Source organism: Lucilia sericata, unplaced genomic scaffold (assembly GCF_015586225.1).
Source record: "Lucilia sericata isolate MDLA Ls3-8-SP2 unplaced genomic scaffold, ASM1558622v1 Contig001723F_arrow, whole genome shotgun sequence".
NCBI classification, from domain to species: Eukaryota; Metazoa; Arthropoda; class Insecta; order Diptera; family Calliphoridae; genus Lucilia; species Lucilia sericata.
In genome coordinates, this window is record NW_023995629.1 from 1 (window position 1) to 72,089 (window position 72,089).

General features: G+C 35.6%; 7 protein-coding genes and 1 long non-coding RNA gene across 10 annotated transcripts; 5 read left to right on the plus strand and 3 right to left on the minus strand.

The window, feature by feature from the left end:
- Positions 1–3,968: 3,968 nt before the first annotated feature.
- LOC119612508 (xenotropic and polytropic retrovirus receptor 1 homolog) lies at positions 3,969–7,616 on the minus strand (the record flags this gene model as incomplete). The annotated part of the gene is given in 8 exon segments (XM_037968316.1): positions 3,969–4,018; positions 4,020–4,171; positions 4,318–4,347; positions 4,350–4,377; positions 4,379–5,112; positions 5,115–5,165; positions 5,168–5,504; positions 7,397–7,616. Coding segments are annotated over 8 exon segments (1,451 nt in total), but the record flags the coding sequence as incomplete, so codon positions are not given.
- Positions 7,617–11,040: 3,424 nt separating this feature from the next.
- Positions 11,041–30,857, plus strand: LOC119612509 (motile sperm domain-containing protein 2-like). Its single transcript, XM_037968317.1, is given in 9 exon segments — positions 11,041–11,550; positions 11,553–11,567; positions 17,338–17,826; positions 17,896–18,095; positions 18,097–18,147; positions 27,461–27,554; positions 29,250–29,359; positions 29,426–29,761; positions 30,269–30,857. Coding segments are annotated over 9 exon segments (1,581 nt in total). The 5' UTR covers positions 11,041–11,477; the 3' UTR covers positions 30,482–30,857.
- Positions 30,521–31,171, plus strand: LOC119612510. The gene has a single exon (XM_037968318.1). The coding sequence runs from the start codon at positions 30,575–30,577 to the stop codon at positions 30,932–30,934; it is 360 nt and encodes a 119-aa protein (XP_037824246.1). The 5' UTR covers positions 30,521–30,574; the 3' UTR covers positions 30,935–31,171.
- Positions 31,172–36,413: 5,242 nt separating this feature from the next.
- LOC119612515 lies at positions 36,414–37,510 on the minus strand. Of its 2 annotated transcripts, none has more exons than XM_037968323.1 (2): positions 37,430–37,510; positions 36,414–37,356 (listed from the first exon to the last, which is right to left on the minus strand). In XM_037968323.1, the coding sequence occupies exon 2, from the start codon at positions 37,320–37,322 to the stop codon at positions 36,840–36,842; it is 483 nt and encodes a 160-aa protein (XP_037824251.1). In that variant the 5' UTR covers positions 37,323–37,356; positions 37,430–37,510; the 3' UTR covers positions 36,414–36,839. The 2 variants fall into 2 exon arrangements, with proteins under 2 accessions (XP_037824251.1, XP_037824252.1); XM_037968324.1 differs by having other exon boundaries at positions 37,443–37,503.
- A 1,322-nt stretch (positions 37,511–38,832) lies between these two features.
- Positions 38,833–40,426, plus strand: LOC119612514. 2 transcript variants are annotated; one of them, XM_037968321.1, is made up of 2 exons: positions 38,833–38,851; positions 39,305–40,426. In XM_037968321.1, exons 1-2 carry the CDS (start codon positions 38,842–38,844, stop codon positions 40,231–40,233), a joined length of 939 nt encoding a protein of 312 aa, XP_037824249.1. In that variant the 5' UTR covers positions 38,833–38,841; the 3' UTR covers positions 40,234–40,426. The 2 variants fall into 2 exon arrangements, with proteins under 2 accessions (XP_037824249.1, XP_037824250.1); XM_037968322.1 differs by lacking the exon at positions 38,833–38,851 and adding an exon at positions 38,858–39,171.
- A 1,277-nt stretch (positions 40,427–41,703) lies between these two features.
- On the minus strand, positions 41,704–44,220 carry LOC119612513 (regulator of chromosome condensation). Its single transcript, XM_037968320.1, has 3 exons — positions 44,075–44,220; positions 43,784–44,001; positions 41,704–43,720 (listed from the first exon to the last, which is right to left on the minus strand). Exon 3 carries the CDS (start codon positions 43,681–43,683, stop codon positions 42,118–42,120), a length of 1,566 nt encoding a protein of 521 aa, XP_037824248.1. The 5' UTR covers positions 43,684–43,720; positions 43,784–44,001; positions 44,075–44,220; the 3' UTR covers positions 41,704–42,117.
- Positions 44,221–46,672: 2,452 nt separating this feature from the next.
- Positions 46,673–49,062, plus strand: LOC119612519. The gene is made up of 2 exons (XR_005232150.1): positions 46,673–46,830; positions 48,351–49,062. It is a non-coding gene; the product is annotated as an uncharacterized LOC119612519 (long non-coding RNA).
- Positions 49,063–58,373: 9,311 nt separating this feature from the next.
- Positions 58,374–62,310, plus strand: LOC119612516 (transcriptional repressor CTCF). The gene is made up of 6 exons (XM_037968325.1): positions 58,374–58,673; positions 58,834–59,140; positions 59,206–60,142; positions 60,910–61,784; positions 61,858–61,907; positions 61,972–62,310. Exons 2-6 carry the CDS (start codon positions 58,834–58,836, stop codon positions 62,041–62,043), a joined length of 2,241 nt encoding a protein of 746 aa, XP_037824253.1. The 5' UTR covers positions 58,374–58,673; the 3' UTR covers positions 62,044–62,310.
- The last annotated feature ends 9,779 nt before the right edge of the window (positions 62,311–72,089 follow it).

Consider the following 72,089-nt stretch of genomic DNA (forward strand, 5'->3'; position numbering starts at 1 on the left):
CGACTTAATAGGATGAAGATGGTCATTAATCCGTTGTTGCAGTTATTTCGGAAATAATTGAGTGGAATTGTACATTATAACCCTTCTGAACCTAAACCTATTTGTAGAACACCAAACTTTTTAATTTGTTTGACTCGAAACTATAATTTCTGAATTATGACTCTTTAGTTACAAATGAGCTATAGTTTTGGTTAGAGAAAATTTAATTATTAGATTTATGTAGCTAGCCTGAAAGACAAATATATCGAGCTAGGCCATCTCGCTTAGAAGCACAATATAATAGATATCATAAAAACTTTCGTAACACGTTAATTCTGTGAAAAGGTCCAATTAGCTTGATTGTTAGTGCTTTAATTATTCTTAATAAGTAATTAAAATGAAATGTTTTGAGAAAATTAAAAAAAATGTTTTTAGTAGTTTTATATCCATGGATACATATGTCACTCTAAGGGATGTTAAATTAAACAGAATATACATGTAGAAAATATGCAAATGTTTATTAGGGCTTAACCGGAGTTTTGTACACATGATAAATAACATTTTTTATTGGTATGTTAAAAATTGTCCATTACTATTCAATAACTCAAAATCACATATTCACTCCATAAATATTTCAAATATGAAAATCAAGTAATCCCCAAGTAACCTATAGTCATTTCCTAATGTGTTTTCATTAATTTGTCTTTCAGTGTTATTGAATACTGATTATTCATCTTTAAATATTTGCATGTAAATGTGACCTTAAACCCTAAATTAATTATATAGCCAATGACGCACAGGCAGAAGGGGGACGGAAGGAAGGGCGGAAGGGAAACAGAGGGGGGGGAGAAGAGAGCAGCAACACAAAGGGGCGGCCGCAACGAAGAGGGAAGACAAGAAGAAGGAGCGGAGAAAGAGGGGAGGACAAAAGAGGAGACCGGGGAACAGAAGAAGGCAAGAAGAAGGGAAGAACAAGGAAGCAAAGGAGAAAGAGACAGAGGCAGAGAGGGGGGGGAAACCCGGAAGAGAGGGAGGGAGAAAAGAAGGGGAAGGCCAGGGAGGAGGAAACGGAGGGGCGGAGGAGGGAAGGAAAGGGGCGGAGAGGAAGGGGAACAACACGAGCCAGCGAGGGAGCGAGGGACCGAGCGAGCGAGCGAGCGAGCGAGCGAGCGAGCGAGCGAGCGAGCGAGCGAGCGAGCGAGCGAGAGAGCGAGCGAGCGAGCGAGCGAGCGAGAGAGCGCGCGAGCGAGCGAGCGAGCGAGCGAGCGAGCGAGCGAGCGAGCGAGCGCGCGAGCGAGCGAGAGAGCGAGCGAGCGAGCGAGCGAGCGAGCGAGCGAGCGAGCGAGCGAGCGAGCGAGAGAGCGAGCGAGCGAGCGAGCGAGCGAGCGAGCGAGCGAGAGAGCGAGCGAGCGAGCGAGCGAGCGAGCGAGCGAGCGAGCGAGCGAGGAGCGAGCGAGCGAGCGAGCGAGCGAGCGAGCGAGCGAGCGAGCGAGCGAGCGAGCGAGCGAGCGAGCGAGCGAGCGAGCGAGGAGCGAGCGAGCGAGCGAGCGAGCGAGCGAGCAGCGAGAGCGAGCGAGCGAGCGAGCGAGGAGCGAGCGAGCGAGCGAGCGAGCGAGCGAGCGAGCGAGCGAGCGAGCGAGCGAGCGAGCGAGCGAGCGAGCGAGCGAGCGAGCGAGCGAGCGAGCGAGCGAGCGAGCGAGCGAGCGAGCGAGCGAGAGAGCGAGCGAGCGAGCGAGAGAGCGAGCGAGCGAGCGAGCGAGCGAGCGAGCGAGCGAGCGAGCGAGCGAGCGAGAGCGAGCGAGGAGCGAGCGAGCGAGCGAGCGAGCGAGCGAGCGAGCGAGCGAGCGAGCGAGCGAGCGAGCGAGCGAGCGAGCGAGCGAGCGAGCGAGCGAGGAGCGAGCTAGCGAGCGAGCGAGCGAGCGAGCGAGCGAGCGAGCGAGCGAGCGAGAGAGCGAGCGAGCGAGCGAGCGAGCGAGCGAGCGAGCGAGCGAGCGAGCGAGGAGCGAGCGAGCGAGCGAGCGAGCGAGGAGCGAGCGAGCGAGCGAGCGAGCGAGCGAGCGAGCGAGCGAGCGAGCGAGCGAGCGAGCGAGCGAGGAGCGAGCGAGCGAGCGAGCGAGCGCAGCGAGCGAGCGAGCGAGCGAGCGAGCGAGCGAGCGAGCGAGCGAGCGGAGAGCGAGCGAGCGAGCGAGCGAGCGAGCGAGCGAGAGAGCGAGCGAGCGAGCGAGCGAGCGAGCGAGCGAGCGAGCGAGCAGCGAGCGAGCGAGCGAGCGAGCGAGCGAGCGAGCGAGCGAGGAGCGAGCGAGCGAGCGAGCGAGCGAGAGGCGAGCGAGCGAGCGCGAGCGAGCAGCGAGCGAGCGAGCGAGCGAGCGAGGAGAGCGAGCGAGCGAGCGAGGAGCGAGCGAGGAGGAGCGAGCGAGCGAGCAGCGAGCAGCAGCGAGCGAGCGAGCGAGCGAGCGAGCGAGCGAGCGAGGAGCGAGCGAGAGAGCGAGCGAGCGAGCGAGCGAGCGAGAGAGCGAGCGAGCGAGCGAGCGAGCAGCAGCGAGAGAGCGAGGAGCGAGCGAGCGAGCGAGCGAGCGAGCGAGCGAGCGAGCGAGCGAGCGAGCGAGCGAGCGAGCGAGCGAGCGAGCGAGCGAGCGAGCGAGCAGCGAGCGAGCGAGCGAGCGAGCGAGAGAGCGAGCGAGCGAGCGACGAGCGAGCGAGGAGCGAGGAGCGAGCGAGCGAGCGAGCGAGCGAGGCGAGCGAGCGAGCGAGCGAGCGAGCGAGCGAGCGAGCGAGCGAGCGAGCAGCGAGGAGCGAGCGAGCGAGCGAGCGAGCGAGCGAGAGAGCGAGCGAGAGCGAGCGAGCGAGCGAGCGAGCGAGCGAGCGAGCGAGCGAGAGAGAGCGAGCGAGCGAGCGAGCGAGCGAGCGAGCGAGCGAGGGAGCGAGCGAGAGAGCGAGCGAGAGAGCGAGCGAGCGAGGAGAGCGAGCGAGCGAGCGAGCGAGCGAGCGAGCGAGCGAGCGAGCGAGAGCGAGCGAGAGCGAGCGAGCGAGAGAGCGAGCGAGCGAGCGAGCGAGAGCGAGCGAGCGAGGCGAGCGAGCGAGCGAGCGAGCGAGCGAGCGAGGAGGCGAGCGAGCGAGCGAGCGAGCGAGAGCGAGCGAGAGAGCGAGCGAGCGAGCGAGCGAGCGAGAGCAGGCGAGCGAGCGAGCGAGCGAGCGAGCGAGCGAAGAGAGCGAGCGATCGAGCTATCGAGAGCGATAGCGAGCGAGCGAGCGAGCGAGCGAGCGAGCGAGCGATCTATCTACTATCTCATCTATCTAATCGATATCTATCTATCTATCTATCTATCTATCTATCTATCTATCAAATAAAATATCAATATTTTCCACTATTTTTTCACGGTCAAGTTGACAGCGTGTCAGATGAGAACTCGGTGTGTTTACATTTATAATATTGTCATAGGAACAGTACACAATGTATACAATTTTTATAGTCAGTCATCCTTTCCATTACCCATCCTAACTTATTGCACGTCAACACATAGCAGTACTTAACATCCCAGTAGTTTTAACCTCTAATTACTCAACTAACTTTTATTTATCAATTTCAGATTTAGTTGACATATAACGATGCCAATTGATTATTTAACGTATTTCCTGGTAATCTAGAGAAGAGAGTATTGTCACTTTTAGAGAGTTATATCAATCGATTACATAACTTATTACAGGTAATCTAGTGAGGACTGTATTGTCACTATGCTTCTTAGTAATATAAGTAAGTGTAATATTTTTTTCCAAAATAGGTTAATGTGTTGTAATTTTGAAATCATTAACCAATGATTTCCCTAGCAGACAAGGAAGATGTTCAGACGTACGCCTAGAACAGCTGGGTATACAGTACGTAGATACAAACATGTAGTATGTATTTTAAATGCTAATGTATCAAGGTATGAAAGGTTGGATGGAGTAATGAAACAAATTGTATGTATGTATGTCTTTACGTCAATACTTACATGTTTGTTGTTTGATATTTGTAAGAGAAAATCACGACGAAAAATGATGTTTGTAGCATATTTAGCAGCATTAACCAAATGGGGAAATGACTCTTTCGTATCACGGAAACGACGAATACATTGGGCAAAACGAAAATAGGCGGGTAGAATGGCGACTATGGGACGCACAATCGAAATATCCTCAATACAAAAGCGGCCACCATCTAAACAACAAACAAACGAAGCAAAAAAGAGAACAACAAAAACAAATTATAATAAAATTGAAAGAAAATTTTATTTCCACAAATAAAATCTTTAATGAATATTAACTATGTATGTTAGCGATGTATATTCCGCATTTCTTCCTTACCTAGTCCCAATTTATGCCACGAGGGATTTGTCCAAAGAAACAGATAACAAATGGTATGTCCCAAAAAGGCCGGTACTATACTATTCAACTGATCAGCCAGCCAGAAATCAGCAAAATTGACAAAGAAAAATGGTGCCATAAATACACGACTCAATACCTTGATGGACCAATAGCGAGCCTCATGATGAAAAGTTTTGGTAGGATTTAAAAGAAATGCCACCATAAGGGTGTAAAGAAAAATGGGTGCTGAATACTGTGGTATACCCAAGGGATCACAATAGATGTAAAATAGTACCGCTATAGCCCAGAGTACACCAAATACCGAGGCAATTTCCATGATATTTTGTTCGGATAAATGATTTCTGGGATCCAGTTCAAAGATCAAAACATGGTTAACACCAGAAGAACGCCAACCATAAACATTAACACCCCATAGAAATAGACATTCTATGACCAGAAAAGGTCCGCGAAACATGCGTAAACCCACACGCCAATCCTCTCCAAAACCATAACATATAGCTGACAATATGACAGTTATTAATAGAACCACGAAAGCTCCTGAAAACAATCCAACTTTAAAGGTAGTCCAGGGGCTTTGTTGTTCACCCAAAGGTGGCACTCTTAATCTCTTCATAGCCTTCTGACGGTCACCTCCCTCAATTTCGTGAGTAAATGCAGTTTCAGTTTCCTGTATAAGTCTATCGATATCTTTATTCGTATAAAAATGTGCCATCTCAACATGCTCCTTGCGCCAATTGGCACCAAAATCCACATTCAATAGTTTATCGTGTTTTTCAGTATCTTACGGAAACCGGTAAAATTTAAATTTTGATAATTTTGCAGTAAATTAAACCCAAATAAAATTCACTAAATGCTAATTTGAGATCTTGTAACTTGCGCGCCGGTACATTTTTCCGACCCAAGGGCGTCTTTGACTTCCAGGCTGGTTGTTTCTTTACATGACCCATTTCAAGTGTTTCTGTAAGTTCACTGCGTAAATTGCCATGTTTTCTAGTGGCCTCCGCCATTTTCTCTGAATAGAAAGTATTAATTTTGGCTAATTCTTTATCGCAGTAGTGAAAAAATTGCTCATCGAATTTGGCAAAGTAACGGCTTAGAACCTCGGGATCCACCAGTTCGGCTGAAGGAGCCTGTTCGACAGCTGCATACAGCATAGCCTTCATTTCCTGAAAGTAATTAAATATTTTGTTACGGATTATAAAATTTACATTCCAAACAATAAACTAGACTATAGACTAGACTATAGACTAGACTATAGACTGGACTATAGACTAGACTATAACTAGACTATAACTAGACTATAGACTAGACTATGACTAGACTATAGACTAGACTATAGACTAGATTATAGACTAGACTATAGACTAGACTATAGACTAGACTATAGACTAGACTATAGACTAGACTATAGACTAGACTAGACTATAGACTAGACTATAGACTAGACTATAGACTAGACTATAGACTAGACTATAGACTAGACTATAGACTAGACTATAGACTAGACTATAGACTAGACTATAGACTAGACTATAGACTAGACTATAGACTAGACTATAGACGAGACTATAGACTAGACTATAGACTAGACTATAGACTAGACTATAGACTAGACATAGACTAGACATAGACTAGACTATAGAACTAGACTATAGACTAGACTATAGACTAGACTATAGACTAGACTATAGACTAGACTATAGACTAGACTATAGACTAGACTATAGACTAGACTAGACTATAGACTAGACTAGACTATAGACTAGACTATAGACTAGACTATAGACTAGACTATAGACTAGACTATAGACTAGACTATAGACTAGACTATAGACTAGACTATAGACTAGACTATAGACTAGACTATAGACTAGACTATAGACTAGACTATAGACTAGACTATAGACTAGACTATAGACTAGACTATAGACTAGACTATAGACTAGACTATAGACTAGACTATAGACTAGACTATAGACTAGACTATAGACTAGACTATAGACTAGACTATAGACTAGACTATAGACTAGACTATAGACTAGACTATAGACTAGACTATAGACTAGACTATAGACTAGACTATAGACTAGACTATAGACTAGACTATAGACTAGACTATAGACTAGACTATAGACTAGACTATAGACTAGACTATAGACTAGACTATAGACCTAGACTATAGACTAGACTATAGACTAGACTATAGACTAGACTATAGACTAGACTATAGACTAGACTAAGACTAGACTATAGACTAGACTATAGACTAGACTATAGACTAGACTATAGACTAGACTATAGACTGACTAGACTAGACTATAGACTAGACTATAGACTAGACTATAGACTAGACTATAGACTAGACTATAGACTAGACTATAGACTAGACTATAGACTAGATTATAGACCACCCTTAGACTACACTGTAGACTACACTATACACTAAACTGTATCTTTTTGCAGGTATATTTGCAAAGACATAGAGAAATTATTATGAATAACCTTTTGATTCACTAAACATTTTTACTCCATATCATCAAACGATATTGTACTAAATCAATCATTATTAGGTACTTACAGTATTGGCTTAATTCATGTTTAAATAAAAAGTACACAGTTTCATTTAATTTAGTAAAATTTCTTTAATCATCTCTGCCTACCAACAATAAACTCTCTGTTATTTGTAGACAAAAAGAGGAAGTTTATCTTCCCTTGTTAAACTTTCTCTCACTTTCTCTCTTACACCTGTTAAACTTTGTTTGTAAACAAAATAAAAACACGTGCCGGCATTTGTTTGTTTATATTTACAAATAAATAATAAAAGAAGAAGAAGGAAAATCGAAATTCACCACACAACAAACACAAACCTGCGCATTACACTCACGAAAAAATTTCCCTTTTGAAAGCTTTCTTAACATGTGTTTCTATTTTTTTTTTTTTTGGAAAATCATCACTGACGTCACAGATTTTCTTTTACATATTTTTAGTATCTATATTATTTTCACTTTTTCTGCTAAAAATTTCATTTTCATACACATTTTATTTTCTTTTAATTTACCTCATAATTTATATATTGTTTTCTCCATTCCGGAGTTATGTGAGCTGATAAATGCTCGGCAAATTTCATGTTTTTTTATGAAAATTTATTTTTATCTCAAACACTATTTAACACATTTGTTTATAAAATATTTATTTCAAGTACAAATTTTCTATTGTTTGTACCAACGCGTTGTTTTCACCAGCAATGAAAATATATTTCCCAAAACAATGAGATTTTTCAACAGACTAAATTAAATGCCTTTAGGAAAAAGTGAAAATGCTGTAAAATATTTGTTAGCTGAAATGCTTTAAGCTTTATAGTGTTAATAAGCTTTTGTGGTAAAACTGTTTCTTGGAAGCTTTTCTGTTTGGGGAAAATAACATTTAAATTGAATTTTTAAAAGGATCAATTTGGACCGTTTATTAGGATATTTTGAGATTTTCGATCATAAAAACTTTTATGTTAAATTGCATTTTTTTCATTATAATACAGTTACACAGGACAACAATATTTGAAAAAAGTCGAAACTAGACTAGACTATAGACTAGACAATAGACTATACTATAGACTAGACTACAGACTAGACTATAGACTAGACTATAGACTAGACTATAGACTAGACTATAGACTAGACTATAGACTAGACTATAGACTAGACTATAGACTAGAATATAGACTAGACTATAGACTAGACTATAGACTAGACTATAGACTAGACTAGACTAGACTATAGACTAGACTATAGACTAGACTATAGACTAGACTATAAACTAGACTATAGACTAGACTATAGACTAGACTATAGACTAGACTATATACTAGACTATAGACTATACTATAGACTAGACTATAGACTAGACTATAGACTAGACTATAGACTAGACTATAGACTAGACTATAGACTAGACTATAGACTAGACTATAGACTAGACTAGACTATAGACTAGACTATAGACTAGACTATAGACTAGACTATAGACTAGACTATAGACTAGACTATAGACTAGACTATAGACTAGACTATAGACTAGACTATAGACTAGACTATAGACTAGACTATAGACTAGACTATAGACTAGACTATAGACTAGACTATAGACTAGACTATAGACTAGACTATAGACTAGACTATAGACTAAACTATAGACTAGACTAGACTATAGACTAGACTATAGACTAGACTATAGACTAGACTATAGACTAGACTATAGACTAGACTATAGACTAGACTATAGACTAGACTATAGACTAGACTATAGACTAGACTATAGACTAGACTATAGACTAGACTATAGACTAGACTATAGACTAGACTATAGACTAGACTATAGACTAGACTATAGACTAGACTATAGACTAGACTATAGACTAGACTATAGACTAGACTATAGACTAGACTATAGACTAGACTATAGACTAGAGTATAGACTAGACTATAGACTAGACTATAGACTAGACTATAGACTAGACTATAGACTAGACTATAGACTAGACTATAGACTAGACTATAGACTAGACTATAGACTAGACTATAGACTAGACTATAGACTAGACTATAGACTAGACTATAAACTAGACTATAGACTAGACTATAGACTAGACTATAGACTAGACTATATACTAGACTATAGACTATACTATAGACTAGACTATAGACTATACTATAGACTAGACTATAGACTAGACTATAGACTAGACTATAGACTAGACTATAGACTAGACTATAGACTAGACTATAGACTAGACTATAGACTAGACTATAGACTAGACTAGACTATAGACTAGACTATAGACTAGACTATAGACTAGACTATAGACTAGACTATAGACTAGACTATAGACTAGACTATAGACTAGACTATAGACTAGACTATAGACTAGACTATAGACTAGACTATAGACTAGACTATAGACTAGACTATAGAGTATAGACTAGACTAGACTATAGACTAGACTATAGACTAGACTATAGAGTATAGACTAGACTAGACTATAGACTAGACTATAGACTAGACTATAGACTAGACTATAGACTAGACTATAGACTAGACTATAGACTAGACAATAGACTAGACTATAGACTAGACTATAGACTAGACTATAGACTAGACTATAGACTAGACTATAGACTAGACTATAGACTAGACTATAGACTAGACTATAGACTAGACTATAGACTAGACTATAGACTAGACTATAGACTAGACTATAGACTAGACTATAGACTAGACTATAGACTAGACTATAGACTAGACTATAGACTAGACTATAGACTAGACTATAGACTAGACTATAGACTAGACTATAGACTAGACTAGACTACTAGACTAGACTATAGACTAGACTATAGACTAGACTATAGACTAGACTATAGACTAGACTATAGACTAGACTATAGACTAGACTATAGACTAGACTATAGACTAGACTATAGACTAGACTATAGACTAGACTATAGACTAGACTATAGACTAGACTATAGACTAGACTATAGACTAGACTATAGACTAGACTACAGACTAGACTATAGACTAGACTATAGACTAGACTATAGACTAGACTATAGGCTAGACTATAGACTAGACTATAGACTAGACTATAGACTGGACTATAGACTAGACTATAGACTGGACTATAGACTAGACCTATAGACTAGACTAGACTAGACTATAGACCCCAGAAAATAGTTTTTAAAAAGCATACAGACATTCTCACGGAGTAGGGGGTATTAAATTTAGGGAATAAATACTTTCGGAGCATTGGGTTAAAGATAATTTTCATACATATAACACGGAAAACACTCCCAAATAAAAGTTGCTAATTAAATTTAAAAAAAATTCCCAATACAAAGTAAACAATTATTATCAACAAAAGAAACGTACTCATAAAACCCAATTGTATTTACCTTATCACTGTTAACAATGAAGCAGTGAATCCCAAACGTTTGTCTAACCTGGAAAGCAGAAATCTAGAAACTTTATTCACATATAGAATTGGTCGAGTGATAATAATATCAGGCCCCAACTGTTTGGGAACCTCTGCCAACAAAGTAAACATATGACACTGAGAACTTAATAATGAATGAATTAATCAACAGAAATATGTATAATTTTTAAATAGTAATAAACAAAAATTGAGTTGTTAAATCAATTGCATTGTGGAATCAAAAAGAAAAACTCTCATTTAATGTTATTGTCAGCGCACAATTACTCTGTTCGTCTCCCATTGTTTGTATTTGTTTATTTACTCCAAGTACAAACGTACATTATCGTAAATTCTATTGTATGGCGATACATATAGTAGAATTTTAATTCGCTCACAATATGGGCCGCTCATTAGAATTCCAGACACGAACTAGGCATGACAACAACCCCACATACAACAATACGCATAGACAACGACGACGAACTACTACGTATGATCCACTTTTTTTGGTGAACGATTATGGTCAAACATACGTTTTGCATTTAAACAACAAATAAAAAACATTCTACAGCTAATTTTCCCTTTTAGAATTGAGTAGAGAACCTAAAAATAGTAGAGGATCTTATCATTGGGCCCTCTCTCTCCCGCTCAATTGTACTCACATTGATTACGCCACTAGTATGATTGCTGTGTATTACTGTTACTTTTTTAGCATTTATGGCAACATTTTTAATTTATTTTTACTTTTTAATTCAGTCGGATCGTTCGGTTGGCGGTCAATAATTGGACTTAATTTAACGGATACTCAAAAAACCCAAAAAAAACTAACGATATTGATAAGACTTTTGTATACATAAAACTAAAATCGGTATTTATTCCAAAATCAATTAAACGCTAGTTGATTAATAGACAAAGTTTTATAAGTGTAACGTATTAAGAATTGATTTTGATTGGAACAATTAGTTCATGGTCGTTTACTGTATTGACTAAACGTCTGACTTACGTAGTATCTCGGGTGCTAATAGTGAAAGTGTCATTTAATTATAACGGTTATTTCTTTTTGTTGGCGTCAGATATTAATAAAATACTAACCATTTGGGTGTAATCGTTAAAAAAAGTAACACAACAATTGTTTATAAACAGAAAACTTATTGAAAATATATAATAACAAAAAATGGCTATTAAAACTGTGGCACCCACTAAGCAGCAAGTGGATGAGCTGCGTAATATGTTTATAGAAAAATAGGAAAGAATCCACCAGCTGGTAAGTTGAAGAATTTCTTGAAATTTAACACAAAGCAGTAAGTATAGACTAGACTATAGACTAGGACTAGACTAGACTACAGACTAGCTATAGACTAGACTATAGACTAGACTATAGACTAGACTAGAGACTAGACTATAGACTAGACTATAGACTAGACTATAGACTAGACTATAGACTAGACTATAGACTAGACTAGACTAGACTATAGACTAGCTATAGACTAGACTATAGACTAGACTATAGACTAGACTATAGCACTAGACTATAGACTAGACTATAGGACTAGATATAGACTAGACTATAGACAGACTATAGGACTAGACTATAGACTAGACTATAGACTAGACTATAGACTAGACTATAGACTAGACTATAGACTAGACTATAGACTAGACTATAGACTAGACTATAGACTAGACTATAGACTAGACTATAGACTAGACTATAGACTAGACTATAGACTAGACTATAGGACTAGACTACTAGACTAGACTATAGACTAGACTATAACTAGACTATAGACTAGACTATAGACTAGACTATAGACTAGACTATAGACTAGACTATAGACTAGACTATAGACTAGACTATAGACTAGACTATAGACTAGACTATAGACTAGACTATAGACTAGACTATAGACTAGACTATAGACTAGACTATAGACTAGACTATAGACTAGACTATAGACTAGACTATAGACTAGACTATAGACTAGACTATAGACTAGACTATAGACTAGACTATAGACTAGACTATAGACTAGACTATAGACTAGACTATAGACTAGACTATAGACTAGACTATAGACTAGACTATAGACTAGACTATATAGACTAGACTAGACTATAGACTAGACTATAGACTAGACTATAGACTAGACTATAGACTAGACTATAGACTAGACTATAGACTAGACTATAGACTAGACTATAGACTAGACTATAGACTAGACTATAGACTAGACTATAAACTAGACTATAGACTAGACTATAGACTAGACTATAGACTAGACTATAGACTAGACTATAGACTAGACTATAGACTAGACTATAGACTAGACTATAGACTAGACTATAGACTAGACTATAGACTAGACTATAGACTAGACTATAGACTAGACTATAGACTAGACTATAGACTAGACTAAGACTAGACTATAGACTAGACTATAGACTAGACTATAGACTAGACTATAGACTAAACCCTATACTAGGTATTCCGAAAGTCATCGGTGTAGGATATCTTATGATCGTACATGTCCATCTATACATTTCTACTTGTTTATTTATATTTATATACATACATGTATGTATGTATGTTTTTATTTTGTTTATTTTAAACAAAAATATATTTTTTTTCTATTAGCCGGTTTTCCTTAATATTTGGCAAAATATATGTATACAAACCTATTTATATCACAAAAAATATTGAACTTTGAAATCATCATCTTCCTGAGTCAATTCAATGCATTGAAAAATTGAACAGAGGGGTACAGAGGAGAGGATACGGTTTATTGCAAATCCGGTTTAAGTTGTTTTGCAATACAAAACATTAATTATAAGTAAAGTAAATGTTTCTAATCTTTTAAAAAATGGAACATATTTCAATACTCCTTTCCTAACATTTAATCATCGTAAAATGTTAAATTTGTTAATGGGTATAAAATTTGGTTTGAAACTCAAGCCACTTGTAATATTACTAAAATTGTTTAAAAATAGCTTATTTTTTTATAACTGTGTTGTTTTATAACTTTATTTATCAAACACCTTCCTTCATCCGCTTACATCTCAGTTAATTAACATCTGATGTAAAAAAAAACAAACCTGTTTATTTGGTTGCAATTCTAGTAAAAAGTTCAAGTTCAATGGAAAATTGTTTTATTTACTACTTAGTAGGTAGTAATATTGTGTAACCAATTCATTTTATTTGTTTTATTAATTTGAGTATACCCGCTAAGTGATTCATTTTAATGCATTTCGCTGAAAATATAAAAAAAAACTTAAATGAATATTCAAAGCCAAATCAGTTTTTTAAACTATGGATTTTAACCTTTTTTGCGATAAGAATTTAAAAGCTATATAAAATAATAATTTTAATCTAAAATGCCCTACTGGAAAAAGAAAAGGTATTTTCGGGCAAATGCATAAATATGTTCCTACTATGTAAATATTTATTACCGAGCTCGATCGTATCAAACATATTGATTTCGTAGACGATCACTATAAAAGTTTTACAAGTTTGACCTTAAATCTACCATTTCTCAACTTATGACCTATGGACAATCGCTAAAGTTAATGTAGAGTATTTTTTAGTTCGCCTTTAGTATACATTTTTATTAAGAAAGCCCAATATCAACAATCACCTTGATAGTTTTATAAAAATTGGAATAAACAATTCTTTTGATAAGTTAATTTTATTATCTATAGATAATATTTCAGTTCAGTTAATATGTATTTAGAAAATTTTGATATTCTTAAAAGAAGTTGTTAGGAACATTGTTTCAGCTTGATTAGACTATTTAAATTAAAATGATCCCACCAAATTTTATGATGACATTTACATTACCTATTGATATTTGGTTAAAGAACTTAGGAGCCACAATGTATTTACTTATCGTTGTAAAATTATCAATGATATTGTAAAATATCCAGGCTATAGAACAAACTATAGACTATATTCAAGACTATCGAATAAACAATAGTTAAAACTATAGGATAAACTATATTCCAGACTATAATATAGCCCTGAGTATACTATAGTCCTATACTATAGTCCAGATTATAAACTACACTTGTTTATAGTGCAGATATAAACTAGACTAGAGTGTAATCCTCACTATAAACTGAACTATATTTCAGACTGTAAACTATGTTACAGTCCAGGCTATAAACTAGGCTATAGTTCAGAGTATAGACTAGACTACAGTTCAGACTATAGACGTCTATACTAAACAGTATAATATAGTCCAGACTATAAAATGGACTATACCAGACTTTAAACTAGATTAGAGTTTAGTGCAGACTATAAACTAGATTATATTTCAGACTGCAAACTAAATTATAGTCCAGTCTATTAACAAGACTAGTTTATAGTCTTAACTACAAACTAGACTATAGACTAGACTAAACTTCAGACTATAGATTAGATTGCAGTCTGGACTATAGTCTAGGCTATAGATTAGACTATGGACTAGAATATAGTCCTCATTATAGACTAGTCTACACTCCAGACTATGAACTAAGCTATAGTGCAGACAATAGACTACTATACAATGCTGTAGTCCATCTATAGTACTGATAATATAATCTACTCTGTAGATCATACTATAGACTGTATTATAGTCCCAGCTATAGTCCAGTCTACAGTCCCGATTATAGACTAGTCTACAGTCCAGACTATAGACTAGACCAGGGGTCGGCAAACTTTTGAGTCGGAAGAGCCAAAAATTACAGTTTACAAAACATATGTTTTAAAAGAGCCACAAAATTGTTGTTTATTAAAACTTTACAAATACTTTATGAATTCACTTCAAAAACATAAACTTGGTTTAATTATCTACAGGACATTCTGCAAGGAATCTTACATATAGATTTTTGACTACAAATACTTTTTGAATTTATATGGGTCATTCGAATGCATTTTTTAAGCACTCGTTATATAAAAATATAGAAGTTTATTAGAGTAGGGCGACAGTGTTATCATTTAAAAGGCATTTGGAAACATATCAGGAAATGTAAAAATCACGAAAATTGATAACGCAGCTAATACAGTATAAAGTAATATATTATTTTGGCGGCAATCGAGATATATATTTTACCCCAATATTAGGTCATTTTCAGAAAATGACTAACGATCATAATTGACTTAACAGTAGCAATATAGCAGCGAAATTCAAAATATACAAGTTTTATAAGAACAAATATCTATCTTCCAAATATGATTTTAACGTTCATAACTGTCTTAATAATAGCAATATCATGACAAAATTCAACACAAACAAAACATAATTGACAAATCCCCTTTAAAAAGGTCTACTTCGGAAAATAACTTTAACATTCATAACTGATTTAATAATACATATTAGTATAGCGACGCAATTCGACACAAACAATTATTATAGGAACGAAAATCTCTCTCCAAAATTTTGTAAGGATCAGTTCATTGTTGACCATACCCCCATATAAATTCCTCTTCAGGAAATGACTTCAACGCTCATAACATGCTTAATAATACCAGCATAGTGGTGAAATTCGTCATAAACAAGTTTATAGGAACAAATATATCTATACCAAATTTAATAAGGATGGATTCAGAATTGACCCTACCCACCCATATAGTGTTCACGAAAACGACGAAAAATACAAGTATAGTGATGAAAATCAACACAAACAAGTAGGGTCCAAAATCTCATTACCAAATTTTGTAAGGATGTGTCGGTCCATAATACACTGTAAAACGTTTCTAAAACGCGCAATATTTAAATATTGAAGTTTTTAAATAGAACAAGTTTTTAGTATTTACCCAGCCAAAAATTCGGTAATGGGTTGTACTTCCATAACCACTTACTTTTCAATGACTACTACTTACCGTCTGCATTACTTAGAAGTATTCTAGTAATAACTTTCTTATAATCTGATATAGAAGTACTTTATTTTAGGCATTGTCATTTTTTTTGTCGTTTTAAGTATTGTGTTTTACAAAAAATAAAACAAAATTAATTTTGATGTGAAAACCATTATTTGATGCGCAATAAAATAGCTATGCAGTGTGTAGAACATTTGACTAAAAAATCGAAGTCCCTGGTTCGTATCCTAGTTGGCTCTTTTTATTATTAAAAAACAAAACAACTTACTCAACAACTGTTTTGTAAGAGAAATTGCAAGTACTTTTTTAACTTCCTATTAGTAAGCGTGCGTAGAAGTACTTGCCTCCAATGACATCACCGTGTTAAAATAATGACTTAAAATGCTAATGAAGAAGTAGTGAAAAGAGGTTTTATTAGCTTTTTAACTCACGACTTTTCAATGTAAGTTTTTCCTGGGTAACTGTGTCCAAACTCTCTACATTATTAAGTAATTATTTAATTACTATATTTTCAATTTTCAAAAAATATTTTTTAATTCGAAAAACACGAAAATTTCGGAATGTATGATCATGTTTTACATTTTATCTAATGGCACTTCGTAGGAGCGCTCATGATACTCCATCGTTTATAGGGAACTTTTCAACTAAAAATTTAAAGAATTAAACATTTTCTTACAATACTAACTTGTACATGGAACAAATTCAATAGGAGAGATAGGTTTGTATAGCTTTAGAAAGTTTGGATCATAACTTGTTGTTTAAAGTTTCACAAACGACTCTAAACTTTATTGTTAGTTGTCTCACATGCAGAAGGATTAAACAAAGTTGAAATGTTGTGTATATTGTAGAAACGTATGCGAATTGTTTTGTTAGTTTTAACAAACACTGCTCGTTAATCTATTCAGAAAGATTTTAATATATGTATATATTTTTTTTATAAAATAAAAAAAATACGTATGAAACTAAAGAGCCATAGCTCCACATCCAAAGAGCCGCATTTGGCTCTTGAGCCGTAGTTTGCCGACCCCTGGACTAGACTATGGTCTTATTTATAGACTAGACTATAGTCCTGATAATAAATAACTGCATACGGATCTAAAGTTCGGATTCGCCCAGAGTTTATTCATTTACAATTAACTATTTTACTATACTTATTAACATTCTCACATTTTTCTTTCAGTTCCATTCCATCCCGTCGATATTGATCGTGTACGCAATGACGATGTTTGGTGTACACGTTTTCTGGAAATGTACGATCTAGATATGAACGTTTCATTCGAAAAACTCTGGAGCACCTGTATATGGCGTCAACAGTATGGTGCCAATGATTTGAATGAGAACAATGTACGAATGGATTATTTAACCGATGGCGTTATATTTCAACATAACAAAGATATCGATGGAAAACCTCTGCTGATATTCAAAACAAAATTACACGTTAAAGGTGCCAAAAATATGGATGATGTCCTTAAAGTATTAGTATACTGGATCGAACGTATGCATCGTGAAACACACATGGACAAGTGTACGATCTTTTTCGATATGGAGGGTACGGGTTTGTCAAATATGGATTTGGATTTCATAAAAATGATTATAGAAACATTTAAGATGTACTATCCGAATGCTTTGAATTATATTATTGTCTATGAGATGGCTTGGGTATTGAATGGTATGTTTAGAAATGTTATATAATATAATTAAATGGATTTATTTAATATGTTGTATGTATTTTTTATAGCTGCTTTTAAAATTGTAAAAGCTTTGTTACCCGAAAAGGCTGTGGAAATTTTGAAGGTTATTAAGAAAAAGGATATCAATCAATATATTGATAAGGATAACTGTTTGACATGTTGGGGTGGTAATGATGATTTTCAGTTTACTTTTGTGCCCGAAAAGAAAACATCAGCTCCTGCACCCAATGGTAAATTGCCCACTGAAACGGCACCAGCTGAGTCATGATGATTTAAATAATAATATCAATGATAAAAAGGTAAGATGTAGGAGTAATCAAATGTGATGAATTCCGAACCAACTAGACCAGAATAGCTTAATCTATCCACCCATCCACCATCCATCATCGATCACGAATTATCGAGCACGATCGACGAGCTACCTATACGAGCATCATCTTCGCTAGCATCGATCGAGCGATCGATCTAGCGATCGAGCAGCGAGCATCCTATCCAGCTACTACTATCTACGATAGATAGCGAGCGAGCTAGCGAGCATCTATCGATCTATCTATCTATCTAATCGATCAGACTATCTATCTATCTAGCTCTATCTATCGATCGAGCGATTATCTATCGATCTATCTATCTATCTACTATCTTCTATCTATCTATCTATCTATCTATCTATCTATCTATCTATCTATCTATCTATCTATTATTATCTATCTTATCTATATATATATATATCTATTTATCTATTATCTATCTCTATCTATCTATCTATCTATCTATCTATCTATCTATCTATCTATCTATCTATCTATCTATCTATCTATCTATCTATCTATCTATCTATCTATCTATCTATCTATCTATCTATCTATCTATTTTGCCAGTTATTGATAGTTTCTAACCTTTTCTTTTTTAATAACACCATATTTCCTAAAAATAAAATTGATTTTTGGTCAGTGTTTGCCCAAAGCGAAATCAATTAACCTTTTTCGAAATACTATTTATATGCGTTTCTGTCCATAAGTAACCATCCTCTATTGACCTAATTAAAATAAGAAATACAAACGGATATTTATAGTTTGCGTGTTTTATAAATACAATACAACCAACAAATAAAAAACTAGTTGGCTATAATAAAAACAGATGTTCTTTACAAAGGTTTTACACGTACAATTCTTATCATTCCTGTCTATTTGTTAATAATGTGACGTAGACAGTTTAGGTTTATTCCCTTTTTACATCAGAGACTACTACAACGAGCTAATTCAAATTTGCGCAAATGTACTGAAATTTAGAATCTGGTGACCATATTAAAAGTATTTTGGAATGCATGATATGGATTGATATGATTAAAATCATCTTTTAACTTTAAATACATTTACAGTTTACCTCTTTAAAACAAAAAATAAAAAATATTAACAAATCCTTTCGATTTTAACCTCGTACATTTAGTTTGAGGTTTATTCTTTAACTATTTCAATACAAAATTATTCAATAGAATCCAAAGGTGTAACTTTAATAGTTCCAACAAACATTAACGTATTTAATTAGAAATACATACTAAAATAATTCATTATTTTTACAAATTTGTTCTTATTGTAGTATATTTACTTGATATTGATTTTCTTTTAAAATTTCATACATTTTAAATTTTCACACAACTTCGTATAACAACAATTTAGTTCTCTTTGAATGCTTTTAGGGGTCAAAGGTCATCTACACTTTGTAATATTTTTATGTATAAACTATGTTACATATACATACATGCATAGTATATTTACATAAGTACACACATAAATTTTGTTTTAGTTATTACTGCTATATGAGTGTAAATTGCAAGGTCTTGTAAACATGACTAAAGTTGTAAAGTTTAAATTTTAATGTCGACTCAGTGCTACGGCAGTCGAATCAAAAAGTCGACTTTTTGCAATTTATGAAGAATAAATATTTCAAAATTTTACATTTGTGTCGTTTTCGGTATTTTGACTTTATCCACGTTTAGTCGACATAGTTCCATTATTCGCCTTTTTTCTTACAAGATTGTCAATTTAACGAAAATAGTTGCCTTCGACTTTTTTCGACAAAAAATAAAAAGAGAATATATCAGATTACCAATAGGGTTCTAAAGCTGGAACAAAAAGTTTTATATAGAACTTTCCTATAGAAATATATAGAAAAACAGGAACACTTTTCTATAATGTAAATATATCGGACTATGACTCTTTTTTATTGCAAGCATTGGAATGTCATTTGTTAATAGAAATGTGTCTTGGGATGTTACTTTATACATAGTTTATAAATAGTCGACTTTTTCCGACTTTTTTAAAATTTTCGACTATTTTTGACTTTTTTCTACTATTTTCGAGTTTTAGAATTTTTCCGACTTTTTTCGACTTTTTGACTTTTTCCGACTTTTCGACTTTTTCCAACTTTTTTCGACTTTTATTTACAAAGTCGACTTTTTTCAAAGACGATAGTCGAGTTATCGACCTTTTTGGAACAAAATAGTCGACTTCGACTTTTCGACAAAAAGTCGATTGTTCGATTATTCGAAAGTCGATTTATAGAACTCTAGTCTTCTGTCTACAAAAAAAGTGTACCACCCTAATATGACAGCGTGACTATCAACAAATTTGTTTTTACTTTCCGGTTTAATTGAGAGTTTTGCAATCGCTGTTGTTGTTATTAATATGGATACAATTAAAAAAAAAAACAAACAAAAAATCGTTGAGTTTGTTTACAAATTATTAAACATTCATTCATTTACTCTCTTCAATTAGAACAAGATCTGTTTTTGATTCTCTGTTCTTTTTTTGTTAATCTATTAAACGTACTGTTGTTACTCTTTAATGTCTGATAAACATTTCTTTTGTTATTAGTCTGTACTACATTTGATTTTGTTATACATTATTAATTTGTTTTTTTCCAACTGACACCTCTATAAAACTATGAATATAAACAGTCAAGCAGACAAACAGTCAATCGGACATAAGATTTTAGTTCATTTAGCTGTTCATTCAGTCCGGCAGACATTCACTTAGTCGGTAGTAAATAGTAGCCAACAGAAATATTGAAACAAATACAAACAACAACAATAGCGAACCCATCCAACCATCCATACAGCCAACACACCAAGTCCAATACAACAAACATTAAATTCAATGTTTGACTGGTTGTTTTTATAAATTTTGCTGCTCTTGTCTAAAAAGCCATTCATTCCATACATTTTAGAAATTCTATAGAATAAAAAACAAAAAAATATTGTGTGTGTTTTAGTTTATTTTTGTTGGCCACAGCGTCATCTTTAAGTTTAACACAAAAAAATAGAGAATAAAAATAAAACAGAAATAATAAATAATCAAAAATATTTTTGTATAAGTATTTATAAATTAGTTGCATTAAATAAAATATAAATAAAAATTATTTGCTTTTAAAGTGTTTATACTTATAAAAATAACGAAATTAAATCATTAAATTTTATAAAAAAAATCCATTATCAATTGTTATCAAATAATTCAAAAATTCGTTACATCTTTAAGCAGGTCAACGCCATTGCTTAGATTTTTTAGAAAGTGTCAAGTTCAAAGTAATTTCGGGTTTTTTTTGTTGTTGTTGTGTCTTTAGGCATTTAACTAAAACAGTGTTGTAAAACGTTATAATAAAATTATTTAAAGTTACTGTCAAAATACGGAAGTTTTATCAGTCCGACAGACAGTCCCTAGTTTGAAATTCTTTACACGTCCAAAAGATGCCACGGGTATGTGATCATAATAATTCTTAACATATTTATTAAATATAAACATATTTACATACATAAATTTCGATAAATATACAAACAATTCTACATACATGTGAGTTTATTATTTCCTCTTTGTATCACTCATTCGTAAATATATTAAAAGCATACTTAAAAGCTTTAATTATTAGGCGAAGCTTTTCATTTGTAACCCATATAAGATATTAACGTGTGAAAATAAACATTTACTATACACTGAGAGAAAAATTATTACAATACATTTGAAAATTAAGAACCGAAATGTAAAATGTTCGGTTATTAAACTAAGACTAATACATATTTTCTTATTAGTGTATTTTTATAAGAAAAATCCCAGCTAGCATTTGGAAGATTGTTGGATGATTAATCAGTAAACTGAGTCATTTTTGACTCCTTTTGATGACCTAAAAGTGATTAATAAGTTGAGCGCTTAAAAAATGACTCGAAAATGATCCCGATATATGATTGAAAACTGAATTCGTTTATAAAATTAAATGTATAAGTATTTGAATTTGTGTGATATTTATAAAGTCGATTTTCTGTCAAGGAAATTGAAATTATATTATGCTCTAATTATAATAATTTTCTGTGTTTAATGATCTTCTACGGAAGATAGTTGGGCGACTAATCAGTAAACTAAGTCTAAATAATTCAATTAATGTTTGAAATCTGTTTCTTTGCAAAACAATAACAAAATGTATACCAATCATAAATAGGTCATCCAGGTGTTTGAAATATGATTGTTTATAAATTTAGTTTGTAGTTATATTTCACGCAGTCGGAAGATCAAGAACTGTTTTCTGTTGTATTGTATTTGTCTGTAAGAAACATAAAAATTACTCAGAAAAGACTCAAAAATGACTATAATATGATTCGGAAATAACTCAAAAACGACCAGTTATTTGGCTCATTAATGACTCAAAAAAGATTAAAAAATTAGTCATAATTGATCAGAAGTAGGGCTCATACATGATTCATTTAGAAGAGTCGCGGGAAGGGTACCATTTTCTCCCGACGAATGTATCATTTATGATCAGAAAATGAGCGCATATATGATCATTTTAATCGTGCAGAAGAGTCATAAATGACTCGAATGTGATCAAAAATTTAAAAATTTGCTAGCTGGGAATACTCGAATAATGTAAAGACTTAAGTATATAAAAAGTCGAATTTTCGTCTATAACAATTACACTATGCGTCTAACCACCTGGTTTGCTCTAATTCGTCCTTCGTCACGGATGTACTCTTTGTTTCCTTTAGATTTTTGTCCGTCTCTTCGTAATCTATGGGGTGACGATTGACTTCCTCGTAGGACAAGCACATATTAAAAAAGCTAGTCACCTGGACAGTCGGTGGCTAGGGATAACCCTAAGTGGTAGGTTAGACAGAACTGCTGGGTAAACATTGTAACATATTCCATCTATAACCTAAGCTAAACATCGAATTTTTCAGATGTTTTCTATAAATATGTCGATATTTCCAAACATATGTAGATAATATTTAAAGATCTCCCCGGAACTGAAAAATACACAGAAAAAAATAATTCATATCAGGTTTGAATTTATTACCAAATTATGAATCGAACATGAGTTTTTTTCTCCAACCATTTTCATTCAGAATATTAAAAGTTCATAACATAAATTTGATATTTTTTAATTTTTTTCTACGATATTCATGAAAACATTTCAAAAATGCCCATTATTTTCTTAACTGTTTCCATATTCAGTAGATAGTAATCCTTTTTTAGCGAATTTTGTATAATTAAAAAGCGAAATGGTAATGTTGAAAAACATAATCTAACCCACACATTTTATAAAACGAAACATCAGCAAACTTAGTTAAACATCTAATCTTCATATAATTCTGCCAATTACGCGAATATTTCATCGATTTTAATCTAAAAATCATAAAGAAATAAAAAATTTTCCAGAGAAAATTTCAAAAATTTTTAACAAAAAGATAAATATAAATTAAAATTTATATATTTTAAGTCAAGGCTTGTAGATTTTGTTTCAAAAAATAAATATGAAAAGATTCATAACATTTAGGTCTTTATTCTTAAATATTATTAACTTTAGTCAATGAAAGCAATTCATAATATTTAAGCTGAAACTTTTTTTGTGTAAAAATTTACTGGAAATTTCTAAATATGTATGTATTTTCTTAATAGATTTTATATTTTTTCATGAGCAATTTCTCGCCAAATGAACCCCATTATAAGAATGAGAATAACCAATTACTTTTTAAAATTTCTCTCCTCTCGATTTAGACATGACTAGAAAATAATGTAATAAACTTATTTTGATTAGAAGTTGTTATTCGTAATTTTTTATAAATAACTGTTTATTTGATTGAATAATTTTAAGAATTTCTCTAATACATTGGATCATGCAGTAGGGAATCACCTATGTTCTCGTCAAGTGTTATTAATAAAATACTTTTCTGACTTATCATCTTAAACTTTGAACGTAGGAAAATGCTTTCTAATCAAATCGTACAATTTTGATGTATAGTCAAACCCGCTTATGACGAACTCCGGGGTACCAAATTTATACGTAATAAGAGGTGTGAAGTTCGTAATAAAAGGTGTGATGTTTTTGTAAGTCAAAAAATAAAGTAGCATTTTCCGCAATTAAAACAATATGAAATATATATTATTTCGTATTGTTTGGAAAATATTTCATATATGTTGTAAAATTTAATTTTTTTTCAAACAAGCTAATGTTTTATTATGATTTCGACAGATCATTTTGAAGTTAGTTATAAAAAAAGGAAAACTGTATGAAATTGAACTTGAGGGACTGAAAAAGTTTTTTGCCTGAAAATGGTTATGAAAATATCAGGACTTGAAAAATTGTTCGTAACAACCGAGATTTCGTTATAAGCAAGTTTGACTGTATTTAAAAGTAATTGATGACTAAGTAATAAATGTATGTATGTATATTTACCAAGGTAGTAAAAAAATATATTGATATCGAGAAATTAAACTTATTAGAAATTACAAATGAAAATTTTTCATAAAAATTCAGACGACCATCGTTGAAGAGGCTTTCTATAGTACTTTCAAACGATCGGTTGAATAGAGAATATATTGCATATACACATACAAACATATACAGTGCACTCGCGGTAACGTGAACACCGTCTAACGTGAACACCGCCTAACGTGAACAAGATGTTTTTTACATTGACTACTCTGTAACATGAACAAACACAGAAAGCTCTATAACGTGAACAATTTTTTTCACAATATTTGTTTTCTAAGCATGTAGACAACATTGAAATACATTCATTAAATTCGAATTTTAAAATTTTGGGAATCTCCTTATGTAAATGAATGTATATCCCCTAAATTATTTTGTTTATATGGCAAAGAAATTTGAAGTTATGAGTGTAAAAAAATCTAAATGTTTGCAGTTAAAAGAAAAGGCAGACATTTTAGATAGTTTGCAAAGAGGAACAAGTGTGACTAGTTTATCAAAAAAGTTTAATGTCGCTAAGTCAACAATATGCAGAATTAAAAAGAAACAAGTAAGAAGTTATAGTCGGGCGACGCCGACCATATATTACCCTACACCTGTATACGAATAAAATGTGATGTGGTTTTCATTATAAAGCATTTAAGTTGAATTGTACCTTGCCTCAGATATACTAAAGCCATTTACAGTTTAATAAAACTGTGGATATTTAAGTAAAATTTTGATGGGGCTTTTTAGAGGGGCTAAGGGTCAAATGAGGCCCTATAATTAAAAATTTTATCAGGGTCATCAAGACTAGTATAGAACTTGGTTTTGCAGCTTTTTGTCGAGATACGAGTATATTAAGAATAATTATGAACTTAAAAGCCCTATTTGGCGGGTTCAATTCTATGGGGCCTAGGTGAAATAATGGACCGATGTTAACCATTTTCAATAGGCTTTGTCTACAGTACCATAAAAGATCATGTGCCAAATTTCATTGAATTATCTCCAAAATTTCGACCTGTAGTTTGATTACAATGTTTACAACCCATTTTGGGGGGTACAGTTGTATGGGGGCTAGGTGAAATAATGGACCGATCTTAACCATTTTCAATAGGGTTTGTCCCTGGGACAATAGAAGATCATGTACCAAATTTCATTCAATTATCTTCAAAATTGCGGCCTGTAGTTTGATTACAAGGTTTACATGGACGGACGGACAGACGGACATAGCTAAACCGACTCAGAAAATGATTCTAAGCCGATTGGTATACTTTAAGGTGGGTATAGAACCAATATTATTGTGCGTTACAAACATCAGCACAAACACAATATACCCTCCCCACTAAAGTGGTGTAGGGTATAAAAAGAAGCAATTTTGAGTTGTGCAAACAACACATACCAAGGACCGGGAAAAAGACAAACTTTAAAATCATCAGAACTTCCAGTTAATGAAAAAACTCTTTACCGTTGGTTCCTCCGAATGCGTGATAGGAATTGGCCTGTAAGTGGTCTAATGTTAAAAGAAAATGGATTTTAATAAAATTTTAGTTTTATATTATAATAATATAAATAATAATAAAAGAATATCACGCTCAAGTGTGTAAAATACAGATTTATAAATTAAAATTTCATATTTTTTTCATGAAATTTGACAATCGCAAACGTGAACAATTTCGCTAACATAAACTCCCTTGGGTTTAATTAGTTCACGTTACTGCGAGTGCACTGTATGTATAAATATAAAATCTCTATAATTCCAAAACCAAAAGACATACAAATTAATTAAATTATAGAATTAAGTGTTGTAGAAATGATGAAAACTTTTTAAAGATTGGAGAGTTTTATGTATTTTTTGGTAATACATACTCCAATATATTTTTTCAGTGTATTTATAAACATCCAATTCATTACTTTTATTAATTTTCTTTTAAATTCTTAGCAAGTATTAAACAAACAGCCAGCCATTTGGCAACTCTAATAAAAAGCTCATTGTAATATAAAAGCTCAAACACTTTGCAACACAAAACAAAATGTCAAAAAATTTCGACTATTTTCTTTTTGCAACATATGAGAACAGCATATTCGAGGGATTGGACAATTTTTTTTTATACTTTACTAAATTTTATAATTCACAGAAAAGACCAAAGACAAAAAAGTGTACAAATCTTTTAAAAGTAATAAAAATAAAAATGTTTTTATAAATTCAAAAATATTTCTTACGAAAAACAACCCCACTGGATAAAAAGGCACAATCACTAAATACAGGGTAAGTTGGATAGTGGCCTATTTGTCGGGTTTGTCAGTCTGCCTTTTAGGCAAACAGACATTCAGTCGTCTCAGTTTGCTTTGTGGTTTCTTGGTAGTTGTATATTTACATACATATTTCCCTAACAATGTTAATGTGTTTTAGGAGGTCATCAAGAAATTGTCTCATTCATTCAGTTAGCTAGCAGCAGACAATGACATAAATCCAATTTAATATTGATTGATTATTTGCTTAAAGAACGAATATAATTGCATGAAGTATTTAATGACCAGTTTCTAAGGGGTTCGTTCTAATGTATGAACAAAATAAAAACCTTGTACTACAAATCATTATCCTCTCTCTGCAGCTAACATGTAGTACAAGTCTTAAATATTTTTTTTTTATTTTTTGGTTTAAGTGGCTCTTATTGCACTGAAGATGCCTTTGAAGAGTTTAAAAATATGATTCAAAGACTTTATAGAATTTGGTTTATAATGTACACAAATGTTTTTATAATTTTCCGTCTTATTTAGTTTATAACTATTATTCGTGGTGAAAGGATTTGGAAGATTTTTTAGTAAATAGTTTTGAAAGTTTATTAAATATTTTTAAATATGTTTTAAACTCTTTTTTAGGTCCATTTTGCCAAAAGTAGTCTACAACAGACGCCTGCTGCAGAAAAACAAACACAGATGCACGATATACCAGATCATTTTACACCACAAGATCGTAAGTTTTGTAAATATTAAAAATTAATAAATACTTAGTTATAATTAAGTAAAGCTTGGGGCAGTTTTAATTTCTCATTTTTTAGAACTGTACTAGAACTAAACAAAATCTTAACTTGATCTAACCAAGTACTAGAGCTGAAATAGAACTGAACTAGATCTGAAATAGAACTGAACTAGAACTAAATTAGAACAAAACTATAACTAAACTAGAACAGAACTGAACTAGAACTGAACTAGAACTGAACTAGAACTGAACTAGAACTGAACTAGAACTGAACTAGAACTGAACTAGAACTGAACTAGAACTGAACTAGAACTGAACTAGAACTGAACTAGAACTGAACTAGAACTGAACTAGAACTGAACTAGAACTGAACAAGAACTGAAATAGAACTGAACTAGAACTGAACTAGAACTGAACTAAAACTGAACTAGAACTGAACTAGAGCTGAACTAGAACTGAACTAGAACTGAACTAAAACTGAACTAGAACTGAACTAGAACTGAACTAGAACTGAACTAGAACTGAACTAGAACTGAACTAGAACTTAACTAGAACTGAACTAGAACTGAACTAGAACTGAACTAGAACTGAACTAGAACTGAACTATAACTGAACTAGAACTGAACTAGAACTGAACTAGAACTGAACAAGAACTGAACTAGAACTGAACTTGAACTGAAGTAGAACTTAACTGAACTGCACCAGAATTGTACTAGAACTGAACTAGAACTGAACTAGAACTGAACTAGAACTGAACTAGAACTGAACTAGAACCGAACTAGAACTGAACTAGAACTGAACTAGAACTGAACTAGAACTGAACTAGAACTGAACTAGAACTGAACTAGAACTGAACTAGAACTGAACTAGAACTGAACTAGAACTGAACTAGAACTGAACTAAAACTTAACTAGAACTTAACTAGAACTTAACTAGAACTGAACTAGAACTGAACTAGAACTGAACTAGAACTGAACTAGAACTGAACTAGAAACTGAACTAGAACTGAACTAGAACTGAACTAGAACTGAACTAGAACTGAACTAGAACTGAACTAGAACTGAACTAGAACTGAACTAGAACTGAACTAGAACTGAACTAGAACTGAACTAGAACTGAACTAGAACTGAACTGAACTAGAACTAAACTAGAACTGAACTAGAACTGAACTAGAACTGAACTAGAACTGAACTAGAACTGAACTTGAACTAGAACTGAACTAGAACTGAACTAGAACTAAACTAGAACTAAACTAGAACTGAACTAGAACTGAACTAGAACTGAACAAGAAATGAACTAGAAATGAACTAGAACTGAACTAGAACTGAACTAGAACTGGACTAGAAATGGACTAGAAATGAACTGGAACTGAAATAGAACTAATCTAGAACTATACTTGAACTGCACCAGAACTCAACTAAAATTGAACAAGAACTGAAGTACATCTGAACTAGAATTGATCTAGAACTGAAATAGAATAGAATAATGCAGCACTATAACAAAAACTGTCTTTTACCTTTTGAATACGCGGTTCTTCTAACTTTACTTTAACAATAAAAATCTAATCTTATTACCCCGACTTTAAATATCATTATTTTTATATTGACAAATCACAATTTCAAAATTGTTAATTTTTTTATTTAAATTCTTTTCTTAACTCAACAAATTCCAAAAAAAAAAAACAAACAGACGATATGATGCGAGTTTCTCCACAAGATTTTTTGAAATTCTCACGCGGTGAAGCTAAAGAAAGTATACTGGAACTGACCAGCACAAGTCTTTACCCAGTAACGTACAAGGTAAGCAAAATGAATGCTTTCTATACAAAATTACATATATATTTAATTTTTCTTTCCCTTTTCTAGATACAAACAACATCACCCGAAAAATTTCGTGTACGTCCCCGTCTCGGCATTTTAAATCCGGGCGAAACTATACAAGTTAATATATTACTAAAACCCGAACACAATCTTTCCGAAAGCGCTAAAGATAAATTTTTAATCATGTGTTTACCAGCAGTCGATGTACAAACAAATCAAAATGTTGATTTTTGGAAGAAATTGGATAATAATACGACCAATGTTGAACAACATAGATTATGTTGTATCTACAGCGATAACGAAATGACGCCCAATACTACAACGATTAGCAATGGTTATAATGCCAGTTCGGGTGATAAAAAAGTTAAAAGTTCAACTCAGGTGAGTGATCTATTAGAATATTAAAATAATTATTAAGTTATGGAGGATTGTTGATGGGAATTTGAAAATATTTATTTCAAATTCCCTTAATTCGGCCTTTGGCAGAAAAGGAAAGACATAAGCTTTAAAAAAATTCAAAAAGTTTAGATAATGGGTCCGATGATGAAAACAACGACATAATCTTCAGCAATTTTTCTTACAAAACAAACATTTACACGCGAACTATATAATATGGAAGTATATATTTTTAGAGATCTAATAAGTTGAAAAATTTTACTTTTTCCATGTGTCGAATTGTTCAAAGATGATTTGCCAGAAAAATTATATTTTGCACATTTGATACGATAGGTCAGACCGAAAAATATCTCTAAACATATTTTAAACTCTTTACACTTTAACTAAAACAATTGCTATAATTATGTAAAATGTTTTATAGTTTGCAAGGTATGCATTGTTTAAAAACAATTTTTAATCTTTTCCCTTTGTTATTCTTTGTTTTCTTTACAGCTGTCAGAAGAAACACAACGTTTAGAGAAACAACTACGAAACACACAAATTTTACAACTTGCCACCCTAATCATTGTACTCATACTATCGGCGGCTGTTATTTATCTGCTTAAACTGCAATTGTGCAACGATGACGGTTGCTTCAGCAAGGATGAGGCGGCCGCAAACAATGTTGACTTTGGCTCATGTGCCAAAGGCAAAGCAGATCTATAATATTTACTTACGAAATGCAATTTGACCAAACAACGTCTTCTTAATGCCGCTGCAGCTGCCACAACTAAATGTCGCAACATTAAAGCTGCCAACATGCACAAACTGATCAAACAGTGTCAATGTCCAGATGGTTACAGTGCCACACGTATAATGGATGATGATGGAAGTGAAGGCGCCGGCATATTCATGGACAATCAGTATAATTTTAATATGCATTGCAAGAAAGAGGGTGGCGTTTTAGGAGGCGGTTATTTGGTTGGTCTCATAGCATTCGCACGTAAATTTGCCCGTTGTATTCTAACACTCACAATGCTGATTGGCATTGTTTGTGTAACATTTTATTTTTGTTCCATGTCCCGTGAATCCTCTTCGGCTATAACAACGACAAGTGCTTTGGTGCATGTAACCGAAGCTGAATATACTATAACATCTTTAAATTGGGATACACCTTAAGCGGGAGTTGGGAAAATTTTTCAGTAAATATAAAATGAAATTTAGAATCCTTGTGCATGTGTGTGTGTATATTAAAAGTACTGCAGTTTAGTTGATAATTAATTATTTTTATAATTCCTTTCAAATGTTTTCAGTTCACATTGTACTCTTCTTATATGTAAATAAATCCATTTTTTTATTTTTTTTTTAGTATTTATGCTAAAATATTTATTAATAAACCTAATTAAATTTGTGGTATTTTAGAAATTTATTTTTTTTAATACTTTTTCGTAAGTTCGATTTTTTAATAAATATAATTTATATTATAATTTCTCCTCCCTTTCGTGGTCTTTGTTTAAACTAAATGTAAACTATTGCTTATTGAAATTGTTTAACAATTTGTATCTGTTCGTTTAGCGGGTTTTATAATTATTAAGTAAAAACTCGCTTTCGATTAACGATATATTAAAACTAAATATATATTATTGTATGGTTTAAATAAATATACATATAAATTTTATGAAATAATAAAAAAATAATATGTTTAAATAATTTGCCTATATAATGTAAAATCATTATTTTACGCTCATTAATTTTTTCGTTCTTTTAATTTTAAAGAAATAAAAATAAATTAAAATTTTAAATATTGTCTTCGGATATTCGTAAATATTAAATATTTATCCAAAGGTAAGAAGATAGATAGATAGATAGATAGATAGATAGATAGATAGATAGGATAGATAGACAGATAGAGAGATAATAGATAGATAAGATGTAGATAGATAAATAGATCCTCGCTCGCTCCTCGCTACGCTCGCTCCTCGCTCGCTCGCTCGCTCGCTCGCTCGCTCGCTCGCTCGCTCGCTCGCTCGCTCGCTAGCTCGCTCGCTCGCTCGCTCGCTCGCTCGCTCGCTCGCTCTCTCGCTCGCTCGCTCGCTCGCTCGCTCGCTCGCTCCTCGCTCGCTCGCTCGCTCCTCGCTCGCTCGCTACGCTCGCTCGCTCGCTCGCTACCTCCTCGCTCGCTCGCTTGCTCCTCGCTCGCTCGCTCGCTCGCTCGCTCGCTCGCTCGCTCGCTCGCTCGCTCGCTCGCTCGCTCGCTCGCTCGCTCGCTCGCTCGGTCGCTCGCTCGCTCGCTCGCTCGCTCGCTCTGCTCGCTCGCTCGCTCGCTCGCTCGCCTCGCTCGCTCGCTCGCTCGCTCGCTCGCTCGCTCGCTCGTCGCTCGCTAGTCGCTCGCTCCTCGCTCGCTCGCTAGCTCGCTCGCTCGCTCGCTCGCTCCGCTCGCTCTCTCGCTCGCTCGCTCTCTCGCTCGCTCGCTCGCTCGCTCGCTCGTCGCGCGCTCGCTCGCTGCTCGCTAGCTCGCTCGCTCGCTCGCTCGCTCGCTCGCTTCTCGCTCGCTGCTCCCTCTCTCGCTCGCTCGCTCGCTCGCTCGCTCGCTCGCTCGCTCGCTCGCTCGCTCGCTCGTCGCTCGCTCTCTCGCTCGCTCGCTCGCTCGCTCGTCGCTCGCTCGCTCGCTCTCGATCGCTCGCTCGCTGCTCGCTCGCTGATCGCTTCGCTCGCTCGCTCGCTCGCTCGCTCGCTCGCTCGCTCGCTCGCTCGCTCGCTCCGCTCGCTCGCTCGCTGCTCGCTCGCTGCTCGCTCGCTCGCTCTCTCGCTCGCTCGCTCTCGCTCGTCGCTTCGCTCGCTCGCTCGCTCGCTCGCTCGATCGCTCGCTCGCTCGCTCCCTCGCTCGTCGCTCGCTCGCTCCTCGCTCGCTCGCTCGCTCGCTCGCTCGGCTCGCTCGCTCGCTCGCTCGCTCGCTCGCTCGCTCGCTCGCTCGCTCGCTCGCTCGCTCGCTCGCTACGCATCGCTTCGCTCGCTCGCTCCGTAGCTTCGCTCGCTCGCTCGCTCGCTCGCTCGCTCGCTGCGACTCGCTCGCTCGCTCGCTTCTCTAGCTCGCTTCGCCGCCTCGCTCGCTCGCTCGCTCGCTAGCTCGCTCGCTCGCTCGCTCGCTCGCTAGCTCGCTCGCTCGCTCGCTCGCTCGCTCGCTTGCTAGCTCGCGCTCGCTCGCTCGCTCGACTCGCTCGCTCGCTCGCTCGCTCGCTCCGCTCGCTCGATCGCTCGCTAGCTCGCTCGCTCGCTCTAGATCGAGGCACGCAGCTACTCGATCGCTCAGCTCGCTCGCTAGCTACGCCTCGATAGATAGATCGCTCTAGATCGCATATCGCTTCGCTCGATAGCTGCTCGCTCGCTAGATCTCGATCGCTAGCATCGCTGCGCGATCGCTCGACGCTAGCTCGCTCGCTCGCTCGATCGATCGCTAGCTCGCTAGCCTCGCTCGCTAGACTCGCTCGCTCGCTCGAATTGCTCGCTCGCTCGCCTCTCGCTCGCTTGCTGGCTCCTTGCTACGACTCGCTCGCTCGCTCTCTCGCTCGCTCGCTCGCTCGCTCTCTCGCTCGCTCGCGCGCTCGCTCGCTCGCTCGCTCGCTCGCTCGCTCGCTCGCTCGCTCGCTCGCTCGCTCGCTCGCTCGCTCGCTCGCTCGCTCGCTGCGCTCGCTCGCTCGCTCGTCGCTCGCTCGCTCGCTCGCCTCTCGCTCGCTCGCTCGCTCGCTCGCTCGCTCGCTCGCTCGCTCGCTCGCTCCTCGCTCGCTCTCGCTCGCTCGCTCGCTCGCTCGCTCGCTCGCTCGCTCCTCGCTCGCTCGCTCGCTCGCTCGCTCTCGCTCGCTCGCTCGCTCGCTCGCTCGCTCGCTCGCTCGCTCGCTCGCTCGCTCGCTCGCTCGCTCGCTCGCTCGCTCGCTCGCTCGCTCGCTCGCTCGCTCGCTCTCTCGCTCGCTCGCTCGCTCGCTCGCTCGCTTCGCTCGCTCGCTCGCTCGCTCGCTCGCTCGCTCTCGCTCGCTCGCTCGCTCGCTCGCTCGCTCGCTCGCTTCGCTCGCTCGCTCGCTCGCTCGCTCGCTCGCTCGCTCGCTTCGCTCGCTCGCTCGCTCGCTCGCTCGCTCGCTCCTCGCTCGCTGCTCGCTCGCTCGCTCGCTCGCTCGCTCGCTCGCTCGCTCGCTCGTCGCTCGCTCGACTCGCTCGCTCGCTCGCTCGCTCGCTCGCTCGCTCGCTCGCCGCTCGCTCGCTCGCTCGCTCGCTCGCTCGCTCGCTCGCTCGCTCGCTCGCTCGCTCGCTCGCTCTCGCTCGCTCGCTCGCTCGCTCGCTCGCTCGCTCGCTCGCTCGCTCGCTCGCTCGCTCGCTCGCTCGCTCGCTCGCTCGCTCGCTCGCTAGCTCGCTCGCTCGCTCGCTCGCTCGCTCGCTCGCTCGCTCGCTCGCTCGCTCGCTCGCTCGCTCGCTCGCTCGCTCGCTCGCTCGCTCGCTCGCTCGCTCGCTCGCTCGCTCTCGCTCGCTCGCTCGCTCGCTCGCTCGCTCGCTCGCTCGCTCGCTCGCTCGCTCGCTCGCTCGCTCGCTCGCTCGCTCGCTCGCTCGCTCGCTCGCTCGCTCGCTCGCTCGCTCGCTCGCTCGCTCGCTCGCATCGCTCGCTCGCTCGCTCGCTCGCTCGCTCGCTCGCTCGCTCGCTCCTCGCCTCGCTCGCTCGCTCGCTCGCTCGCTCGCTCGCTCGCTCTCTCGCTCGCTCGCTCGCTCGCTCGCTCGCTGCTCGCTCGCTCGCTCGGCTCGCTCCGCTCGCTCGCTTCGCTCGCTCGCTCGCTCGCTCGCTCGCTCGCTCGCTCGCTCGCTCGCTCGCTCGCTCGCTCGCTCGCTCGGCTCGCTCGCTCGCTCGCTCGCTCGCTCGCTCCTCGCTCGCTCGCTCGCTCGCTCGCTCGCTCGCTCGCTCGCTCGCTCGCTCGCTCGCTCGCTCGCTCGCTCGCTCGCTCGCTCGCTCGCTCGCCCTCCCCCCTCGCTCGCTCGCTCGCTCGCTCGCTCGCTCGCTCGCTCGCTCGCTCGCTCGCTCGTCGCTCGCTCTCGCTCGCTCGCTCGCTCGCTCGCTCGCTCGCTCGCTCGCTCGCTCGCTCGCTCGCTCGCTCCTCTCGCTCGCTCGCTCGCTCGCTCGCTCGCTCGCTCGCTCGCCTCGCTTCGCTCGCTCGCGCTCGCTCGCCTCGCTCGCTCGCTCGCTCGCTCGCTCGCTCGCTCTGCTCGCTCGTCGCTCGCTCGCCTCGCTCGCTCGCTCGCTCGCTCGCTCGCTCGCTCGCTCGCTCGCTCGCTCGCTCGCTCGCTCGCTCGCTCGCTCGCTCGCTCGCTCGCTCGCTCGCTCGCTCGCTCGCTCGCTCTCTCGCTCGCTCGCTCGCTCGCTCGCTCGCTCGCTCGCTCGCTCGCTCGCTCGCTCGCTCGCTCGCTCGCTGCTCGCTCGCTCGCTCGCTCGCTCGCTCGCTCGCTCTCTCGCTCGCTCGCTCGCTCGCTCGCTCGCTCTCTCGCTCGCTCGCTCGCTCGCTCGCTCGCTCGCTCGCTCGCTCTCCTCGCTCGCTCGCTCGCTCGCTCGCTCGCTCGCTCGCTCGCTCGCTCTCGCTCGCTCGCTCGCTCGCTCGCTCGCTCGCTCGCTCGCTCGCTCGCTCGCTCGCTCGCTCGCTCGCTCGGTCTCGCTGCTCCTCCTCGCTCGCTCGCTAGCTCGCTCGCTCGCTCGCTCGCTCGCTCGCTCGCTCGCTGCTCGCTCGCTCCTCCTCGCTCGCTCCCTCGCTCCCTCGCTCCCTCGCTCGCTCGCTCGCTCGCTCGCTCGCTCGCTCGCTCTCTCGCTCGCTCGCTCGCTCGCTCGCTCGCTCGCTCGCTCGCTCGCTCGCTCGCTCTCTCGCTCGCTCTCTCCTCGCTCCTCGCTCGCTCGCTCGCTCGCTCGCTCGCTCGCTCGCTCGCTCGCTCGCTCGCTCGCTCGCTCTCTCGCTCGCTCGCTCGCTCGCCTCGCTCGCTCGCTCGCTCGCTCGCTCGCTCTCTCGCTCGCTCGCTCGCTCGCTCGCTCCTCGCTCGCTCGCTCGCTCGCTCGCTCGCTCGCTCGCTCGCTCGCTCTCTCGCTCCTCGCTCTCTCGCTCGTCGCTCGGTCGTCTCTCGCTCGCTCGCTCGCTCGCTCGCTCTCTCGCTCGCTCGCTCGCTCGCTCGCTCGCTCGCTCGCTCGCTCGCTCCTGCTCGCTCGCCTCGCTCGCTCGCTCCTCGCTCGCTCGCTCGCTCGCTCGCTCGCTCGCTCTCCTCGCTCGCTCGCTAGCTCTCGCTCGCTCGCTCTCGCTCGCTCCTCGCTAGCTCGCTCGCTCGCTCGCTCCTCGCTCGCTCGCTCGCTCGCTCGCTCGCTCGCTCGCTCGCTCTCTCGCTCGCTCGCTCGCTCGCTCGCTCGCTCGCTCGCTCGCTCGCTCGCTCTCTCGCTCGCTCGCTCGCCCGCTCTCTTTCTGCTCTCTCTCCCCTCCCCTCCCGTCCCCCTTCCGCCCTGGTTTTCTCGTTTTTCGTCCTCCTGCTGTTTCTTTCCATTCTTTCGCCCTTTCCCGTCTCCTCTCCCCTTTCTTCCCCCTTTTCTCTTTCCTCCCCCCCAATCCATAACTTAAAATTAAAATTACTTTGCAAAAGTACAAACATCAAAACAATAAAGAATAATCAACATCCAATCGCTGCTTCCAAGTGCGATTCTACCATCTTGCAGCACATTTCAGGCGTAATTTTGTTCCATTCTTCCAGTAAAGCTATTTGTAAACTAGTTTTGCATTCTATAGTATATTTTCTCATTTGATATTCCAAATATAAGAGCAAATTCTCCAATGGATTAAAATCCGGACTTTTATTTAGTTTGGTAAGATTTTTTGCATCCCAGGCGTTGTGCTTTGTCTCTTCATCCTGTTGGATGTGATAAACATTGTAATGTAATCCCAGTTTTGTTGAGTTAGCATCTGATCTCTCTGCTAAAATTGCGGAAAATAGCTGCTCGTCTCTGATTTCATCATAAAAACTCAAATGTCCAACTCCGTGGGCTGACATACAACACCAAACCATGACATTATCAGCTACTTGCTTAAGCCCTGCCATACGTCTGCCGTCTAAAACCGAAAATGTTAAATTCACTAAAGACAACATTCTTCCAATAGGTTATATCTTTATTAAGATAAGTCTTTGGCTCAGAATCTTTAGATTTAACTTGATTCGTAATACGTCTCTGCCAATTATGCTTTCGCAATACCTTGCGAACCGTTTCATCGGAAATATTTATATTTAAATGTTTTCGCAATTCCTTATTAATCTCTGGTGCAGATAGATGTGGATTTTCGCGAATTTTATTGATAATTTCTTTTTCTTCACCTTTTGTCAGCACCTTTGGACGTCCTGATCTTGGTAGATTTTCAATGGATTTTCGTTTTTGAATATGTTTTAAAATGTAGTTTATTGCTCTAGGATTTCGATTAACAATTTTCGCAATACATTTATTCGATCGACCTTCATGATGTAGTTGTAAAATGAATTTCTTTTCAGATTCATCAAACTCTTTTCCTCTGGGCATTTTTGTGAAGTGTTAACGCAACAATGATAAATAACTAAATGATGTAATGTTTATGAAAGTAAATGGTTTATAAAGGATCACAGGTATGTTTGTGAAAATTCGCATACTTATGAGATCTACCTGTATTTACCCATAGATTCTTAGAAAATGTTTTATTACTAGTTAATGCGTTTGAAATGGTATACAGTATATCAAACAAGTAATTTACCTACCTGTTGTTCAAAGAAATTTATGTATATTTTGTGCATTTTATTGTTTTATATAACAATTTTTAAAAAAGTAATTTGCATTTTTCTTGTGTTTTTATTTAGGTATTTTTATTATTTCCTGGAACTTATCACTATTTGTTTTTGAGATATCGTAAAGTTAGGCGCTTCAAAATAAAGGTTACTTTTTAACCCTTCCCGTGGTTTTGTCGAATATATTCGACATTACAATAGACTCTGTTTTTAAGCATTTTTTGGGTATAATATTTAACTTTAGTTTTATTTTTTTCTTTTAGATGAAAATGAAGACTTTATTATATCTATAATTGAGATTTTGAAAGATCTTCCGTATTTTTAAAGTATTTAAAAATCAGATTTTAAGAAATTGTCACTTATGACTACTTTTTAAAAAGTGCTTTTTAACAACGTTTAAAAAACAGCTTCATTTAATGGTCAAAAATTTGTATTTTAGGAGATCGGACTATGCAGATTTAAATTGTATTGTATTGAAAGATGTTTAAGAAGACATTTTACAAAAAAAAATTCATAAAAAATATTGGTGGTACTTTTTGACATTTAACTTTGACCTTCTATAACTCACTAGGGAAAACTCAAATTCAAAAAAATATTATTTTTCCCGGATTCAGCATACTCAAATTATCTTAAATATAAGTTTTCAAGTTTTTTTCTAGACATAAATTATTTTTGACCCTGAAAGGGTTAAGCAAGTATTGCCATCAAATGGCATAACAGAATTTATAACTTCGGAATGTTACTACTACTTCAATATGGCGAAAATATCTTGAATCCCTAATATGATGAACAAATAGATAGATGGCCCCTAAAAGTATGGGGACAAATAGCCCTATAGTATAAGTTAATCTCGTTTTTGGATCCTATATAAATATGTATGTATATTTAAGTGTATGATAAAAAAAATATTGATTTTGTGGACCTTAGGTGATGATAACCACCACGATTTTTGAATTTCTGAATTAAGTGCTTCTCTGTTTAGCTGTTTATATAGTGTTCGACTTAGTAGATTTAGATTTCAGATAACATAACCGATTTTATAAATAAAGGTATGTTTGCGCTGTTATAGCGTTTCAAACTTCATGACACGAGTCCACATACGGACATTAATCCATATGAAAAGTATACTTTGGTCTCTGGGTTTCGAAATTTTTCATCTGCTTGAATTTAGGAAATCTTGAATTTTGAAATCATAAAAATTTTTTATTCACTTTGTATTACTGCAAAATTTTTTGCTGGGTTATTTTGTAATTGCTTTATTATTTCGTATCAACATTTTAATGCAAATATGTAAGTTTACACTAAGGACATGATTTTTGTAGATTACAATTAAAAAATACATAACACGTGTTCTTTTTAACAAAATAATAAATTCCAAGAAATAATTAAAAAATAATTTAAAAAACCAACAAAAATATTTTATTGGACTGCAAATTCTGGGGAAAAATAATAAAGTGCAATAACAAATGCACAAAAATTTGTTTATTATTTGCTTGATTTTCCTATTTTACACTGCTGGAAGATAAAAATTTACTTTTACCTGTTTTTTTGAATATTATTTCTGAAAAAAAAAAAAAAAAAAAAAAAAACAAAATTATCGTTAAGAAAAGGTAATATACAAATTACTTTTTTGACCTGTAAATTCAAATTTAATTTTTACCTGTTATGTTGAGTTTTTTTTTTTTTTTGCAAACAACAAAAAAAATTTCTTTGATGCTTTATAAACCCTTAATTTCATAAAAGTTGTATTATTCTATTGTTTAACATCGCTGCGTTCACACTTTACAAAAATGCCCAAAGGAAAAGAGTATGACGATTCTGAAAAGAAGTTAATTTTACAACTACATCATGAAGGTCGCTCCAATAAAAGTATTTCGAAAATTGTTAATCGAACTCCTAGAAAAATAAACTACATTATAAAACAAATTCAAAAACGAAAGTCCATTGAAAATCTACCAAGATCGGGACGTCCAAAGGTACTGTCAAAGTGTGAAGAGAAAGAAGTTATCAATAAAATTCGCGAAAATCCACATCTATCTGCACCAGAGATTAATAAAGAACTGCGGAAACATTTAAATATAAATGTTTCTGATGAAACTGTTCGTCGGGTATTAAGAGAGCATAATTGGCAGAGACGTATTACGGTTCAAGCGAAATCAAAAGATCCTGAGCCAAAGACTTATCTTAATAAAGATATAACCTTTTGGAAAAACGTTGTCTTTAGCGAGTTCAACATTTTCGGTTTAGATGGCAGGCGTATGGCGTGGTCTGAGCAAAGAACTGATTTTGTCATGGTTTGGTGTTGTATGTCAGCCCACGGAGTTGGACATTTGAGATTTTATCATGAAATCAGACACCAGCAGCTATTTTCCGCTATTTTAGCAGAAAGATCTGATGCTAACTCAACAAAACTGGGATTACACCACAATGTTTTTTACATCGAACAGGATGTGGAGGCCTGGCATGCAAAAAATCTTACCAAACTAGATAAAAGTCCAGATTTTAATCCATTAGAAAATTTGCTATTATATTTGGAATATCAAATGAGAAAATATACTATAGAATGCAAAACTAGTTTACAAAAAGCTTTGCTGAAAGAATGGAACAAAATTACGCCTGAAATGTGCTGCAAGATGGTAGAATCGCATTTTGAAGCTGCGATTGGATGTTAATTATTAAATTTTGTTATCTGGAAGAATTTAGAAACTTTATATATCTTTGTCTGCACTTTTGCAAAGTAACTTTTATGTAGATGTAAGTTATTTAATTTATTTATTTAAGTAAATATAGTTTTTAAGCTATGAATGTGATATGAGACTTGTAAAGTCTGCCTAAATAATATAATAAATAGCACATTTCCAAAAACCTTAAATAGTATAATTTCTGAATTTTTAAGTGATTTTAGTTTAATTATCATAAGACTGTTTTTAGTAAAAAGGTATTGAGAGTATTGAGAATTGATATGTATTCATAATGTGATTTTCATATAACACTAGGAAATTGTCTATCTATCTATCTATCTATCTATCTATCTATCTATCTATCTATCTATCTATCTATCTATCTATCTATCTATTTATCTATATATCTATCTATCTATCTATCTATCTATCTATCTATCTATCTATCTATCTATCTATCTATCTATCTATCTATCTATCTATCTATCTATCTATCTATCTATCTATCTATCTATCTATCTATCTATCTATCTATCTATCTATCTATCTATCTATCTATCTTTCTATCTATCTATCTATCTATCTATCTATCTATCTATCTATCTATCTATCTATCTATCTATCTATCTATCTATCTATCTATCTATCTATCTATCTATCTATCTATCTATCTATCTATCTATCTATCTATCTATCTATCTATCTATCTATCTATATATCTATCTACCTATCTATCTATCTATCTATCTATCTATCTATCTATCTATCTATCTATCTATCTATATATCTGTCTATCTGTCTATCTATCTATCTATCTATCTATCTATCTATCTATCTATCTATCTATCTATCTATCTATCTATCTATCTATCTATCTATCTATCTATCTATCTATCTATCTATCTATCTATCTATCTATCTATCTATCTATCTATCTATCTATCTATCTATCTATCTATCTATCTATCTATCTATCTATCTATCTACCTATCTATCTATTTATCTATCTATTTATCTATCTATTTATCTATCTATCTATCTATCTATCTATCTATCTATCTATCTATTTATCTATCTATCTATCTATGTTTCTATACCCCATAAGCATTTCACTTTTTAACGTGATTTCAACAACAAGCGTCTGTTACATTTATTTTCAAACAATTTATTTTATTTCATCAAATCAAAAGACAAAAAATAAACTTACACATGAAACGTGTATGTACATAAATTTAAAAAAACGCAAATAATAAACTTAAAATTTAAATAGAAAGTCATCTTAAGTAGTAGTTTTTATTTTAATAAAACAAAAAGACAAAAATATTCAGCAAACAAATGTTGCGGGAAAACACAACACAAAAAATATATTATGTACTTAATAAAGGAAAATATTTCAGGGTTAAGGAAAAACAAAAAAGCAAATGAAAAAAGAATAAACAAATTAAACATAAAAGCGGGGAATGAGAGTCTAGGTTGTTGATTTTATTAAGGTTTTAAAAACAAGTTACAAGTTTTTTTTTTTTTTTTTTTTTGGTTTAAGAAAAGAATACAAAATTACATACTATTACCAATTCAAAATGTCAAAGTTAAAGGAGGATTTTTAACTGAGATAAAAGTAAAAGAAATTAGTTAATAATAGTATGCATATAACATGAGGTAATCAATTCAATACAATCTTATAATCAAATTTAATTTTAAATTTATAGATTAGATTGTGTTAGAAGTAACAAAACGAAAAACTAGAGGTTATTATTTAAAGGAGAATAATAGTTGTATATAAAAAAGTACAATAGCTACTTAAGTCATATTAATTTTATTATGTACTAGCAGTTGTTGTTTGGGTATTGATGATGACCTTTTGTCTTACCGGACAACTTATTTTTTCTTGCGTCCTCTTTTAGCTGGTGGTGGTGCTGCTGCTGAAGCCTTGGAATCTTCCTCTTTTTTATCATCATCTGTTGCATTTGATTTTGCATCTTCCTCCGGTATTTTGTCGCCATTTGTTTTGGCTTTTGCATCATCTGCTGTATTATCTTCATCCACCTTCTCAGTTTCTACTATATTTTTAGTAGAAGCTTCCTTGGCAGATTTCTTCTTGTCTTGTTTTGCAGCAGGTTTCTCCTTTTCGGTTTCCTTTTCCTTAACCTCTTCGAAGGCAGGTTGATTTTCATCCTCCACTAAAAATATGCTATGCTGGCCACCACTGGCGGCTCTTATAATACGTTTTCCCTCTGTCTGCTTACTAACAATCAATACTGGCTCCAGAGCATCATCTTCTGAACCTGTGCCTAATTGGTGATTGGAACCCATACCCCAGGAGTATAATTTTCCATCGTCAGTGAGGGCAAAAGATTGAGCCTCACCGCACGAAACACTAACGATCTTTTTGCCTTTCAAGGCAGCTATTGGCTGTAGGTCAGTTACATCTTCTGGTACTGATCCCAAACCCAGACGGCCATAATCTTTTCTACCAATTACAAACACCGAGCCATCTTCCTTAAGTACTAGAGTGTGATGTTGGCCACCTGCAATCTGTTTGATATTTTCAAATTTCGTATTTATGGGATTGATGATGGTGGACATGTCTTTAGCATAGGCCAATTGTTTGTAATTATTTAAACCAAATGCCCAGATATTGCCAGTCTGCGATTCTCTTAGGAAAGTACAGTAGTTGGTGGCCCATATAGCTTCTATAGGTTTGCCGCGTTTAACTATTACCAGACCAGGACGCAATAATTCTGTTTTACCTCTACGTCCCTCGCCGGAGGCAGATCTCAAAGATACTCTACCCAGTTGTCCTTGTTCGGCACAGCCCACGGTATATACTTTGCCCTGGCAAGTTAAGATAACTAAATGATCGGCTCCCGAGGCAATGTCACAGCAAGTCAAACCAGGTAAAACATCAATGGGCAAACGTTTGTTGCCCTCCAGTGTCAAACCCATGTTGCCGTGAGAATCTCGGAATGAACCCCAAGCGTAAACTCGGCCATCTTCCAGTAAACAAGCCGAGTGCGAATCACCCGCCGAGATTTTCAATACTTTGCCGGGCAAATCTATGGGTCGAGGTTCAAATTCGGAACCTTCTTCGCTGCTGTCACGGCCAAGAGCACCTTCGTCATTGCAACCAAATGAATAAACGCGACCATCATGTGTCAATACCAAATTGTGCATACCACCCGCCTTAACATCTACCACATTTGTGATTTTATCTATCAAAGCCGGTCGTTTGCGTTCAAATTTGGACTCGTCATCCCCCAAACCCAGTTGGCCCATGTCGCCCTGGCCACAAACTAAAGCACGCCCCACAACACGTGGTCTCTGTGGTAAAGGCAACTGAAACGATAATCTTTGCATCTTTGATTTTGGCGCTTCATTTTCACCTTTATTATTGTTGTCAACTTCGATGGGTTCAGCTTTTCTTCTTACTGCAAGGCGTGGCATTTTTGATGTGTTTTAATATTTATTTTTCTTAATAAATCTAAAAAATGCACCAGAAATTAGAAAATTTTTCACTTAAATTTATTGAACACAAACAACTCACCAACAATCTTTCGAAAACGTTTTTATTTTTTCTTCTCGTTATTTCTCTTTTTCGTTTGTTTTATGCCTGATAAATGTGGAAACGCAATAAAGTTTTCACAACTTTAGCTTGTTTTTCGGGGGAATTTCTGTCGCGTAATATTTTTGGACTGCAATTGCCTTGAATGCAGTGTGTTTGCTTCGCAATCTGATTTCTTAATGATGTTTAGAAAGATATATCTGCAGAATTATTTAAATTTTACCTTTTTTTGTTGGGCAATAATCTTCAATGTTCAACTATTTTTCTTTTTACCTGCTTTGTACAAAAAATCGTGCGCGGGAAAAACACCGGTGTGCAAAATGTGCACAAAAAATGCAGCTGTCACCAGAGATCTGCGCCAACAAACATAAACGTCGAAAAAATGTTGACGGCGGAATAAAATTGGCAGTACGGCGGCTAAGTTTTCAGCAAAATTTTGGAAGATTTTTAATTTAAGAATAGTTCCAGCAGCTTAATTGGTTGAAATTTAGGACACATGTATACATGCGTGCTAAAACTACATATAAGTACCTGATAAAACTAAGTCCTAATTTAAATAAAATGCAATTTTTTTGTGTTTTTTTTTACAAATTGCTATGCAACTATACGAGAATTTAGATAGTATATAAAAGAAATACGGGAGCGTAGCAATGCAATTCTTTTTAGTTGTTAACAAAATGTTAGAGCCAAAATAAACGGTGTAATTTAGTAATACATATTTTTAAATACATATTTTCATAGTATTTGTTTGTTATCGAGAAACACATAAAAATTAACATTTCTTTTCAACACTCATATATGAAAGCTAAATGTTGTGAAATCATAGTATTGTTTGTGTTTATAGCAGAGATGGAAATATGTCAAATGTATCAAAGCGTACTTTTTATTTAATCTGCGGTGCCGAGAATTCGTTATAAACCGACATCGTTTTATACGGGGTTGACTGTATATCAATTTGTTTACTATATAAAGACTGACTAATTCACAGTCATTGCAAGCGTAAACGGTTGAAATTAATAACCTGTATTTTTATAAATTCGAATATTTAGGGGTTAAAGACGGGTAAATTGAAGCTCATATCTCCTAAACTAAAAGAGGTACAACTTGTTAGCGACGTGGACACACATCAAATTGTCTCTCTCAAGCTGTTATCTTTTGATTGTGTTAGTTAAAAACAACACATGTTTATATATGTTTATGTATATTAGGGTTCTATAAATCGACTTTCGAATAGTCGAACAATCGACTTTTTGTCGAACAGTCGAAGTGGACTACTTGTTCCAAAAAAGTCGATAACTCGACTATCGTCTGTGAAAAAAGTCGAAAAGTTGACTTTGTTAATAAAAGTCTGAAAGACGAAAAGTTGAAAAAAGTCGATAAGTCGAAAGAAGTCGAAAAAAGTCGAAAAGTCGTAAAAAGTCGTAAAAGTCGAAAAAAGTCGAAAAGTCGAAAAAAGTCGAAAAGTCGGAAAAAGTCGAAAACTCGAAAATTGTAGAAAAAAGTCAAAAATAGTCGAATATTTAAAAAAAGTAGAAAAAAAAAACGTCAAAAACTCTAAAATAGTCGGAAAAACTCGAAAAAAGTCAAAAAAATAGTTGAAAAAAGTCGAAAGAATTTGAAAATAGTCAAAAAGTCGAAAAAAAAATCGAAAAGTCGAAAAGTCGACTATTTATACATTACTTATAGTCGAAAAGTCGACTTTTAATTAAATGAAAAAAGTCGAAAAATCGACTTTTCATAAAATGTCGAAAAGTCGACTTTTCATAAAATGTCGAAAAGTCGACTTTTAACTAAATGAAAAAAGTCGAAAAGTCAAAAAGTCGACTTTTCGTTTCAACTATAGAACCCTAATGTATATGCGGACAGGTGTCTGAATTTTTATAAATTCGGCCCTTTTAGGAAGTAAACGGGTAAAAACTACATTTTGGAACTTTTTTGCTCCTTACATTAGTGAATATACAAATTAAATTTTTTAATCATACGTAACATATTGAGAAAATAAGAATACCTAATGATAGGTCTTGACTAAGATATGTACTGCAACTTTTTGAAACAAATCGATTAAAAATACAGTATTCATTAATGCTTCTTTTTTTCTTAGTAAACAAAATTTAGTATTAATTTTAAAATTTAGTGTACACTTAAAAAAAATATTGTGAAAAAACTGATAAAAAAACTAGGTTTATTAAATTAATAAAGGCCTGAACAATAACGGGAAACCTTATACCGGGAAACCTATAACGCGAAAATCTCGCCTTAAACTAATATTTAGCAAATTTTAATACCAATTTTTTGTTCAGTGCATAAAAAATTTAAGGAATCTATCTTGGCCAAAAAATATTGGTCCTACATCCACCTTAGAGTAAACAGATCTTCTCAGAATCACTTTCTGAGTCTATTAACACTTTCGCTACAAGTTTTAATTGGATATATCAATAGGTTTCAAGTATACCACGAGGTTGGTATTGACATCGATATTGACTGGTACTAATATTAAAGTCCTACGAGTCCTGGTTATTCAATATTTAATTTTTAATCCTGGAAGCTAATTCTGAAGATCCCAATGACTTTTTTTCAATATTTTTTTTTATTTTGCATTTCCCTATTTTTCTAAATATTTGAAAACATTTTTCTTACAATTAAATAGTTTTTACAAATTTTATTCGAATAAAATCAATAGCACTTTTTAAAAATAATTTAAATTGATATTTTGTAACGTAATTTCAGGAGTTGATGACAATCTGGTAGCCTATTATATACATTTAATGTTTGAGATATTGCGCAATATAACGACCACAGCTGATCATGTATGTCAAAATAATACCCTCTCCCTCCGGAACTTATTCAAGGCATTGTCAAACTACATGTATATAAACAAATCTATTGAATGATAAAATTGACTTCCTATCGACATTATCTGAATGAATTCGACTTGTTTGTCCGGCTGGTACAATATGTTGTGTATATTAGTAAGATTTTTTGTTCGATCGGTTGTACATTGTAATTATAATCGGCAAATTTATTAAAACGTAAGTTGTAGAATTTGTTTTATTTTGTGTGCAAAGCAGAAATTGTACGTACATATTAATAAAATAAATATATTACCATATTGGGTTTTTTATTCAAACAATTCTAAGAAATGTATATAGTACACATTCTCTGCATTAAATATTTGTTTATTTACGCTTTGAAATTATTGTAGAAAATTATGTATTATGCATTTGTACAAACTTTTATAAAAACGTAATTTTACAAAAAGATCTTCAATGTAATGCAAAATTTAAAAATAGTTTTCTGCCATGTTTTTTATTCATGCTGAAAATATTCATAACATTACTCGGGGAGCAAAAACTTACATTGAAAAGTAATGAGCTAAAAAGCTAATATCGCCCCTTTTCACTACTTCTCGATTAGCATTTAAACACATTGTTGACATTGGAGGCAAGTACTTAAATAAATACTTACAGATATGGAGTTAAAAAGTCATTTTGTTTTTGCTCAAACAGTAAAAAAACGCAAAACTCAAAATGAACTACTTGCGACTCAGATTATATGTAAGTCATTATAAGAGTGCTTAAAAGTAATGCGGATGATATGCAGTAGTCATTGAAAAGTATGTTGTTGTGTTTTTGCTGGAATGGTAATGACTTGTATTTATTCAAAACCTTACTTTTCAATGACCACCACATACCACCTGCATTACTTAGAAGGAGTCTAGTAATGATTAACAAAAAACTATATACTTAAATACATACTTTTTAGTCTTAGTGTCATCACCGCGCTATTGTGTAAGTGATTTTTTTATATTTTAACCACTTACATTTCAATGTAAGTTTTTGCTGGGACTTTTGGTGTGATTTTATGAAATATTTCATAAAATACTTTTTAAAAAATCATGGAATTTGAAAAATACATACATATGTATATTTAATACAGATTAATATGTTTCTTATCGGTGTCAATAGCAAATGTCTGCTAATCAATAAAAGATAAACTTTTAAGTTTTAGTTTGAATGTTTATAACAAAAAAAATCACTCTCATGCCGGAAATAGCGTTAAATTAAAATTATTAGAATTGGTTAAAAATTTCATATAGCATCCAATAAAAATTTCATACTCCCGGAAATTTATTACCATAAAATTTTACATATAATTGGTAATATCTTCTATAAAAAGTCTACATCCGAAAATCTCTTCATAGTAAATAATTTATGAGTTCATAATAAGATCGGGATTAATTTTTCCCGGATCGGTTCATTATTTCTTTATTATTTAAGTTATATACATTTTTATAAATATTCTACATACATGTTAAAAAAAACTAGAATTTTTGGTGAAGGGTATTAACGATTCGGCATAGCTAAATATGGCACTCTAACTTGTTAGGTTTTAGTATTTTATGGATAATCGTTTGAAAGGTTTTCTATGGCACATCCAATAATATATTAAATATGTTTAATCGCTCTCCTAACTCTCGTCATATTTCATTAAACTAACGCGTTTTAGGTATGTTTACATTGGTATAATAAAAACTATAATTTTTTCGCAGAATTAACTTAATGTCGGATACAGAATGTGGTGATTGTTCATGTTTCGATTGTGGAGATTGCGGTAATACGGATAATGATGAAGTTGTGGATTGTTGCGTTGAATGTTGCTTTTGCACAATGTGCCCGGATACGACTTCAAGAAAAGATAGAAATGAGGAAAAACTGTTGCGCTTGGGTTACAGCAACTCTAATGACAATTATTGTAATCATTATTATCGTAGTTGTCACCGTAACCCACTCGTAGTCCCGTTGAGTTGATCTAACTATTTGCAAAGGAACACATTTTTTATATCTTTATTTTTAATCTGATGTAAAATTATTTTTAATTATTTTAAATCTTATTCTAATTTTAATTGTTCAACTTTAACTACAAATAAGACAAAAATGTATTTTATAATCTTTTTAAAGATGGTAGATTGGACTTTCTGATTCCATAACAGATTTTACTCAAAAACTCAAAAATGTGATGTGATGTAGAAATTCTAAGGCCAGATTCGGATTCAGCATAGATCAAAGGTTTCAACCTGTATGCATGTATAATTCTTATATGAAAATTGTCAGTATAACAATAACCATACTTTGGGACAATGAGTGGGGAATAATCTTCATTGATATGAAGAAATGCTCGATATTTTTGGAGACATTTTCCTTAAAAATAATCTATTGAATTTAATACATATATTGTAAATAAAAATCTCTTTTTCTATAAAATATTATCTTCTTAATTCTAATGGTATTTAAATAATTACAACAAATCTATGTATGTATATTATTCTAGCAAAAAAACTAAAAAAAATGTCGGATGGAGGATTTGATACGACTTGCTGTGATAGCGGTGGAGGTTTTTGACAGTGGTGGCGCATGTGATACGAGTGGAGGCAGTAACACAGTCTGTGATATCGGTGGTGGTGGTACTTGCCACACATCCGATAATACTGCTAACGATAATAGCGCAATATATGATATTACCAATAATAATGATTTAAGTATTTTTCATAATTTCCACCATGATCCCACATTCGGCATTGCAACAAATAATTTTGATGATAGTAATCATAATTTCGAAAATAACTCATAAAACGTTAATAATAAAACAAATGAATCATCTTGCTGGGGTTGCTGTTTTGGAGCGATTATTTTTATATTTTTTTTAGTCATTGGGTACATTATGATTAACATTTTATAGCCAATGGGCAAGAGTATAAATCTTCCTAACTGTTTTTAAATAAGATTTGAAGAAATAATAAAAAAATAAATTTAAAAAAATTTATTGTCTTTACATACATGATTTTTGATTAATTTTATGATCGATCAGTTGTAGAAAAAAATAAATTTTTTGATCATTTTATAAAATAATCCCATATTTATATACCTAAATGTTTTGAAATTTTAAAGGTTTAATCAGAATTGATAAAAAAACATGAAAATATATTAATATGTTTACTCTAAACTGGCCAATACTAACTAGAACATATACTTATTTTAATGAAAATTAAAATGTTTTTCATTTGAATTGCTGTTACTTTTATAACGATATTTCAATAAAGTTTAAGTAAAAAATATCTGGCAACTCTTTGTTTGTAAGTTGCATTGGCAAAGTGTGATCATTAAACATAATATTTTTCTTACAAATTCTCCTTCCTCTCTCTCTACGGAAATTTATTCTATATAAACAAATTACCTACATATTATATGAAAAATCAAGTTCCTATTCAATTTGTTTGTCTGTTTCATATTAAAACTTCTCTTCGATCAGTCGCCAAACTTATTAAAACACAAGTTCGAGATTTATCTTTGCAAAACATCAATTGTAAGTGTGAATATTATTTTTCTAAAACAATTTTTAAATTTAATAAAGCTTTATAAAACAAAATTGTCACCCTAAATTTATTGTAGAAACTTTTTCTCTCAAAATAGATTATGAGTAAGGGCTGTTCAGTGAAATAAGATTTAACTATTAGAAATAATATCGCTCATTTACTACAAAAGTGGCATAACTCAAAATATGAATACCAAAATTTCTAGCTAAATCTCACTTAATTTTTATAATTCCAAAATTAAGATATAGTGGCAAAATATGATAAAAAATTCTAAAGCCATTTTTCTCAAAATATATTTGATGAGTTATATCAGTCTTGTAATAAATGAGTCATATGGTAATTTCCAAGAAGGGTGGAAGAGGGGAGGGGGGGCGGGAGCAAAAGGGAAGAGGGGAGGGGAAAAGGGGGGGGGGGAGAGAGAGGGGGAGAAAAAAAGCGGAGGGAAACAAGGGAAAAAGCAGGAAGAGGAAGAGCGAGCAGCGAGAGCGAGCGAGCGAGCGAGCGAGCGAGCGAGCGAGCGAGCGAGCGAGCGAGCGAGCGAGCGAGCGAGCGAGCGAGCGAGCGAGCGAGCGAGCGAGCGAGCGAGCGAGCGAGCGAGCGAGCGAGCGAGCGAGCGAGAGAGCGAGCGAGCGAGCGAGCGAGCGAGAGAGCGAGCGAGCGAGCGAGCGAGCGAGCGAGCGAGCGAGCGAGCGAGCGAAGCGAGCGAGCGAGCGAGCGAGCGAGCGAGCGAGCGAGCGAGCGAGCGAGCGAGCGAGCGAGCGAGCGAGCGAGCGCGAGCGAGCGAGCGAGCGAGCGAGCGAGCGAGCGAGCGAGCGAGCGAGCGAGCGAGCGAGCGAGAGCGAGCGAGCGAGCGAGCGAGAGCGAAGGCGAGCGAGCGACGAGCGAGGAGCGAGCGAGCGAGCGAGCGAGCGAGAGCGAGCGAGCGAGGAGAGCGAGCGAGCAGCGAGCGAGGCGAGCGAGCGAGCGAGCGAGCGAGCGAGCGAGCGAGCGAGCAGGAGCGAGCGAGAGAGCGAGCGAGCGAGCGAGCGAGCGAGCGAGCGAGCGAGCGAGCGAGCGAGCGAGCGAGAGCGAGCGAGCGAGCGAGCGAGCGAGCGAGCGAGCGAGCGAGCGAGCGAGCGAGCGAGCGAGCGAGAGCGAGCGAGCGAGCGAGCGAGCGAGCGAGCGAGCGAGCGAGCGAGCGAGCGAGCGAGAGCGAGCGAGGAGAGCGAGAGCAGCGAGCGAGCGAGCGAGCGAGCGAGCGAGAGAGAGCGAGCGAGCGAGCGAGCGAGCGAGCGAGCGAGCGGAGCGAGCGAGCGAGCGAGCGAGCGAGCGAGCGAGCGAGCTAGCGAGCGAGCGAGCGAGCGAGCGAGCGAGCGAGCGAGCGAGCGAGCGAGCGTAGCGAGCGAGCGAGCGAGCGAGGCGAGCGAGCGAGCGCGAGCGAGCGAGCGAGCGAGCGAGCTAGCGAGCAGCGAGCGATCGAGGAGCGAGCGAGCAGCGAGCGAGCGAGGAGCGAGCGAGCGAGCGAGCGAGCGAGCTAGCGAGCGAGCGAGCGAGCAGCGAGCGGCGAGCGAGCGAGCGAGCGAGCTGAGCGATCGAGCGGCGAGCGAGCGAGCGAGAGCGAGCGAGCGAGCGAGCGAGCGAGCGAGCGAGCGAGCGAGCGAGCGAGCGAGGAGCGAGCGAGCGAGCGAGCGAGCGAGCGAGCGAGCGCGAGCGAGAGCGAGCGAGCGAGCGAGCGAGCGAGCGAGCGAGCGAGCGAGCGAGCGAGCGAGCGAGCGAGCGAGCGAGCGAGCGAGCGAGCGAGCGAGCGAGCGAGCGAGCGAGCGAGCGAGCGAGCGAGCGAGCGAGCGAGCGAGCGAGCGAGCGAGCGAGCGAGCGAGCGAGCGAGCGAGCGAGCGAGCGAGCGAGCGAGCGAGCGAGCGAGCGAGCGAGCGAGGCGAGCTGAGCGAGCGAGCGAGCGAGCGAGCGAGCGAGCGAGCGAGCGAGCGAGCGAGCGAGCGAGCGAGCGAGCGAGCGAGCGAGCGAGCGAGCGAGCGAGCGAGCGAGCGAGCGAGCGAGCGAGCGAGCGAGCGAGCGAGCGAGCGAGCGAGCGAGCGAGCGAGCGAGAGAGCGAGCGAGGAGCGAGCGAGCGAGCGAGCGAGCGAGCGAGCGAGCGAGCGAGCGAGCGAGCGAGCGAGCGAGCGAGCAGCGAGCGAGCGAGCGAGCGAGCGAGGAGCGAGCGAGCGAGCGAGCGAGCGAGCGAGCGAGCGAGCGAGCGAGCGAGCGAGCGAGCGAGCGAGCGAGCGAGCGAGCGAGCGAGCGAGCGGAGCGAGCGAGCAGACAGAGCGATGCGAGCGAGCGAGCGAGCGAGCGAGCGAGAGAGCGAGCGAGCGAGCGAGCGAGCGAGCGAGCGAGCGAGCGAGCGAGCGAGCGAGCGAGCGAGCGAGCGAGCGAGCGAGCGAGAGCGAGCGAGCGAGCGAGCGAGCGAGCGAGCGAGCGAGGCGAGCGAGCGAGCGAGCGAGCGAGCGAGCGAGCGAGCGAGCGAGAGAGCGAGCGAGCGAGCGAGCGAGGCGAGAGCGAGCGAGCGAGGCGAGCGAGCGAGCGAGCGAGCGAGCGAGCGAGCGAGCGAGCGAGCGAGCGAGCGAGCGAGCGAAGCGAGCGAGCGAGGCGAGCGAGCGAGCAGCGAGCGAGCGAGCGAGCGATGCGAGCGAGCGAGCGAGCGAGCAGCGAGCGAGCGAGCGAGCGAGCAGCGAGCGAGCGAGCGCGAGCGAGCGAGCGAGCGAGCGAGGAGCGAGCGAGCTAGCGAGCGAGCGAGCGAGCGAGGAGCGAGCGGAGCGAGCGAGGAGCGAGCGAGCGAGCGAGCGAGCGAGCGAGCGAGCGAGCGGAGCGAGCAGGCGAGCGAGCGAGCGAGCGAGCGAGCGAGAGCGAGCGAGCGAGAGCGAGCGAGCGAGCGAGCGAGCGAGCGAGCGAGCGAGCGAGCGAGCGAGCGAGCGAGCGAGCGAGCGAGCAGCGAGCTAGCAGCGAGCGAGCAGCAGCGAGCGAGCGAGCGAGGATCGAGCGAGCGAGTATCTATATCGATCGATCTATCTAGCTATATCTATCTATCTACTATCTATCTATCTCTATCTATCTATCTATCTATCTATCTATCTATCTATCTATATCTATTTTAATAATTTCTTTATTTTTATCTTTGTCATTTCAGAGAAAAACTTAACAGTCTATAAAAATGTCCGATTGTGGATGCGATAGTGGTGGAGGGTTTGATAGTGGCGGTTGCGATAGCGGTGGAGGATTTGATAGCGGTACTTGTCATACGTCAGATCATACATCTTATGATATTACCAATAATAATGATTCAAATTATTTTCATCATTTTCACAATGATTCCTCTTTCGATCATTCATTTGATAATAGTAATTATAACAATAGTAGATCGCAGGCATCACCTTGCTGTACAAAATTGGCATATGTAATATTTTTTTTAACATGGTTTTCCGCTTTTGGATTTATTATATATAAAATCTTCACACAGTGATATTTTACAAATACGTTTTGTAAATGTACATTAAAAACAGTAATTAAAGTAATATTTTTTTATTAACTTAAGAATTTATCTTTTAAATCAGTAAATGTAGAAGTAATACATCATAGCATATCAAATGTTGAAATTCGCGCTGTTAACAGTATCTTTTAAAATTTAGGACCTTTTCAAATTTTGGTTATAAAAAATAAATAGGTTTTTCGTCTTTTGTCTTGCAATAGTCGACTTGTTACAACAAAATAGTCGGCTGAGACATTTTGTGAGAGGAAGTCGATAGATCGAAAGTCGACTTATAGAACCCAAATTCATACATATTTTTTTAAGTGTAATCTATCGAGAATACCCTAAAATGTCACCACTAATGTTATCGACATCATATTGAATCATTAATCACATCACTAAAAATCAACAGTTGTGTGTGTTTATAGTTATTTTTAAAATTATACTAGCGCATATTTTTTTAAAAATATTTTTCTCTTTCATAAACATCAATATATGTATGTGTTCACAGAGTGTTGGGATTAAGACGCTAAATGCTTACATTGTATATATAAAAAAACATTTAATAATACTACGGGTTTTAATAAAAATAAATAATACTGTCACTCTCAAGCAATTCTATTTAAGAAAATAGTGAACAAAATAAGTTTAAAAAAATAAAAAGTTTTGGAAAAATAAAAACATTAAAGAATAATTTAAAATGTCGGATGATGATGAAACTATATTTGAAAATCCGGAGACATTTAATTATATGAACTATGTAATGTCAATACAAAATTCTGATAATTATCATTGCATTGACGACGTTGTCGATTATGATTTATATTATACGCGAAAGGAACAGGAGCAAATTGGTTGTCTGAAATGCACCGTTTATATTATCATAACAATTATTGTGATTTATACCATAATATTTATATGTGAAATTTATAAAAATATTAAATAAATGTTGAATTGAGTTGTTAAATTCTGCTCTCATTATGCTTAATAATAACTAGTGGTTAATATTCTGTAGATTGCGGTGAGGTTTATATATTAAAGCGAAATAATAATGACAATTTTATAAAAATAAACTGAAGCAGTTCAATTAAAAATACATTTAGTAAGAAAATTATTATTTCATAATATTCGCCGTTTAAATAATATTTTATTAAGTTTTATTCAACAAATTCACATATTCACATATTGATATTAATTAAAAAATGGCAACCCATTTTATAATACAGTCAAAACCGCTTATAACGAACATATGTATACATATTTTATAGCAGTTCAATAAACCCCACGAACTAAAGGGTATGTATGTCTGTCCTTGTATTTGTTGAAATCAAAAAGACTACACCGGTATTTTTAGACAGGCTTAATTAAAAAATATAAATTTAAAAACTACCATTTGACGAACGAAAAAGTGCCACAACAAAATGTCGAATTTTACCCCTGTATTCATTAAAGCTTAATAAAGTTATTGATAGTTTATTACAGGAATTTCGTACATAAAAAGTGCTTAATAAACCATATATTATTTTCAGCTTTTTGCAATAAAAACGTTTGCCTTTAAAATGTTTACAATAAAAATAGAAACATATTATTGCATTGATTTTTGTAAGTCTTAAATTTTGGACTGATTTTGTTATTACGTACATTTGTAACAATAACTATGTACATATTCGTATGTAGCAAAAAATCACGTTTTAATTGTTTTTTCCATTGACCTTTTCAGACATGTTGACTTTTTTCTGATTTATTACGATTTTTATGACAATTTTTTATATATCGTGTTTTGAAAATACATTATTTTTAACGTATAGTAAAAAAAACGCCAAAACTTTAGTGTTATTCAAAACGCATCTGGCATCTCTAATATCACATCTAACCAGAGTTGTATTTTAATGTAGTAATTAATTCAGTGATGCTAACATTCTTCTTTATAACAGCAAATATTTAAAAATATTTTACTGTGAATATCTTAGCCATAAATGCTCAAATGCTTGACATAACTTTACGAGGCTAAATGGCGGCGATATGTTTATTTACCATTAATAGTACATCAGATTCTAAAACTATTGATCTCTTTTGGTTTAAATTTTGAATAATAAAACAAGTTGGATTTGTGTATGGAGCACAGTTACGAGCAAACAAAATAGTTTAGTAGATTTTGTAAATAAAAGTAGAAATAAGTCGGAAAAAGTCGTAAAAATGTTGGATTCAATTCAAGCAAACTTGTTTCATTTGTAAACCTGGAAACATTATATTTAAACATTGAAAAAGAAGAAAAAAACAAACAAAAACTTGAAAAAGTCAAAAAATTTTGAAAATCAATATTGTAAAAAGTTGAAAAGTCTACTTTTTGTAAATAAATAATGGTCGGAAAGTAGACATTTCTTAAATTGCGAAAAGACTAAAAGTCCAAAATTATACTTTCTTAAGAGCAGATTTATAAGCAAATCCGCCTGTTCAACATATTCCGGAGGTAAAAATCCTTTCTCCTCTTGATTTCAATTTTCATATTTCCTATTACATAAACCGATTCATTATTATACTAAAAGTTTAAAAATTAAAATATGATTGATTAAATTAAAAAGAAAAATATATTTAAATTAAATGTTTCTTGTAGGGTTCTATAGTTAAAACGAAAGGTCGACTTTTCGACTTTTTTCATTTAGTTAAAAGTCACTTTTCGACTTTTCGCATTTTATGAAAAGTCGATTTTTCGACTTTTTTCATTTAATTAAAAGTCGACTTTTAGACTTTTCGACTATAAGTATTTTATAAATATGTAGTTGACTTTTTCTGACTTTTCGACTTTTTTCGACTTTTTCCGATTTTTCGATTTATTTCGACTTTTGACTATTTTCGCCTTTTTTCGGCTATTTTTTTACTTGTTCGAGTTTTTCCGTCTATTTTAGAGTTTTTGACTTTTTTTCCACTTTTTTAAAATTTTCGACTATTTTTTACTTCTTTCTACTATTTTCGAGTTTTTGACTTTTTCCGACTTTCTTCGAGTTTTTTTTGACTTTTTCTGACTTTTTTCGACTTTTTCCGACTTTTTGATTTTTTCGACTTTTTGACTATTTTTGACTTCTTTTGACTTTTTTTCGACTATTTTTAGACTATTTTAGAGTTTTTGACTTTTTTCCACTTTTTTAAAATTTTCGACTATTTTTTAATTGTTTCTACAATTTTCGAGTTTTCGACTTTTTCCGACTTATTTCGACTTTTCGATTTTTTTTCGACTTTTTTCGACTTTATTCGACTTTTCGACTTTTTTCGACGATAGTCGAGTTATCGACTTTTTTGGAACAAAATAGTCGACTTTGACTTTTTTCGACAAAAAGTTGATTGTTCGATTATTCGAAAGTCGATTTATAGAACCCTAGTTTCTAGGGTTCTATAGTTGAAAAGAAAAGTCGACTTTTCGACTTTTTGCATTTAGTTAAAAGTCGACTTTTCGACCTTTCGACTTTTTCCATTTTATGAAAAGTCGATTTTTCGACTTTTCGACCTTTTTCATTTATTTAAAAGTCGACTTTTAGACTTTTCGACTTTTAGTATTTTATAAATGGTCGACTTTTCGACTTTTCGACTTTTTGCGACTTTTCGACTTTTTCCGACTTTTTTCGACTTTTCGACTTTTTTCGACTTTTTTCGACTTTTCGACTTTTTCCGACTTTTTTCAACTTTTCCACTTTTTCCGACTTTTCGATTTTTTTACGACTTTTTGACTATTTTCGACTTATTTCGACTTTTTTTCGACTATTTTTTACTTTTTTCGAGTTTTTCCGACTATTTTAGAGTTTTTGACCTCTTTTCCACTTTTTTAAAATTTTCGACTATTTTCGACTTTTCGACTTTTTCCGACTTTTCGACTTTTTCCGACTTTTCGACTTTTTTCGACTTTCTTCGACTTTTTTCGACTTATCGACTTTTTTCGACTTTTCGACTTTTTTCGACTTTTCGACTTTTTTCGACTTTTATTTACAAAGTCGACTTTTCGACTTTTTTCATAGACGATAGTCGAGTTATCGACTTTTTTGGAACAAAATAGTCGACTTCGACTTTTCGACTTTTTTCGACAAAAAGTCGATTGTTCGATTATTCGAAAGTCGATTTATAGAACCCTACTAGTTTCTTGATTGATTCTAAAAATATAGAACTTAGGCGCATTTCTTGTATACAGAACGCCAAAACAACATTTTCTCGCTACAATACCCGAAAAAATCGCTTTATTACCCACACTGTTTATAGCAAAAGGGGAAATTCAATTGAATATGCGCCATCAAAGTAAATTTATAAAGTAGACTCAGTTGAACAGCTGACTATTTTTTTAAACTTGCTATTTGTGGATTTACTTGTCAAAAATGTTTATGTTGCCATATTTGTTTTCATTTTAACGCTTGCTTTTGTACAAATTTCTGAGTAATTTGTTGTATTTAATGTGAAAAGGTGTATTTTAAGTGTATAATATTTTTAAAAATGTTCTAATTTTTAAAAAATAAAGAAAACTCTGTGACTTTTAATATAAATAACAACATATTTTTGGAAAGTACAACAATAATGCCATATTTTCCATTAATTATTGGTTCATTTTTGTAAACAAATTTTGACAAGTGAGTATTTCGAACAAAAACAAATTGCCTGTAGTTTTTGTAGACGTTTGTTGTACAACAACTCGTGTCGCTACTTTATTAATTTACTTTGTGCGCCATCTTGCAACGATATTAACAAACAACGGGGCGAAATAAATTGTGTTTTTCTTTTGTGTCATTTACTAGCTCTGACGGAAAAAGTTAATAGTGTAAAAAATAACAATTGTAAATTGATAAAATTTGCAAATATTGTAAAAAACTAATAATAAAAACAAGATTTCTCAAAGAACTATAAATAACTTATGTTCGCTAACAATATAATAAATTTTAACAAAGAAATAATTAGCAAAATCAATAAAAAGCCTCCAACTAACTAGTCGCGTATTGTTGTTTTATTTAACAAAAACAAAAAAAAAAGTATGTATACGTATGGTTTGTCCGCATGGTGTCGCGTTCTGTTTTTTTTTATTTTGGGGAAGGGTAAAAAGAATAGCGACGACATCTGGGAGCAATATGTTTTTTTGTTAGGGGGAAATTGTTTTTTGAATTCAAATTTAAATTTTTATTGCTGTTCCAGATGACCGCCATCAACAATGATCCAGATTATTTTCAAACCTATTTGGAAAAATTGGAGGAAGATGAAGACGATGAATTAAACAATGAAGTTATTCAATCGATAAAGAATGATTTTGTTACAGAAGTAGATGATAATGGTAGTGTTGATGAGGAGAAGGAAGCAGAAGATCGTGGTGCCATAATAATGGATGCTGAGGGTAATTATTATTTTCAAACGTCGAAGGAAATTGTAAAAGTAGAACCTATAAGCAAGGTTTCACAAGCTCCGGCAGCTGTGGTCACTCCCAACAATAAGCGTAAACCAAAAGGTAAGGAAATTTTCTAAATAGGAGTCAATTACAATCTTGAACTAATTATTTACTTAAAATTATAGCCCAAGCTGCCTCAGTTTCAACAAAGAAGACCAAATTATCTAATAATAAATCTGTTAAAAAGGAAAACAACAATGTAAAACCTGCAGATGAAACCGCAAACTCTGAATTTATTTTACAAGAAGAAGTTTACGAATTCGATGAAAATGAACAAGATCCTGATGATCCCGGCGTCGAACCTGATGCAGATTATGGCTCAAAAGGATTATTAAAAAGTGCGAAAAAGTCTTCGGCAAATGAAGAAGCAACGTTTATTTGTATGTTGTGCCCCTATCAGACAGCCAAGAAATTCTTATTATCCAGACATTTGAAAAAACACTCGGACGAACGTCCCTATAAATGTACCGTATGCGAAAGAGGCTTTAAAACGAATTCATCCCTGATGAATCATCGTAATACTCATTTGGGCGTTAAGCCTCATGCTTGTAAGGATTGTGATATGGCCTTTACCACATCGGGAGAGTTGGTGCGTCATGTACGCTATAGGCATACACACATTAAACCTCATAAGTGTACTGAATGCGATTATAGCAGTGTAGAAATGAGTAAATTACGGCGGCATATGCGCTGTCATACCGGAGAACGACCCTATCAATGCCCCCATTGTACATATGCCTCCCCGGATACGTTCAAACTTAAGCGTCATATGCGTATACATACCGGTGAGAAACCGTACGAATGTGATATATGTCATGCACGTTTTACCCAATCGAATTCTCTTAAACTTCATCGTCTTATACATTCTGTTAATGAGAAACCTGTCTTTCAATGTCATCTATGTCCCACGACGTGTGGACGTAAAACAGATTTACGTCTACATATAAAAAAGCTGCACAGTTCTGATCAACCAATACCCTGTAAGCGGTGTGGTAAAGAATTACCCGATCGTTATTCGTATAAGATGCATTTGAAGACACATGAAGGTGAAAAATGTTTCCGGTGAGTTTTTTGGTGTTGTTATAACTAATTTTAAAAGTGGACATTGATAATTATTCTATTATTCAACTAATCTATAGTCTATTCTATAGTCTAGTCTATAGTCTAGTCTATAGTCTAGTCTATAGTCTAGTCTATAGTCTAGTCTATAGTCTAGTCTATAGTCTAGTCTATAGTCTAGTCTATAGTCTAGTCTATAGTCTAGTCTATAGTCTAGTCTATAGTCTAGTCTATAGTCTAGTCTATAGCCTAGGCTATAGTCTAGTCTATAGTCTAGTCTATAGTCTATTCTATAGTCTAGTCTATAGTCTAGTCTAGTCTAGTCTATAGTCTAGTCTATAGTCTAGTCTATAGTCTAGTCTATAGTCTAGTATATAGTCTAGTCTACAGTCTAGTGTATAGTCTAGTCTATAATCTAGTCTATAGTCTAGTATATAGTCTAGTCTATAATCTAGTCTATAGTCTAGTCTATAGTCTAGTCTATAGTCTATTCTGTAGTCTAGTCTAGTCTATAGTCTAGTCTGTAGTCTAGTCTATAGTCTAGTCTATAGTCTAGTCTATAGTCTAGTCTGTAGTCTAGTCTATAGTCTAGTTTATAGTCTAGTCTATAGTTTAGTTTCGAAATTTAGAAAATTTTCGTTAAATAGAAAAATTTTCCAAATAACTACAAAATTTCTCAAAATTTTTATATAAAAAAATTTCGAAAATTTTTTAAAAAATGAAAATAAAGAGAAGTTTTCACATTTTTGTTGTTTTGCATCTCCTTACAGCTGTGATTATTGTCCGTATGCTTCCATTTCGGAGCGTCACCTTGAATCGCATCTTCATATACATTTGGATAAGAAACCATTTATATGTGAGATTTGTAATACCAGTTTTCGTCAGAAACCACTACTTGTTCGTCACATGAAAATTTACCATTCCGATAATTATGAACCACCACAATCACGTAAAAAGGATCACAAATGTCCACATTGTAATAAAATGTTTGCATTCAATGGAAATCTTATGCGTCATATGGAAATCCACGATCCCACATCTGATCTAATGAAAAAGAAAGAAGCATTGAAAGTGGGACGTATGACACGTGTTAGAATGGATGGTACTGTTGTAGCATTACCCCCAACAAATTGCTTCATGGAAAATAATAGTGAGTACGGGTATGATGATAATAATATTGGGGAGGAGCAACAGCAACAACAAATCGATGATGATGAAGTAATACCAGAAGAAGGGTATGAAGATGAAGAGGAGGAGGAAGCGGAGGATGAAGAGTACAATGAGGAAAATATACAATATGTCTATGATGAATTAGAAGCTGATGAGTATGTAGAACAAGAATACGAAGAACAGCTGGAGGAAGCAACTGATGAAAAGTCCCTAATAGATGTAAAAATGGAAAAACTAGAAACGATTGTTACTCCCCAGCCAGCACTTAAACAATCTATTATCCTCAAGGGAAAAGATAATGAAGCCAAAATAATGTCTTTAGAAGTTAATGATGATCAAGATTTTATGGTTATAGAAGTTTTACCAGATGATGATGATGATGAAGAAGAGTCGCAAGAAGTAATAGCACAAGTACAGCCACAACCAGTTAAATCTACAACAGCAAACAAAAATACTAACAAAGCTACAGTTATAAGTATGTGTAAATTTTTGTTAAATATTTAAAAGAATTATTTTTAAATTTTTATTCTTTTCTTGTGTTCCTTTAGAAACTCAGAAAAAAGCACAGTCACTTATATCAGATTATTTTGGATTTGAAGTAAGTTATTTTAATGTTTATTATTTACAATTCATTTCTCATTTTCCAATCTTTTTGTTTTAAGGTTGATCAAGATGACGATGACGATGAAACCAAAGGAGATATTAAGTTATTAGAAATGATTGAACAAGAGTAACTTGTTTGATTTAACTATTTTTTTAACTATTTTTTTAACTATTTTTCAAATACCTTTTCTTATAATCTCAGGTTTTATTTGTTTTATTGTATCGATAGGGTATTTAGCAATACCTAATATTTATGTTTTGGTTTAAACAAATTTTAATTTTTTTTATAATCACTGCATTATATACCTGCATTATCTTAATTTGATTATTACTTCTATAAGTTAAAATAAATAACGTTTTTTTAATAAAAATAAATATTTAAATACCAACAGCATTAAATTAAATCAACTCGTATCAGCCACCCCTTATATTTTTTTATCAATAACCTTAGTTTGCACATATATTGAAGTAACAATTATAACATATAGAACGTTTTTCAGAAAGATCATTCCAAAAAATATTGGGCAATGTATTCATTAAAGTTCAAGGAATTATGGACACGGTTCAAACAGGCTACCGTTCTTTGTTCGGATCCATCAATCGTAGGCTCAACTCTAGACAAAACTATAAACTATACTATAGAGTAAACTATAGACTATACATGCATATAGTAAAATATAGACTAGACTAAAGACTAGACTATAGACTAGACTTTAGACTAGACTATACACTAGACTATAGACTAGACTATAGACTAGACTATAGACTAGACTAAAGACTAGACTAAAGACTAGACTAAAGACTAGACTATAGACTAGACTAGTCTATAGACTAGACTATAGACTAGACTATAGACTAGACTATAGACTAGACTATAGACTAGACTATAGACTAGACTATAGACTAGACTATAGACTAGACTATAGACTAGACTATAGACTAGACTATAGACTAGACTATAGACTAGACTATAGACTAGACTATAGACTAGACTATAGACTAGACTATAGACTAGACTATAGACTAGACTATAGACTAGACTATAGACTAGACTATAGACTAGACTATAGACTAGACTATAGACTAGACTATAGACTAGACTATAGACTAGACTATAGACTAGACTATAGACTAGACTATAGACTAGACTATAGACTAGACTATAGACTAGACTATAGACTAGACTATAGACTAGACTATAGACTAGGCTATAGAATAGACTATAGACTAAACTATAGACTAGACACTAGGCTATAGACTAAACTATAGACCAAAATATCGACTAGACTATAGACTAGACTATAGACTGAACTATAGACAAAAATAGACTAGACTATTGTCTAGACTATAGACTAGACTATAGACTATAGATTAGACTAGACTATAGACTAGACTATAGACTAGACTATAGACTAGACTATAGACTAGACTATAGACTAGACTATAGACTAGACTATAGACTAGACTATAGACTAGACTATAGACTAGACTATAGACTAGACTATAGACTAGACTATAGACTAGACTATAGACTAGACTATAGACTAGACTATAGACTAGACTATAGACTAGACTATAGACTAGACTATAGACTAGACTATAGACTAGACTATAGACTAGACTATAGACTAGACTATAGACTAGACTATAGACTAGACTATAGACTAGACTATAGACTAGACTATAGACTAGACTATAGACTAGACTATAGACTAGACTATAGACTAGACTATAGACTAGGCTATAGAATGGACTATAGACTAGGCTATAGAATGGACTATAGACTAGACTATAGACTAGACTATAGACTAGACTATAGACTAGACTATAGACTAGACTATAGACTAGACTATAGACTAGACTATAGACTAGACACCAGGCTATAGACTAAACTATAGACCAAAATATCGACTAGACTATAGACTAAACTATAGACAAAAATATTGACTAGACTATTGTCTAGACAATAGACTAGACTATAGACTATAGATTAGACTAGACTATAGACTAGGCTATAGACTAGACTATAGACTAGACTATAGACTAGACTATAGACTAGACTATAGACTAGACTATAGACTAGACTGTAGACTAGACTATAGACTAGACTATAGACTAGACTATAGACTAGACTATAGACTAGACTATAGACTAGACTATAGACTAGACTATAGACTAGACTATAGACTAGACTATAGACTAGACTATAGACTAGACTATAGACTAGACTATAGACTAGACTATAGACTAGACTATAGACTAGACTATAGACTAGACTATAGACTAGACTATAGACTAGACTATAGACTAGACTATAGACTAGACTATAGACTAGACTATAGACTAGACTATAGACTAGACTATAGACTAGACTATAGACTAGACTATAGACTAGACTATAGACTAGACTATAGACTAGACTATAGACTAGACTATAGACTAGACTATAGACTAGACTATAGACTAGACTATAGACTAGACTATAGACTAGACTATAGACTAGACTATAGACTAGACTATAGACTAGACTATAGACTAGACTAGACTAGACTATAGACTAGACTATAGACTAGACTATAGACTAGACTATAGACTAGACTATAGACTAGACTCTAGTCGAAATAGGGATTTCGTGATTTTTTTTACTCATTTCTTAACTGTTTACGTACAAAATTTGGATTTGGAACACTAATTATAAAATTCGTTGGGAGGACATTCGTATTAAGAATCTCCTTACCATGTATTATTTTCATTAAATTTAGAGTTAATGTTAAAAATTATTACAAATTCAAGTGCTGGTTGGTACAATTTTAAAAGTACAATTGTCTGTTACCATCTGTTTGCTTTCAATGACCATCTCCATGTCAGAGTTAAAGAGTCTGCACAAAATATAAGAGATTTGAGTTAAAATAACATAAACCATTCTTTTTAGTTTCTATGATAGTTATGTATCTTTCTCTCTGTTACTGTTCAAAGAAACAAACAAAACCACTCAGATTTGTTTGTGTATTTTACAAGTTTTTAATCTTTAGATTTATTTGCATTAACCCAAAAAGCCTGACTTGTCGCGTTTAGACTTGACTTGTATTGACTTTAACAACAAACAAGCCAACCAACTATTAGATAAAAACAATCGTGCCTTAATGAGTTGGGGTACTAGTACCAGCATATAGAAATGTTTGCATGTATGTTACTCTGTATGTAATACCAGTTGTATGGTATGTCTTTTAAAGTTTAGAAGAAGAAATACCATTACATTTTTGTCTGGAATCACCAAACAACCAAAAGCATACATTAGACGTGTGATATTGTGGTTTTCAACCATTCAGCATCAAGCTACCGTACGGTTAAGTTTAAACGTCTTGGTCGTTTCTTTTTTACTTCTTGATTTCAATTTTTTTGTTTGAAAATACAATCTTTTAAATAAACTATATAAAAAAGTGGTACATTTAAAAAAATTTTAAAAAAATAAACAATTAAATTTTTGTTTAATTGTTTTTGTGGTTTAAAAAAAAAACCAGCAACAAAATTCAATAAAAGGTAGGTTAAAGAAAAAAACACAAAGTTATAAATTTGTTTAAAATTTAAAATTGATACAAAAACGAGATATAAAAGACACAGACAAATAAATCTGCAAAGTGTTGAATGGTGTTTTTAAACAAATAATTTTAGTTCAACTGTGTGATAAAAATGTATGAATGAATAAATAATTAAATTAAATGAATACTAAACATCGGATACATTTAATAACAAATCATCGTAAACATGATTGATTATATACAAATATCTATAATCAAAAATGTAAAATCGGCAATAAATAGCGCAAAAGTGTCAAAAAAAGTTTAAATATTTACAGTAAACGCAAAATTTCCTGTTTGAATAAAATGAAATTTGTAAAAAACGTGATTTTAAAACTAAGAGCCCAATCTCGAAATTACTTAAATTCGTTTGGTCTGAATGGTCTACAAACAAATTTATTTTATAAATTTATCTCATCTAAATTTTAAGTGTGTTTTTGAAGAAAACTCAGTCGTTCTTTCCTTTTGAAATTTCGGATCGGAAAATATATTTATTTTAATATATATTTTAATATATATTAAAATATAGGGGCATGAGCCCCTGCTGGAAATTGCTGCCGATTTGAACGAAGTAGAAATCCATGAATGAGAAAAGAGGGTCACTGAACTCGTCGAAATAGTAGATAATGTTCCATACCTTTCACCGGCTTTAAGAAGTAATTTAATTATGAGCCGGTTCTCAAGGATTTTAGAATAACAAAATCGAAACCCAGATTCGGATTCAGAACTGCTTAATCCTTTAGTAAAATATAACTTGCAAGCCTTATTATTGGTTTCGAATTTAGTTATAAAATCGATATTGAATGTATTCCTACATGAAATATCGACGAAACTCTACAGAGTTTGATAGAACAAATATTCTTAAAATAAACGTAAACATATGTATACGGAAACTACACCATTTTCAACCGTAATTCAGAAAAGCTCAATTGTAAATGAGATTTTTCATTTGAAATTAAGAAAATAACAGTTGAAAATGTGATTTTTCATTTGAAATTTAGAAAAAAACAATTGAAAATGAGAATTTTCATTTATAATTCAGAAAATATCAATTGAATTTGAGATATTTCATTTGAAATTCAGAAAAGAACAGTTGAAAATGAGATTTTTTATTTGAAATTCGAAAAACTACAATTGAAAATTAGATTTTTCATTTCAAATTCAGAAAATTCTAATTGAAAATTAGATTTTTCATTTCAAATTCAGAAAATTCTAATTGAAAATGAGATTTTTCATTTGAAATTTAGAAAAATCTAATGGAAAATCTCAATTTCAATTGATATTTTCTGAATTGAAATGAAAAGTTCTCATTTTCAATTGATAAAGGTGTAGTTCATATGGCTCAGCCCAGAGATCTAATAGAGATAAAAAACACACAATTCTTTTAAAATTTGTTTAAACATTTCTGCCCCGAAATTGTTAATTTCTATATTTCAAACATTAGTATTTGCAAAATTATACTTTTAAGGTTTATGTCGAAAAAAAGTAAGAAATTTATTAAACTACTTTATTAAATTTTTGACTTGTAAACCTTTTTAAAATAATATTTTTTATAACAAAAATAAACAGGTGTTAATAACCCTATTTTATTATGCAGTTTTTTAAACATTTTTGTTTAATAACAATAGAGTCCAAGGTCAGGGTCAGAAAAACGTTTGACAAATATGTATTTTTGTCTTTAAGAAGTATGTGTATGCGGTTCATAATATAAAAATGTTACAAGGTTAATTTTATTATTCTGAACTTAAGCACTGTATGCACAAGGGAATTTATGCAATGTGCTCATGATTTATGCCGGTATTCATAATTGTTTATTTTAGGTTTATTAAGCACATTTTCTATACAAAATCCTACAATAAAACGCCAATAACTTTATAAAGCTATATATCTATTCATCTATTCATCTTTTTATCTATCTGTCTATCTATCTATCTATCTATCTATCTATCTATCTATCTATCTATCTATCTATCTATCTATCTATCTATCTATCTATCTATCTATCTATCTATCTATCTATCTATCTATCTATCTATCTATCTATCTATCTATCTATCTATCTATCTATCTATCTATCTATCTATCTATCTATCTATCTATCTATCTATCTATCTATCTATCTATCTATCTATCTATCTATCTATCTATCTATCTATCTATCTATCTATCTATCTATCTATCTATCTATCTATCTATCTATCTATCTATCTATCTATCTATCTATCTATCTATCTATCTATCTATCTATCTATCTATCTATCTATCTATCTATCTATCTATCTATCTATCTATCTATCTATCTATCTATCTATCTATCTATCTATCTATCTATCTATCTTCTATCTATCTATCTATCTATCTATCTACCTATCTATCTATCTATCTATCTATCTATCTATCTATCTATCTATCTATCTATCTATCTATCTATCTATCTATCTATCTATCTATCTATCTATCTATCTATCTATCTATCTATCTATCTATCTATCTATCTATCTATCTATCTATCTATCTATCTATCTATCTATCTATCTATCTATCTATCTATCTATCTATCTATCTATCTATCTATCTATTCTATCTATCTATCTATCTATCTATCTATCTATCTATCTATCTATCTATCTATCTATCTATCTATCTATCTATCTATCTATCTATCTATCTATCTATCTATCTTATCTATCTATCTATCTATCTATCTATCTATCTATCTATCTATCTATCTATCTATCTATCTATCTATCTATCTATCTATCTATCTATCTATCTATCTATCTATCTATCTATCTATCTATCTATCTATCTATCTATCTATCTATCTATCTATCTATCTATCTATCTATCTATCTATCTATCTATCTATCTATCTATCTATCTATCTATCTATCTATCTATCTATCTATCTATCTATCTATCTATCTATCTATCTATCTATCTATCTATCTATCTATCTATCTATCTATCTATCTATCTATCTATCTATCTATCTATCTATCTATCTATCTATCTATCTATCTATCTATCTATCTATCTATCTATCTATCTATCTATCTATCTATCTATCTATCTATCTATCTATCTATCTATCTATCTATCTATCTATCTATCTATCTATCTATCTATCTATCTATCTATCTATCTATCTATCTATCTTTCTATCTATCTACCTATCTATCTATCTATCTATGTTCTAATTTCCGAAAATTCTTAAAATACAATTAACCTATAATTGTAAAAAGTTGAAATTTTGAAAATAATTTGTTCTGTTGCACTTTTTAGAAACGTTATACATATATACAGATGTATCACGTGTTAGAACCCATGTCTGCTTCTTAATTTTCTATCAAATTATTATATGTTGTTTATAGTTTTGAGTAATGAATGGCAGTTAGTTTAAAATCTCAAAAGTCACGTATTTTGTTAATCAATTTAATAAAGTATTTTAATACCACAAAAAATAATAGCTTCTCCATGTTCATTAATAAAACATGTAATAAAAATAATAAAGGTATTAAGAGATTTTAAAATTTTAATCAAAGTTTGTACATATTATGCCATAAAGAACAACCTAGATCAGCGATGACCTACATTTATAAAATATTTTGAATATTTTAGTACAAACTTTACAAAATGTTGCAAAATTCCCACAAAAATAACTAAAAATCATTAACCATTTCTAAACTAAGTAGTTTTAATTAAAAACAATAAGTTTTATTATCATTTATTAAATCATATAGCATGATTTCAAATAAATAGATCTAAATACAATGTACTCAAATTTACATACTGAATACTTATGTATGTGTATGTATATACATACATACATATGTCCATATGTATGTAATTCAAAATCTATTAATAAGCATTAAAACTTGCAAATATCTTTATATCTACATGTAAATTGTTATTGTTTTGTAGATATTATAGGTATTTAATTCGCTAGTAGGGTTAAATTAAAATAACTGAACCAAGGCTTTAGGCCAAATTCCCCCATATAATAAAAAATATTTATGTTGAATATAACATACTGTTATACATATGTATTGAGTTATATACTGTTACATACTTACATATGTACTACGTACCTACTTAGAAAATAAAAGAGATACAAAACAATTAAAACAATTTTACGAAAAATAAAACGCTTCATACAGATTTTATAATTGTTAAGTCATTTATGCAATTGTTGTTACATATAAAAAAAGATTCATAGACTCATATGAAATATTACTTAAAAATAAATAGTAATACAAACTACATGAGCTCTACAGTGTCAAACAATTCTTTTAAAACTATCTAAAGATTACAAATTTATTGTTAATAATAAGTATTAATACATTTTTATGGCGTCTTAGTGACCTTTTTATTGGTTTCAAAATAAATGTTTTATATCTGTGGTTATTTCTTCCATTAATCTTAATCTAAACTTGATGTGATGGACAAATTCTAAGGTCAGATTCGGAATGCAGGCAGTTGTATCATCTAGAAAAGAATAATGTGGTATAAAAATGATCGCATCTTCAGGAAATCGTCTAGCTAAGTAGTTGTAGTTCATTTATATAGCGAAAACTTTATGCGTTTTCTGAACATATACATATGTATGTATATACTCAGTAGTATAATCTGAAGAAATTTTAAACTCTAAAATATGTATATATTATTAGAACACTTTTGCTTTACACTGTTTATTGCTTCAACTTGTGTCGTTTGGGATGGAGCACTAACCTAAAAGACACAAAAGTATGGATAGTGTAAATGTTTGACTGAACATATTTTTAATGACACAGATGAACAATGAAACGTAACATATGTAAGACTACTTAAACATACTGTAATTTATTTAGTTAGCAACAGTATTTTCTTGGTACCACTCTCTGTCTAGTAATCATCACATAACTAAGTATTTTAATGTTCATTTATTAAAAAATATCAAATTTGTTGTACGTCTTAATCATTGTTCATTTAAAATCCGTTCGCGAATACTTTTTAAATAATAACATAAGAAATTATGTTTCTATTTGTCATGTGTGACAAATCGTATGTAGGATATACTATAGACTAGACTTGACTATAGAATAGACTATAGAATAGACTGTAGAATAGACAGTAGACTAGACTATAGACTAGACTATGGACTAGACTATAGACTAGACTATAGACTAGACTATAGACTAGACTAGACTATAGACTAGACTAGACTATAGACTAGACTATAGACTAGACTATGGACTAGACTATAGACTAGACTATAGACTAGACTATAGACTAGACTATAGACTAGACTATAGACTAGACTATAGACTAGACTATAGACTAGACTATAGACTAGACTATAGACTAGACTATAGACTAGACTATAGACTAGACTATAGACTAGACTATAGACTAGACTATAGACTAGACTATAGACTAGACTATAGACTAGACTATAGACTAGACTATAGACTAGACTATAGACTAGACTATAGACTAGACTATAGACTAGACTATAGACTAGACTATAGACTAGACTATAGACTAGACTATAGACTAGACTATAGACTAGACTATAGACTAGACTATAGACTAGACTATAGACTAGACTATAGACTAGACTAGACTATAGACTAGACTATAGACTAGACTATAGACTAGACTATAGACTAGACTATAGACTAGACTATAGACTAGACTATAGACTAGACTATAGACTAGACTATAGACTAGACTATAGACTAGACTATAGACTAGACTATAGACTAGACTATAGACTAGACTATAGACTAGACTATAGACTAGACTATAGACTAGACTATAGACTAGACTATAGACTAGACTATAGACTAGACTATAGACTAGACTATAGACTAGAACTATAGACTAGACTATAGACTAGACTATAGACTAGACTATAGACTAGACTATAGACTAGACTATAGACTAGACTATAGACTAGACTATAGACTAGACTATAGACTAGACTATAGACTAGACTATAGACTATAGACTAGACTATAGACTAGACTATAGACTAGACTAGACTAGACTATAGACTAGACTATAGACTAGACTATAGACTAGACTATAGACTAGACTATAGACTAGACTATAGACTAGACTATAGACTAGACTAGAGACTAGACTATAGACTAGACTATAGACTAGACTATAGACTAGACTATAGACTATAGACTAGACTATAGACTAGACTATAGACTAGACTATAGACTAGACTATAGACTAGACTATAGACTAGACTATAGACTAGACTATAGACTAGACTATAGTCTAATAGAGTAGGGTTTTCTATGACATAGGTACATAATATTATAAAATGATGTATTTATCCAGATTTTTTGTGAACAATGATTTAGTACATACTATTAATCATATTACTTATAGTAGTTTTTGGTAAAATTAGCAATACTAACTTGCAACATATTCGTGACATAAAATATTTCAAAACTGTCATTTCTTAAGCGTTTTCATTGAAAACTTCAAAAGCTTGTGGATTTTGGATTGGAAAATCCGAGTACATAAAGAAATCTTGTAATCGTGTAGAGGTTTCCAGAAACTTATCACATTTTATGACTATATTCATGATTCTGCAATAT

Coding starts and splice junctions, on each gene's coding strand:
- LOC119612515 (XM_037968323.1), bottom strand. CDS start 37,322: ATGCCCAGAGGAAAAGAGTTTGATGAATCTGAAAAGAAATTCATTTTA.
- LOC119612510 (XM_037968318.1), top strand. CDS start 30,575: ATGCACAAACTGATCAAACAGTGTCAATGTCCAGATGGTTACAGTGCC.
- LOC119612516 (XM_037968325.1), top strand. CDS start 58,834: ATGACCGCCATCAACAATGATCCAGATTATTTTCAAACCTATTTGGAA. Junction 61,785..61,857: donor TAACAAAGCTACAGTTATAA/GTATGTGTAAAT, acceptor GTGTTCCTTTAG/AAACTCAGAAAAAAGCACAG. Junction 61,908..61,971: donor CAGATTATTTTGGATTTGAA/GTAAGTTATTTT, acceptor TTTTGTTTTAAG/GTTGATCAAGATGACGATGA.
- LOC119612513 (XM_037968320.1), bottom strand. CDS start 43,683: ATGCCACGCCTTGCAGTAAGAAGAAAAGCTGAACCCATCGAAGTTGAC.